Here is a 72,089-nt window from a genome sequence, read left to right as displayed (position 1 = left end):
TTTTTCCCCTCAAAGAATGTTGTCAGTTTTGATGGATAGGTAATTCTTGTTTGTAAACATAGTTACTTTACCTTCTGGAATATCATTTTATAAGCCTTCTGATCTTTAAATATAGAAATATAGAAAGTGCTAAAACCTATGCAATCCTGACTTTGGCTCAAGACTTTTTTACTTGTTTCTTTCTTCCTTTCTGGCTATTGACAGTATTTTCTCCTTGACCTGGAAGTGCTTGAATTTGGTTATAGTATATATAGTATATAGTATAGTATTCCTGGGAGCTGTTATTTGGGGATTTATTGTAAGAGGTGATCTATCAATTTTTTTCAATTTCTATTATAGCCTATTGGTCAAGAATACGAAGGTAGTTTGATAATTTCTTGTTATATGATGTCTAGGCTTTTTTTCCCCAGACCATGACTTTCAGGTAGTCCAAGAATTTTTAGGTTGTCTCTCCTGGATCTATTTTCCAGGTCACTTTTTCAATATTTTGTATTTTCTTCTATTTTTTCATTCTTTTGATTTTGTTTCATTATTGTTTGGTGTTTTATGAGTTCATTAGCTTCTATTTGTGGAATTCTAAATTTTAAAGAATAAATTTTATGCTTCTTTGTGAATTTGGTGAATTCTGTTTCTTAGGAAACTCTTTTCTTTGTTGGATTTTTGTCCATCTCCTTCCATTTGATCTATTCTTCATTTTAAGCTCTCGTTTTCTTTCTTTTGTTATTTTATTTCTTTCCCCTGTTTTTCTTCTGGCTCTCTTATTCAATTTTTGAATTCCTTTTGGAACTGTTCCACAACTGGAAACTAATTCCCCTTTTTTGAAGTTTTAAGCATGTGGTTCCTTTGATTTCACTCTCTCCTCTTGAATCTATGGCTTGGTCTTTGATTCTATAACAATTTTCTTTGATAAGGTGTTTCTTTTGCTGTTTATTTATATTTCCAGGCTTTTTAAAAACTTTTATCTTAAAGCAATGTTATTCTCAGGGTAGAAACTGCTCTCTCTTAAACTTTAGTTTTTTTATGCTCCTACCCTCAGCTCTAGCTCTTGGTTTCTACAAGTTTCAGTTCTTCCAAGGTGGTATGATGGTCTGTGGGCTGAGTGCTCTGGAAGACATCTCAAATTCAATCTCCTCAAGGGATTATTGATGAGTTGCAAGGCTCAGAACACTGTAAGCTTCCTTACTCTGGGGACTGGGGCTTCACCACAGGATAGAACAGACTAATCCCTGGACTTGGTGCATCACTAGAAGTTTGTGCCATGGCTAGGGACATCAAGGATGGGTGTAGGGTACTCTTCTGTTGACTTAGGCAGGGTCCTGGAGCCTCCAAATTGGCTTGTGCCCCATATTCAGAACTTAAAGCAATAGGTGGGGGAATGGGCAGTTTGCATACCTCTGTGGGTGGTTTTACTTCTGGCTTAATTCAATGAAATAGACCTTCTTCACCTACCTTCCATTTTCTGTAGGATGGTTACTTCATTCCATTCCCTTGTAGGTTCTGTGACTAGTATTAGTTTTGAGGTGCTGTTTTAAGATTGGTTTGAGAAGATTCTCAAAGCAGTTCTAACTTTTCATTCTGTTACTCCAACATTTTGGTTCCATCCTCTCACAAAGGAAACATTTCAATGTAACTTTTCTGATTTGAAATGCAGTGTTCTAGTCATGACATATTGCCATTCTAGTTATAAGCTCTTCATATTTTTCTTTTTCTCCTCTTTGCTATTTCACATAATTATTCCATTAGCTCTTTTGGATTAAATTATTATTTTATCAAATCTACTCATCTACCTATGATCTCTATCTCAACTCCAGTCTCTTCTCTCGAACTGCCTCTTTAGACATTTCAAAATGGATATCCTGGACCTATCTTAAAATCAATGTTTTTGATAATAAACTCATTATGTTTCCCTCTAAACTTTCATCCTATATGAATTTCCCTATTCATAGGGAAATGTTGAGAGTACCATCATCTTCTCATTCCTTCAAGCATGCAAACCTAGCTGCCATGCTTGAATGCTCCCTATTTTTACCAGTCCTATTGCCCCGCTCCCATATCCAATCTCTTACCATGGGTTGTCAACTTCATCTTAACATCTCTTAATATGCCATCTTCTCTCTTCTGATACTGTCAAAATTCAGATGTAAGCCTTACTCTTTTCAAGCCTGAACTATTTCAGTAGGCTGATACTGAATCTATCTGCCAAAAGTCTCCCCACCCACTCCAGTCTATCCTCCATTTAGACACCAAAGTGATTTTCCTAAAGTGCATATATGAACACATTGCCCCAATATCCAGTAAATTCTCATTATTCTTTTTCAATTCAAGCATTGTCTCCACATTAGATTGTAAGCTCCAGTAGGGCATAGATTATATTTTGCATTTATTTTTATCTCCAGCATTTAGCATAGTATCTGGCATGGAACAGGTACATAATAAATGTTTATTGACTATTGAGTTTACTATAATATAATAATATAAAAATAAATAATAATAATAAAATAAATATTTTATATTTAATTATAAGTTCTCTGTGTCCTACACAAGGTCATTTTTGTGTGAAAGTTCTATGTAGTCTTGAGAAATATGTAAATACTTTGAATCCTTTTTGAAGATGCTACAAATTTATTGATTCTAATTTCTCCAGAAATTTGCTTAGTTATTTGTTTTCAACTTTTTTTTATGTTTCTGTTAGATTTATCTAGGAATGAGAGATGGACATTGGAAACTTTTGTTGCTGTTGAGTGACTGTCTATGTATTTTTAGAACTCAGTTTATATTTCCTTAATGATTTGGAGAATAAAGTATTTGGAGCATCTAAATTTAATATGAACATTGATTTATCATCTCTAATTCTTTTGGCATGATGTAGTTTCCTAGTTTATTGCTTTTATGCTGTGAATATTTGTCTTTGCTTTATTTGTTAGCATGATTTTAATATTTTTATTCACCTGATTAATGCTAAATTTTGTTTCAATCCCTGCTTTTTATTATGTGCATGTCTATTTGTTAGATGTGTTTCTTGTAAGCAATGTATTCTTGGGTTTTGTTTTCTTATAAAATTTGTCACTCACTTTTTAAATCTTATAATGTTTAATCCATTCATGTATAAAGTTATATAAGGTTTACATTTTTCTTCATTTGACTCTAAAATTTTTTCTGAATTAGATTTTCCCCAATTTAATCTATAAATGCAGCATTTTTGTTTCTTCAATTAATTTTTTAACCCAGTTAAGGATTCATTTCCACAATTTTTTATTCCCTTACTCTCAAGCTTTGACTTGCCTTTGTCACTTTTCCCCCCTAGATTGAGAATTGCTTATCTGAAGTTTTCTGCATTCTATCTTATTTTTTATAGCTATCAAGTTATTTTCTTTGATTTCTTTCAGTTAAGTAGTCAAATTAAATCCTCCTTCATTTCCTTCCTTTCAACTAATTTTTTTTCACTTCCTGTACCTTTTTCTAGTTAGATTTTTCTTTTCTTTTTTTCTCTATTGATTCTCTTCTATTTCTCTCTGTTGTATCCTTTTTTCTTTGATTTGTCACCATATTGTTGTTATTCAATCATGACCCCATGGACCATAGCATGCAAATTTCTTTTATCCTTGACTATCTCTTGAAATCTGCTCAAATTTGTGTCCATTGTTTCCATGACAATATTTATGCATCTTCAATGTTGCCTCCCCCACCTCCTGCTTTTCTTTGCCTTGAATGTTTACCAACAGCAGTGTTTTCCCCAAAGAGTTTTATCTTTTCATTATTTGGCCAAAACGTTTATGCTTCAGCTTCAGTGTTTGACCTTCCATTGAATATGGTTCATCCTCCATAAGTATTATCCTGCCTCAGGAAAAAGGAAGGAAGATCTCTTGGAGTAATGGACAATAAGAAGGGTGAGAAGCCATGGACCCAAGAGAGGAAATTCCATGTTAAATGACAAAGAAAATGGTTACAGGGAGCCTGTAGAGTAGAAATGAGCTGAACACCTGGAAACATAGGGAAATTTCTATCATGGGGCAACATTTCTATTCTTTTTATTTCTTTTACAAATGAATACTTTTATAAATTTAAATTCATTTATTTAGTCAATTTATAACATTATTTCTTGGTTACGAGAATCATACTTTTTTCTTCCCTCCCCTCCACCTACCCTTCCCATAGCTGATGTGCAATTCCACTGGGTATTACATGTATCTTTGATCAAAACCTATTTCCGTGTTTTTGGTGTTTGCATTAGGATGTTCATTTAGAGTCTACATCCCAAACAGTATCTCCTCAATCCATGTATTCATCAGTTGTTTTTCTTCTGTGTTTCTGCTCCCACAGTTTTTCCTCTGAATATGGATAGTGTTCTTTCTCATAGATCCCTCCAAGTTGTTCAGGATCACTACATTGCCACTAATAGTGAAGTCCATTACATTCGATTGAACCACAGTGTATCAGATTCTGTGTACAAAGTTCTCCTGGTTCTGCTTCTTTCACTCTGCATCAGTTCCTGGAGGTCATTCCAATTCACTAGGATTTCCTCCACTTTATTATTCCATTGAGCACAATAGTATTCCATCATGAATACATACCACAATTTGTGCAGCCATTCCTCAATTGAAGGGCATTCCCTCATTTTCCAATTTTTTTTGCCACTACAGAGAGTGCAGCTCCTTATTATCTCTTTGGGGTACAAACTCAGCAGTGCTATGGCTGGATCAAAGGGCAGTCTTTTAGGGCCCTTTGGGCATAATTCCAAATTGCCCTCCATAATCGTTAGATCAATTCACAACTCCACCAGCAATGCATTAATGTCCTGACTTTGCCACATCCCCTCCAGAATTCATTACTTTCCTTTGCTGTCATGTTAGCCAATCTGCTAGGTGTGAGGTGAAACCTCAGAGTTGTTTTGATTTGCATCTCTCTGATTATAAGAGATTTAGAAAACTTTTTCATGTGCTTATTAATAGTTTTGATTTCTTTAACTGAAAATTGCCCATTTATGTCCCTTGCCTATTTATCAATTGGAGAGTGGCTTGATTTTTTGTGCAATTGGTTTAGCTCTTTATAAATCTGAGTAATTAGACCTTTGTCAGAGGTTTTTGTAATGAAGATTGTTTCCCAATTTGTTTCTTTCCTTCTAATTTTGGATGTATTAGTTTTGTTTGTACAAAACCTTTTTAATTTGATGCAATTAAAATTATTAATTTTACATTTTGTGATTTTTTTCTAGCTCTTGCTTGGTTTTAAAGTATTTCCTTTCCCAAAGATCTGACAAGTATACTATTCTGTGTTCACCTAATTTGCTTATAGTTTCCTTCTTTATATTCAAGTCATTCACCCATTCTGAGTTTATCTTGGTGCAGGGTGTGAGATGTTGATCCAAACCTAATCTCTCACATACTGTCTTCCAATTTTCCCAACAGTTTTTTTTTTTATCAAATATTGGATTTTGTTCCTCAAAGCTGGGATCTTTGGCCTTATCAGAGACTGTCTTGCTAAGTTCACTTACTCCAAGTCTATTCCACTGATCCTCCTTTCTGTCTCTTAGCCAGTACCAAATTGTTTTGATGAACATGACTTTATAGTATAGTTTGATATATGGTACTGCAAGGCCTTCTTCCTATACAGTTTTTTTCATGATTTCCCTGGATATCCTTGATCCTTTGTTCTTCCAAATGAACTTTGTCATGGCTTTTTTCTAATTCAGTAAAAAAAGATTTTTGATAGTTCAATGGATATGGCACTAAATTAATTTGGGTAGGATGGTCATTTTTATTATGTTAGCTCATCCTACCCATGAACAGTCAATGTTTTTCCAATTGTTTAGATATAGTTTTAATTATGTGGAGAGTGTTTTGTAGTTGTGTTCATATAGTTCCTGTGTTTGTCTCAGCAAATAGATTCCCAAGTATTTTATATTGTCTAGGGTGATTCTAAATGGAATTTCTCTTTCTAATTCTTTCTGCTGAGATGTGTTGGAGATATATAGAAATGTTGATGACTTATGTGGGTTTATTTTGTATCCTGCAAGTTTGCTAAAGTTGCTGATCATTTCGACTAGCTTTTTGGTTGATTCTCTAGGATTCTTTAAGTAGACTATCATATCATCTGCAAAGAGTGATAGCTTGGTCTCCTCATTACCTATTTTAATTCCCTCAATTTCCTTTTCTTCTCTAATTGCAACAGCTAATGTTTCTAGTAAAGTGTTAAATATTAGAGGTGATAATGGGCATTCTTGTTTCACTCCTGATCTTATTAGGAAGGCTTCTCATTTGTCCCCATTGCAGATGTTTGCTGATGGTTTTAGATATATACTATTTATTATTTTTAGGAAAGGCCCTTCTATTCCTATACTTTTTAGTGTTTTCAATAGGAATGATTGTTGTATTTTGTCAAAGGTTCAGGTTATCTTTTATCTCCTTTGCCCCATCTTTCACCTTCTCTGCTTCATCTTTTATTTTCTTTGCCTCATCTTTCATCTTCTTTACTTCATCTTTTGTCTTGTTTTCCTCATTTTCAAGCTGATTAATTTTGGCTCGCAAGATGCTATTTTCTGGTTCCAGATGACTTATCTTACTTTTTAAATTCTTTCCCCAGTTGTCTTCAGCCTCTTTTAATTGTATTTTGAGTTCTTCCAAATCCCGTATCCAATTTGCTGGAGTTTCTGTGTTTTTGCTTGATGTTCCTTCATTCTTCTCTGTTCTGTTTTCTCTTTGTTCATTGCCTGTATAGAAGCTGTTGATTGTAATTTCTTTTTCTTTTTCTGTTGTTTGCTCATAAATACCGCTTCTTTACTACCTGTAGTTGCCTGCACTTTTGCTCCTCTCATTTTTTTTTTGTGGGTTTGGGCTTTTCTGTCAGCCTTTACCCTTGGAGTTTTGTCAGAAAATCTCTCATTGCAGTCTGTGGGGGAGGGGTATTGGAGCTTGAGCTTCCCTGTGCTCTGGAGGCCTTGATGGGATTAAGTCCAGCTGAGTTGCAGAGCTGGATGTGTGGCCTGAGGCCAAAACCTCGGGGGAGGGCAATATGTAGTGTCTCCATTGCTGCAACTAGGCTGCCAGCTCTGCGCTCTGAGATTATTCTCTAACTGCTTTCCCACCACCTGTTTCACCCTCTGAACCTTGCACAGGTTTGCCTATAAGGTACTCCCTCCAGACCAGTATGCTTTCCCACCCAGAGGTTCCAGCTGCCACTGGAGACTTAGGGCTCTAAGTGTAGGAGAGCTCCTGGAACCTTCCTCCTTCCTTCCCCTTAGAACTGAGTGTTCTTGAATTCTAGCTTTTGGGGGCATACCTTTTAAGTTGAGTCCAGCAGTAGGGTTCCTTGGCTCTGTCTTGTTGTTAGGTTTGATTTTCAGCCCCTAGGAGCATTTAGTTTGCAATTGGTAAGGAAGGGTTTTCAGATGTCTGAACTTTTGGTGCCTCTATGCAGCCATCTTGACTCCACCTCCTAGGAATGAATACTTCTAAAAGTAAAGCACAATGAAAAAAATGAAATAGGATAGAACAAGACCTACCATGCAATAACATGTAAATTCTTTCAAAATGGGAACTCAGAATAGGTGCCCAAGAAAATTTAATTACATCAGGAATATAGGCATTAACTAAGAAAAAAATGAATGCATATGTCATTAGCAATATATTGATGCAAGCATTGGACTATAAGGAAAGCTGACTGGCACATATTCAATGCTTTCAAATTATGGTGCAAGAGAAGGTTTTTGAGAATCCGCTGGACACCAAAGAGATAAAATCAGTCAATACTGCTAGTTGCAAAAGAGTTTTGCTTGATTCATCTTTCCTTTATATTTGAAGGTCTTTATTCTAGTCATCTTCAAAATGTGTTTTTTTTCCAATGTAACTTCTTCATTTAAGTACTATATGTCATAGAGTTTGAAGTATAGTTTTTGCTTTGCTATTCTCAGGAGGTGACATATAGATTTTTTATATTGAAGCTTTATTTTCTATATTCAGGAGTTATGGGTAATTTTCTCTCATTACTTTTTGCATTATGGTATTAGGGGTTTTGACTATTCATTATTGTTGCTTTCTTGTTGAATTCTGGAAGACCTATAATCCTTACTTTGTCTTTCTAGCTTGTGTTTTTGAGATGACTATATTTTCCTTATATTAAGATCATTTTCTCATTTAAAAGTGTTTCATTTTTGCTTCCTTTCTTCCAATTTTTCTTTCATTTCTGAATATTTATATTCCCAATCATTTGTTCTCTCTTGAATTTAAGATTGTATATCCTGACAATTTTTTTTTTTTTTGATGTTCAGGCCATCAGTCCTGCTTTCTTAATTCCGATTTCTTTCTTGAACTGTTTTGGAGCATTCTGATATCATTTCATGATTTTTTTTAATTTCACAGATCTTCTACCATAATAGGTAGTAATTCATTTTACTTTGTCTTGATATGATATTTTTTCGGAGATATTTGAAGGTTTATGGTGTTCTGGAGACTACATTCTTTTCTGTTATTAATATCTTCCCAGAGATTTACCTGCAAATGTCCAGAAATTTTAATTGAATTTTATTCCTCCAGATATCTTTGTTAGTTTCTAACCTTTTCTCCCTTATGTTACCTCATTTGTCACTTTCTGATTCTTTGCCCCTTGATGATGGATGTCAGACAGGTGAACCTCAAAGCTATCTCTTCTTCCTCCCACATTTGGAAAGTTACTTTACACCTCTTTATCCTTTGCCCCAAATTAATTTTGGGTGAGAGGATAAATCTGGTAATAGCTGGATGCTTGTATCCTTTCCCACATGCCTGGTAGAGGACCTTTCCTTCTCCATACCCACATAAGCTTTTATCCTATCCCAGGTCCCTCTTCTCCTTACTTCTCTGAAAACTGTTTTATTTCAATATATGCACTGAAAGTATAGGCAGAGCCTGATTCTTCTTTATAAGTATTTTCTTTCTTTGAACTGGAACAGGATGGAGTAAAGTTGAGATCTGTTGTTTGTTTCTACTGAATGCTGAAATGAGTACAAGTTAATTGGAATGTCTTTTCTGAGGCTTTTGCAGCAGCAAGTGATTTGCTGAGTGGGTCTCAGAACACAAGCACCTGGATTCCAATGTACATCCCTACCAGAGCATGGAGACTGGTGAGGTGGAAGTTTCCTCTAACATTATCATTTTTCAAATAATTTTTAAATGCTTGCATCATCTCTTCTAAGAGTTACGGTAAAATAGTATCTAAACTGTACTTTACTTTGGATCTTAACTTATAGATTTGTTGGTGTTTTCCATTCTTCTGTCTTTGTGTCTTGGATTTTGCTACCACTCTATGTTAGGGTATTTTTTATGACATATGACTTGCATATGTGAATTTTTGGAATACTTGATTGATTATAGGTTATATTGTCTTTGATCTCATTCCACCTTTTTCAGGGTTACATGCTTTGTTTTTCAAGAATTTCAGAAATGACTCAGGCAAGAGATCTACATTTTCAGTGCATCCAAAACACTAGCAGTCTGATCTAGAGTGAAGCCAGATCATTCTCTTGTTTTAAGTTTTATATGTTCCTGCCTCAATGTGGGTCTAAGTGACACAACAGTAGTTTGTCCTTTGATTGGATCTCCAGGGTATGAATGTTATTCATAATTTTCTCCATTACATAATTAGCAGATTCTAAATGCTTATTATAATAGAAATGCAGATATCCTCTTTGTCAGTGTTTTCTATCCTAGTTATTTACCTGAACTTTTCAAACCAGGCTTAGAATTGGATCCCAGATGAAATTCTGATATAAAAGATATACTTTTTTCTTTTCACTTCCAATTATACTTTTATTCCCAGATGAGAGTATAGGACTAGGTCCAGTCCTTTTTTTATGGGAGCTGGTTCAGAAAAGAGCAATAGCACAGCCAACTGTTTTCTCTCACTGTTCCCTGCAGAGTCACATGTCTTCTCTCTGATATCTTATTGCTCTTGTGCACCTCTAAAGTCTCAAGTTCAATACCAAAGACTCTATGTAGTACTTTCCTGACTAAATGTTGTCCCCAATATCTGAAGAGTTTTATATCCCAGCCACCTTTGATGGCATCACCATTTCCTTATCAGGACTCAACCTGATGCTTTTTCTAGTTTGTTGTCATGTGGAAAAGCTGTGCTGTGCTGTTTTACTTCAATATACAATCTTGGACAACTATGAATATCACATATATATTTACATATATTTAATAAAAATGCTATGGAAATCAGGAAAGCTTAGCCTTCACAAACAATAACAACAGCAAAAACTTATCAATCATTCCTCTAACTAAGGTTTGGCTAACATTGATATTAAAAAAAAAAACATGGAAATAAATAATGAATGCAGTCAGAAAATCAGAAAGGTGAGAGATTCCCCTGAGGCTGGGTGGTCAGGAAAAGTTTCATGGAGGAACCAGGACTTGAGCAGGGCCTTGGGAGATGTATAGAATTTAGAGAACAGGAAGACAAGAAAGGAAAGAGTTCCTGTTGAAGGAGTATCTTGAGGAAATGAAAGGACCCTTAAATGATCATGGTTAGGGAGAGGAAACTGAACTGGCTGAAGTAGAAGTGTCATACTGAGAACTAAAGTATAATAGTATTAGTAAAGGACCAAACACAGTTATAAAGTCGCAAGATGCGAGATATGCTTCCTCTATCCCTTTCCTACTCTTTAAATTAAGGCATTCCTTCTTTTTCTTTTTCTTGTTCACCTCACTATGCATCCTAACTTAGCTTCTGGATAGCTCTCAAAAGGTTGTGTTTCTATGGAAACCATATTATGTTTTCTCTAGTTAGACTTTTAATAGAACACAATAGAAATCTTAGCATTTCCTTAATCTATCACCTTAAATACTATCTTTATAAATAGACTTTCTCCTCACACTTCGAACATTGACTTTAATTTATAGAATCACATAATATTCAAGCTAGATGAGACCCTATAGAGCACTTAGTCCCACCCCTTCATGATGCAAATTAAAAATTAAACCCCACTAAGGATCTGAGTGATCTGACTAAGATCATATATGATTGCTAAATATTGGTGATACCTTTATTGAAAGCTGCCTGGATGCTGCCTCTATGTGATATCATGAAATATCAACTATTTAGTATAGAAACAATGAAAGGCATAATTCTTGGTAACCTGTTTTTTTTAAGAGTATAGTTTTAAAACTATGCGTTTAAACTAAAAATGTGATTTGTGGTTAAATGATCCTTGGGAGGTACATTTCTATTTTTATTGATTCAAATGCTAGCTAGATAGCAGTCAATAGAGCTCTGAACATACAGTCAAGAGCTCTGGGCATAGAGTTCAAACACTTCAGACACTTAGTAGCTGTATGACCCTGAAAAAGTTACTTACATGCTGTTTACCTCAGTTTTCTCAATTGTAAAATACGGATAATAATGGCATCTACTTCCTAGGATTGTTGTGAGGATCAAAAAGAGATAATAATTATAAAGCACTTAGCATTGTGTCTGGCACAAATAACATACTCGATAAATGTTAGCTATGATGATAACAATATGAAACATGGTATAGAATACTGTTGGATGATTATTCTATTTCTATTGAGAGGTAGAACTGTGAGCTGTATTCTGTGGGTATTTATTGCTTTCAATATTTAATGGCTTCCTGAAATGCTGTGAAATAGACAAGGACTGCGGCAAACCTCACCGATTTTTTTCTGAGGACTGTTAAGTAAAATATTAAATTTCATAAGATTTGGAAATAAGCTGCGTAGATTTATCTTAGCCTTCCAGCTGAGACCATGCCTTATATGGAGAATTCACTTGAAACAGGTTGTGTTGGCCTCCAAGTCCCATTTGCCAAGTCTAATTCACTTCCTACTAAACAAAATCAGTTTCCCAAATGAAAACAAAATGTTGAATTATAGTATAATATGAATATTTGAGAGCTAAAAATAACTGTTAGAGATGAGACTACATAAGATATAGCTAAAAGATCACTTGATTTAAAATGAGGAAAGTAATGAAATCATTATTATTATTTTTATTATTTATTTTTAGATACAAATTATCTCCCTCTCTTCATCTTTCCCAGGCCCCTTCTACTTCTAGTCTACTCCTTCACCAGTACCAGATTATTTTAATAATTATTGTTTTATAGTATAGTAATATCATATCACTTAAAATGAATTCCTTTGATATTATTGATCTTTTGTTTTTCCAGTTGAATTTATTTTTTGAGATTTATAAAATAATTATTTGATACTTTTATTGGAATAACATTGAATAGGTAAATTAATTTAGATAGTTTCCATTTTTGTTATGTTGATTTGACCTACCTATAAGCAATTATTATTTTTCCATTTTTAGGTATTTCTTTCTTTGTATGAAAAATGCTTTATAATTACATACATATAGTTCTGTGTATTTCTTGTAAAGTAGTCTACAAAGTATTTTATCCTCTGAGGCAGTTATCTTAAGTGGAATTTCTCTCTCTTCCTGCTGGCTTTTGTTGTTACTATATAGAAATGTGGGTGACTCATGTAGCTTAATTTTATAGCACAGGGCAAGCACGTATCTCAATGGAAAAAAAAAAACACTAGGGCTTGAGTCAGAAAGATTACTTTTTGTGAGTTCAAATCTGGCCTCAGAAACTTTCTAGAAGTGACTCTGGGCAAATCCCTTAACCATGTTTCCCTTAGTTTCCTCATCTGTAAAATTAACTGGAGAAAGAAATGGAAAACCAGCACAGCATCTATGCCAAGAAAACTTCAAATGAGGTCTTGAAGAGTCAGACATGACTAAAACAACTGAATGACAAAATGTTATAACCTATAACTGTACTACCTGTAACTGTTACTCATTATTTTGAATAGATTTTTTTGGTTTATTCTCTAGGTTTCTCTAAGAATATTATCATATCATCTGCAAATAGTGATTGTTTTGTTTTCTTGATGCCCATGCTGATTTTTCAATTTTTTCCCTTGTATTATTGCTACATTTGGCATTTCTAGTACAGAACTGAAAAAAAAAAACTGGTGATAATTCATACTCTTGCTTCATGCTAGTTCTTTATTCAAAAGGATTCTAGTTTATCCCTATTATAGATAATACTTGATCTTTGAGTAGCATGTTAGAGTGTTTTTTACATGTAGAAATATATTACAATTTATTTTTGAGTCATGTGTTGGGATCCAACACTAACAGTATCATTACTGAATACAAGGCATAATCAGGCATCTTTATATTACATGTACACACTGAGTTGACTGATCTATCCCACACTTCTCCCTGGATATCTGCTTATTTTCTATAAAGTCAGAAGTAGATAGTCTTATTGCTGGAGATCCAGATGTCCTCAGTGCTAATCGATAATCATAACATGTTAGAGTCTAGTGTTCAGCACCCATCTGCTAAGAGGCTGACAGACATACATCATCCTAGCCTCATTTTTCATCTTTGATAAGTAGAAGCTTTAAAGTTTTCCTTTACATAGAAATGGCAGAGCACTGGCCATGCTGTTTGCTCTCTCTGACACTTCCATCGAGATTGATTTCCTATCTTCACCATTCCCTGGGGAAGCCTTGAGCCTTGTTCTCTTCTCATTAATATTTTGTGGCCTGGGAGGTGACAATATCATACTGAGCAACTGCCACAGGTGATTTCAGGTCAGACTTGGACTTTATCAATGACACTATTTAACTAACTAGGAAATTCTCTGGTTTCTCCTAAGCTGGAGTAGTTGGAGATAAGGGAGATAAGCATGTAAGGCCTGGGTCAGAGGGCTATTTGGAGTAATATAAATCTTTTATGTCCAAGTAGTAAAATTTTATATTTACTTAGTTAAAAAAATTATTTCTTTTAGATGTTGAAAAAGATTGCAATCTGAATTCTCTCCTTTCAAATGTTCCCCAATCATTAGGAAGTTAAGAAATATAATAACAATTATACATGTGAAACCATGCAAACATATTTCCATATTACAATGTTTTTTTGCTCAAATTTTAAAAAGCATGTTAATTTTTTATTTTGTTATTATAATAACTGGAATCAGTAAGTTCATGAACTGCTAAAGGAAAAAGGAAATGAATTTTTACAATTGGAAATTTCCAATGAATAATTAAAGAAAGCATTTATTAATTAATTACTTTCTTAAAAACTCTGGGCAATGTGCAGAAGATATAACTATAAAAGTAGAATGGTCCTTACTCTTAAGGAACTCAAATTCTAAGAGGGAGAAGACATGACATATGAAAAGTTTCTGCTACAAGTCAGACAGAAAAGCAAAAAATTCTGTAGGAGATGGTGGCAGAGCAGATGATAATATCATCATCATAATTAGCAGTAGCATCATAGTCATAATTTATTTGAGATCTTTGTAACTTTAGAAATAGTTTTATTTTATTGTGTCTTTTAAACGTGAATAGTAGAGAGCTCTCTTTAAAATTATTCTTTGTAGCTTTATCATAGCCTGGAGATGTCTGTAGATTCTTACTTTCTATGACAGCAGAATATAGCAGAGAGTAGTTTTTACTGAACAGCAAAGGCATCAAGTAGAAGTTTGGGGATAGACTGCATATCTGTTATCTAACAACCAGATTTTCTAAAGTTCAGAACCTCTCATCTCTAGGTGAATTTCAACACCGTGAACTACTCTCTTTAATCCAAATTCATTTCTCTATCTATAACATTCCTCATATGAATCTTTTTCTTATGACTCATACAATCATCACCCTAACCACCTCTCAGTTATGCTACTAGCCTCCTAATTGTTCTCCCTCTCTCACATATCTCCTTGCTTTAATCTGTCCTTCAAACAGCTGCCAAAGTGATTTTCCTAAAGTATACATCTGATTGCATAACTTCCCTACTTGAAAAGTTTCATTGACTTCCTTTTGCTTCTCAGACAAAATAAAAACTCCTTAATTTGGCATTAAAAGTCCTTCAAAATCTGTTTCTAGCCTACCTTTCTAGGCTTCTTATACACTATCCTCATCTTCTTTCACTCTCTAATTCAGCCATACTGCTTACTTGCTACTCCATATACGCAGCAATATATATTCTGTCTCAGACTTTATACAAGCTTTCCATGGTACCAGGAATTATTTCTCTCATTAGCACTCCTTCTTTTAAAGCTAAATTCATGTGATACCACTTACCTGAGAGGGTATTCTTGAACTTCTCAGCTACTGCTTTCCTTCTTCCCTCATAATTTTATATTTACTTTTTTATGTAATAATATTAACTTTTTGTGAATTAGCCATTTCCTGCAATAGATGGAGGGTTTATTTCATTTTTTAATAGACACAATGTCAACATCAAATAAATCTTTTTTTGATGAATCATGCAACTGATTTTAAACAAGATTATACTCTAAAGACCTTTAAAGTCGGAGAACTTCCGGTTAAGATGGCGGCTTAGAGAAAGCTGAAGTTCAGATCTCCGGAAAACCCTTCCCGACCGATCTCAAACTAGAAGCTCCTAAGGCGCCGAAATTCAAAACGATCAACAGCACAGACCCCGGGAACCCTCCTCCTGGACCTGGACCCGGTTCAAAAGGTACGGCTCCCCTTAAAAGCCAGAACCCGAGATCCCTCGGACCTCAGGGGTAGGAGCGCAGAGTCCAAGGCTCCCGGAAGCGGCAGCCGCGCCGGGCTCAGAGAGCAGGGTCTGAGGAACAACAACCCTCAGGGTCTTCTACCCAAGTCCCAGTCCGGGTGAAAGTTACTGCCTGGGGCCTCCGCTGCAAAGAGCCTGTCGGTCTGGGTGAAAGTTACTGCCTGGGGCCTCCGCTGCAGAGAGCTGGTCAAAACAACAGCAACCCTCAGGGCGGGCAAGACAGCCTCACGGGCTGGATCCTGCTATCCAAGTCTCAGTGAAAGTCTGTGCTCTCGGAGCTTGGGGAAGCGGCAGCCCATCCCCCCGCAGGCCGACGAAACAGCCTCACGGCCAGGGATTCTGAAGGCAACTTCCGGAAATCGAGCCAGGGGGAGTGTGGCCTCGTGGTCCGACCCTTCCATTCCAGTTCCAGTGAGGCATATTCAGTTTAACCCAGGGAACGCTCATAGAACCAACATCTGCCCAGGACTAAAGCCTCTGATCACCAGACAAAGACAAGAAAAGCCAATCCTCCACGTTCAGAGATGACAAACTCCACAGAAGCACAGAAGCCCCAAAATACCAAGAAAAATAAGAAGAAAGGGGCGACTCTGGACACATTCTATGGAGCCAAAATACAAAATACAGAGCAGATAGAAGAAGATATACAAGAAAATTCTCCAAAATCTTCCAAAGGAAATAGAAACTCTCCACAAACCCATGAAGAATTTGAATCAGAAAGGACCAAAAAGATGGAAGCCCTCTGGGAGGAAAAGTGGGAAATGATGCAAAAGAAATTCACGCATCTACAAAACCAGTTTGACCAAACTGTAAAAGAAAACCAGGCTTTAAAGCAAGAACTAATAAAGCAAAGCCAAAACACCAAGAAATTAGAAGAGAACATAAAATATCTCACCGACAAGGTGATAGATCTGGAAAACAGGGGGAGAAGAGAAAATTTAAGAATAATTGGACTCCCAGAAAAGCCAGAAATAAACACCAAACTGGACATGGTGATACAAGATATAATCAAAGAAAATTGCCCAGAGATTCTAGAACAAGGGGGCAATACATCCACTGACAGAGCTCACAGAACACCTTCTACACTAAACCCCCAAAAGACAACTCCCAGGAATGTAATTGCCAAATTCCAAAGCTATCAAACAAAAGAAAAAATCCTACAGGAAGCCAGAAAAAGACAATTTAGATATAAAGGAATGCCAATCAGGGTCACACAAGACCTTGCAAGTTCTACGCTGAATGATTGTAAGGCATGGAACATGATCTTCAGAAAGGCAAGAGAGCTGGGTCTCCAACCAAGAATCAGCTACCCAGCAAAACTGACTATATACTTCCAAGGGAAAGTATGGGCATTCAACAAAATAGAAGACTTCCAACTTTTTGCAAAGAAAAGACCAGAGCTCTGTGGAAAGTTTGATACCGAAAATCAAAGAGCAAGGAATACCTGAAAAGGTAAATATTAAGGAAAGGGGAAAAATGTTATCTTCTTTTACTCAAACTCTCTTCTATAAGGACTACATTTATATCAATCTATGTATACTAATATGTGGGGAAAATGTAATGTATAAATAGGGGGTAAAGAAAGACCAAATAGAATAATGGTTCTCACACAAAGATTCACAGGGGAAGGGGAGGGGAAGAAAACTCCTATAAGAAGGAGAGGAAGAGAGGGGGGGGGTTTACTTAAACCTCAATCTCAGGGAAATCAACTCTGAGAGGGAAAAACATCCAGATCCATTGGGATCTTGAATTCTATCTTACCCAACAAGGGTAAGGAGAAGGGAAAACCAAGGGGGGGAGGGGGAGAGGGAGAACAAAAAGGGAGGGAAAGAGAGGGGGGAGGGGGAGGGAACAAAAAGGGAGGGACTAAAAAGGGAAACATCAAGGGAGGGGACAAGGGGGACTGATTTAAAGTAAATCACTGGACTAAAAGGTAGAGCCGAAGAAGAAAAGGTTAGAATTAGGGAAGGCAATCAAAATGCCAGGGAGTCCACAAATGACAATCATAACTTTGAACGTGAATGGGATGAACTCACCCATAAAACGTAGACGAATAGCTGAATGGATTAGAATCCAAAACCCTACCATATGTTGTCTTCAAGAAACACACATGAGGCGGGTTGACACCCACAAGGTCAGAATTAAAGGATGGAGTAAGACCTTCTGGGCCTCAACTGATAGAAAGAAGGCAGGAGTGGTAATCATGATATCTGATAAAGCCAATGCAAAAATAGACCTGATCAAAAGGGATAGGGAAGGTAATTATATTTTGTTAAAAGGGACTCTAGACAATGAGGAAATATCATTAATCAACATGTATGCACCAAATAATATAGCACCCAAATTTCTAATGGAGAAACTTGGCGAATTGAAGGAAGAAATAGACAATAAAACCATACTAGTGGGAGACTTAAACCAACCATTATCAAATTTAGATAAATCAAATCAAAAAATAAATAAGAAAGAGGTAAAAGAAGTGAATGAAATCTTAGAAAAATTAGAATTAATAGACATATGGAGAAAAATAAATAGGGATAAAAAGGAATACACCTTCTTCTCAGCACCACATGGCACATTCACAAAAATTGACCATACATTAGGTCACAGAAACATAGCACACAAATGCAGAAAAGCAGAAATAATGAATGCAGCCTTCTCAGATCACAAGGCAATAAAAATAATGATTAGTAATGGTACATGGAAAACCAAATCTAAAACCAATTGGAAATTAAACAATATGATACTCCAAAACCGTTTAGCTAAAGAAGAAATCATAGAAACAATTAATAATTTCATCAAGGAAAATGACAATGGCGAAACATCCTTTCAAACCTTTTGGGATGCAGCCAAAGCGGTAATCAGAGGCAAATTCATATCCCTGAAAGCTCATATTAACAAACAAGGGAGAGCAGAGATCAATCAATTGGAAATGCAATTGAAAAAACTCGAAAGCGATCAAATTAAAACCCCCCAGCAGAAAATCAAATTAGAAATCCTAAAAATTAAGGGAGAAATTAATAAAATCGAAAGTGATAGAACTATTGATTTAATAAATAAGACAAGAAGCTGGTACTTTGAAAAAACAAACAAAATAGACAAAGTACTGGTCAATCTAATTAAAAAAAGGAAGGAAGAAAAGCAAATTCACAGCATTAAAGATGAAAAGGGGGACAGCACCTCCAATGAGGAGGAAATTAAGGCAATCATTAGAAATTACTTTGCCCAATTATATGGCAATAAATACACCAATTTAGGAGAAATGGATGAATATATACAAAAATACAAACTGCCTAGACTAACAGAAGAGGAAATAGAATTCTTAAATAATCCCATATCAGAAATTGAAATCCATCAAGCCATCAAAGAACTTCCTAAGAAAAAATCCCCAGGGCCTGATGGATTCACCTGTGAATTCTATCAAACATTCAGAGAACAGTTAACCCCAATACTATACAAACTATTTGACACAATAAGCAAAGAGGGAGTTCTACCAAACTCCTTTTACGACACAAACATGGTACTGATTCCAAAACCAGGCAGGTCAAAAACAGAGAAAGAAAACTATAGACCAATCTCCCTAATGAATATAGATGCAAAAATTTTAAATAGGATACTAGCAAAAAGACTCCAGCAAGTGATCAGAAGGATCATTCACCATGATCAAGTAGGATTCATACCAGGGATGCAGGGCTGGTTCAACATTAGGAAAACCATCCACATAATTGACCACATCAACAAGCAAACTAGCAAGAACCACATGATTATCTCAATAGATGCAGAAAAAGCCTTTGATAAAATACAACACCCATTCCTATTAAAAACACTAGAAAGCATAGGAATAGAAGGGTCATTCCTAAAAATAATAAACAGTATATATCTAAAACCAACAGCTAATATCATCTGCAATGGGGATAAACTAGATGCATTCCCAATAAGATCAGGAGTGAAACAAGGATGCCCATTATCACCTCTACTATTTGACATTGTACTAGAAACACTAGCAGTAGCAATTAGAGAAGATAAAGAAATTGAAGGCATCAGAATAGGCAAGGAGGAGACCAAGTTATCACTCTTTGCGGATGACATGATGGTCTACTTAAAGAATCCTAGAGATTCAACCAAAAAGCTAATTGAAATAATCAACAACTTTAGCAAAGTTGCAGGATACAAAATAAACCCACATAAATCATCAGCTTTTCTATATATCTCCAACACAGCTCAGCAGCAAGAACTAGAAAGAAAAATCCCATTCAAAATCACCTTAGACAAAATAAAATACCTAGGAATCTATCTCCCAAGACAAACACAGGAACTATATGAACACAACTACAAAACACTCGCCACACAACTAAAACTAGACTTGAACAATTGGAAAAACATTAACTGCTCATGGATAGGACGAGCCAATATAATAAAAATGACCATCCTACCCAAACTTATTTATCTATTTAGTGCCATACCCATTGAACTACCAAAATACTTCTTCACTGATTTAGAAAAAACCATAACAAAGTTCATTTGGAAGAACAAAAGATCAAGGATATCCAGGGAAATAATGAAAAAAAACACATATGATGGGGGCCTTGCAGTCCCAGACCTCAAACTATATTACAAAGCAGCAGTCATCAAAACAATTTGGTACTGGCTAAGAAACAGAAAGGAAGATCAGTGGAATAGACTGGGGGAAAACGACCTCAGCAAGACAGTATACGATAAACCCAAAGATCCCAGCTTTTGGGACAAAAATCCACTATTCGATAAAAACTGCTGGGAAAATTGGAAGACAGTGTGGGAGAGACTAGGAATAGATCAACACCTCACACCCTACACCAAGATAAATTCAAAATGGGTGAGTGACTTAAACATAAAGAAGGAAACCATAAGTAAATTGGGTAAACACAGAATAGTATACATGTCAGACCTTTGGGAGGGGAAAGGCTTTAAAACCAAGCAAGATATAGAAAGAATCACAAAATGTAAAATAAATAATTTTGACTAAATCAAACTAAAAAGCTTTTGTACAAACAAAACCAATGTAACTAAAATCAGAAGGGAAACAACAAATTGGGAAAAAATCTTCATAGAAACCTCTGACAAAGGTTTAATTACTCATATTTATAATGAGCTAAATCAATTGTACAAAAAATCAAGCCATTCTCCAATTGATAAATGGGCAAGGGAAATGGATAGGCAGTTCTCAGATAAAGAAATCAAAACTATTAACAAGCACATGAAGAAGTGTTCTACATCTCTTATAATCAGAGAGATGCAAATCAAAACAACTCTGAGGTATCACCTCACACCTAGCAGATTGGCTAACATAACAGCAAAGGAAAGTAATGAATGCTGGAGGGGATGTGGCAAAGTAGGGACATTAATTCATTGCTGGTGGAGTTGTGAACTGATCCAACCATTCTGGAGGGCAATTTGGAACTATGCACAAAGGGCGACAAAAGAATATCTACCCTTTGACCCAGCCATAGCACTGCTGGGTCTGTACCCCAAAGAGATAATGGACACAAAGACTTGTACAAAAATATTCATAGCTGCGCTCTTTGTGGTGGCCCAAAACTGGAAAACGAGGGGATGCCCATCAATTGGGGAATGGCTGAACAAACTGTGGTATATGTTGGTGATGGAATACTATTGTGCTCAAAGGAATAATAAAGTGGAGAAGTTCCATGGAGACTGGAACAACCTCCAGGAAGTGATGCAGAGCGAGAGGAGCAGAACCAGGAGAACATTGTACACAGAGACTGATACACTGTGGTATAATCGAACGTAATGGACTTCTCCATTAGGGGCGGTGTAATGTCCCTGAACAACTTTCAGGGATCCAGGAGAAAAAAAAACACCATTCATAAGCAAAGGATAAACTATGGGAGTGGAAACACCGAGAAAAAGCAACTGCCTGAATACAGAGGTTGAGGGGACATGACAGAGGATAGACTCTAAATGAACACTCTAATGCAAATACTATCAACAAAGCAATGGGTTCAAATCAAGAAAACATCTAATGCCCAGTGGACTTACGCGTCGGCTATGGGGGGTGGGGGGGAGGAAAAGAAAATGACCTATGTCTTTAACGAATAATGCTTGGAAATGATCAAATAAAATATATTTAAAAAAAAAAAAAAGACCTTTAAAGTCAAGGGAATTGTGAATTGTAACAGATAAGGTAGGAAATGTCCATACTGATGAAACTATTTTTATTATTAAAATATTAAGAAGAAATATGAATCTTTAAAAATAAACTATTCAATTTCATCTTCTTCATTTGTGAATATTAATCTAGCTTGATGAGTTATTTTTGGTCCCTTACTGGTATTTACTGTGGTCACTATCCCTCTTTACTATGTGTCATCATCAATTATGAGAAACATGTCATGGATCTTGTTGATGAAAATGCCAACCAAAACAGGATCAGTATACTAGAGTGAGGAAGTCATGGCAAAGTGACTAGGTCATAACTAAAATGTTCCTCTCCCCATATATATTTTCAAATCCAGAATCCAAGGAAACAATCCAAGTAACAAAAACTGACATCAAATTAGCTCTTAAGATCATATAATTAGAGCTAGAATGTATTTGTGTAACATTAAACCCAACCCCTTTATTTTATAGAGAGTTATTGAATTGCCTGGAGTCACAGTTACATGTCAGAATCGTGGTTCAAACTCAAGTCTTCTCCATTCCATTTCCAATTCTTTACTATACTACATTGCAATAAGCACTTCCAATAGTTTCATTTTAGATTTAATCATGGGTGCTGAACTAAGAAGGTGGAATAAAGGCTAGCTGAACTCTTCTGCCAATTCACTCTAAACAACTTTAAAATAAAGTGTTAAATCAAATTTTAGAGAATGAGAGCCAAGAACAGTTCAGAGAGAGAGACATCTTTTTAGTCTAAGATAGCACAGGTGTGAATAAAGGCCCAGAACATGGCAGGAGAACCAATAGCAGACCTTAGAGGTGGTCATAGCAGCAACAATATCATCACCATCAACAGTGACAACAGAGTCTAGAGATGGAGAGGGAATTGAACACCAGGTTAGAAAGAAATGAGGCATTTTATTGTTAAAGACTGGTTTGCATCCCAAGAGATCAGGACCCTCACATTTTCTAGGACCACACACACTTAAAATCACAGAAAGCTTTTGAACAACCCAAAGTAATTCTGAAAATAGCAGTATAAAAAGTCTGAAGCTTAATCCAGAGCCTACCCATCCTTGGGTGACCAGAACCTAAATTTGCTATAAAACTTAAAGTCAAGTAATCAGTTGGAAAAAATAGCAAAAATCAAAAAACAAAACAAAAATGTGAACCATAAGAAGTTACTTTGGTGGCAGGAAAGACCAAGATATTCGAAAAATTCAACAAAATGAAAAATGTTACAAGAAAAGCCTCAAAACAAAAATGCTAATTTGACCCAAGGCCATCAATAATTCCTAGAAGAGTTAAAGGAAGAGGTAAGAGGTGTATAGGAAAAATTGGGGAAAGATGAGAATAATGCAAAAAAATTATGCAAAAAGAATTTACATCTTAGTAAAAGTGGCACAAAGAATACTCAAGAAAACATATTAAAAATAGAATTGACCCAATGAAAAAGAGACATAAAAATGAATTAATGAAAAGAATACTTTAAAAAGAAGAATAAGTCCAGTGGAATAAAGAGGTACCAAAATTCACCGAATAAAAGAACTTCTTATAAAGCAGAATTGGCCAAATGGAAAAAGAGGCACAAAAGCTTACTGAAGAAAATAATTCTGTAAAAAATTGAATTGGACAACTGGAAGCTAATGACTCCATTAGACTTCAAGAAAAAATAACATGAAGTCAAAAGAATGAAAAAAATGAAGACAATGTGAAATATGTAATCAGAAAACCATCTGTCCTGGAAAATTGGGCAAAGAGAGGTACTTTAAGAGTGATCAGATTACCCAAAAGTCTTGATCAATAAAAGGGTCTAGACATCATATTTCAAGATATTATCAAGGAAAAGTACCCATGTATCTTAGATACAAAGATCCCCAAATCAATACTCTCAGGAATATTATAGCTAAATTCTAAGGCACCAATGTCATGAAAAAATATTACAAGAATCTGGAAATAAACAATTCAAATATTGTGGAGCTATATTCATGATCACACAAAATTTAGTAGTTCCATATTATAGGAACAAATGACTTAGAACATGATATTCCAGTGAGAAAAAAAGCTAGAATTACAACCAAAAGTCATTTACACAGAAAAAGCGTGTAATTCAGGGAAAAATTGTATTTAATAAAATGTAGGACATCTAAGCATTCCTATTGAAAATTGAAATAGTGAATATAAAATTCAGCATTCAAAAAGAAGACTCAATAAAAGTATAAAAAGGTAACAATTAATGAGTAAATATGAGGGACTCAATGGGATTATTTATAATTCTTATATTGAAATATGATAAATGGAACTCCTAAGAAGTTTATTATTATTAGAGAGGTTAAAAGGAATCTGACTAGAGAGAGGGAACAAATAGGAGTCAATTATATTGAGACTATCTCCAAAAAAAAAATATATATATATATATATATATATGTATATATATATATATATATAAGTGAAAAGGGAATCTGTGGGGAGAAGGGGGAAAAGAGAAGCAAAATTGGGGAAATTTTCTTACAAAAAGGAGGTACATAAGTAAAAGCTTTTGGGTATGAATACTCATTGAGCTTTACTCTCATAAGATTTGTTTCAAAGAAAGAAGTCTATATGCACCCGCATTTGTGTATAGAAATCTGTCTAACCCAAAAAGGAGATAGTGTTATAAATAAAAGTTGATCTGGAGTCTTATAAGTAGGTTCATAAGCATTTATTAATAAAGAGAGAAAGATTTATAGAGGTAGAGAGAGACATATCTCAGATAATCTTTGGGAAAGATCTAATTCTCCATTTGCTAGCTCAGGTCACTTTCCAGAGATTGCCTGATCATATAAGGAAGCCCAGAGGAAGAAAAACCCAAGAGACCATTCATTGAAAGGTGGAAATAAAAAAAAAAAGACTACTCTCCTTCTAAGGCTTGTTTTTTAAATGAAACATGCTCCTCTCTTTGTGACCCCATTTTGCTGTCTCTGTCATACTGACATTCTGGAAGATGGGGCTGGCTATGCTTGGACACAGCTTCAGGGTGTCAAACACATGATTCTGTGATTCCTGAATCACATCCCTGGAGGTATTTTACTTCACATAGTACCTTCCCTGCCCTCTGATTCCTTGGGAGACCAGTAAATTAATGAAATTGACATGTTGATCTCTCCAGTGAAACAATCCACATAAGGAGTTTTTACCTTTAGGATTTTTTCACTAGGGGTATAATAAAAACATTGAAGATATTATACATTTCATGGTGAGAATTACAACAATTTTGGGAATAAAAGAAAGAGAAGAGAAAGAAAAATGATTGATAGGCATACTGACAAAGAGCCACTTAGGGAGCATTCCCCTTTGACATACATGTTTGCAGTCAGGATAAGTGAAGGGCTCGACCCCACCTCAGTCCAGTTCATTATATCCAAAGGTTCATTCGGAATCTCCTGATGTATGTCTAATTTTGGCAAAGATCCTTACAAAAGATTAGCCAAATCTACTTTCCTGTTCCAGGGTATTGGCAATTATCTTTTCCTAAAATTACTTTAAAGATCTTAGACTTCAGACTTTTAGGGTAATTAAACAATCCCTCCTTCCCTGCTCAGAATGGTATGTACCAGTGATGGTAAACCTTTTAGAGACTGAGTTGCCCAAACTGCAATCTTCATGCTGCTAAAGGGTACCACAGTCAATGAAATAATGTAAAAAATTACAGCAAGTTTGAAAAAAAACTTTATTTCTCAAATATATAGAGAATTTAATGAAATTTACAAATACAAGAGCCCCTAATTTATACTCTAATTTATAAGTGATCAAAAGGTATGAGAAGATAGTTTTCTGAAGAAGAAATCAAAACTATCTTTAGTGATATAAAATGCTCTAAATTGCTGTTGATTAGAGAAAGGCAGATTAGAAGATTAAAAGAACTCTCAGGTACCACTTCACACATCAAAAATAACAAATGCTGGAGAAGAAGAAGGAAAATAGGTACCTTAGTGAACTGTTAGTGAAATAGTACATTGCTCTAATCATTCTGGACAACAATTTGGAAATATGAATGAAAAGGTATAAAGCTGTGTATACCTTTTGATTCATTAATATCACTACTAGGTGTTTACTCCAAAGAGACCAAGGAAAAAGGAAAAGGACCTTTAGGTACAAAAATATTTATAGCAGCTCTTTTTGCGGTTGCAAAGAACTGCTAGTTGAAGGGATGCTCATCAGTTATGGGAAGTCATTGTGCACATTAACAGAAATTCCATAATGATGATCAGCATGATTACTTTGATCAATACAGTGATTCAAGATTACAATATTTATAATTAAAAAGAATTAATGATGCAAAATTTCTAACAACTACCAGAGAAAGAATTGATGAACTCAGAATGGAAATTGAAGGATAATTTCCCCCCCCCACCCCTTTTTTTTTTGCTTTCTTTACTACATGGCTAATGTGGAAATATATTATGCATGATTTCACATGTATAATTGACATATAAACTTGTGTCTACATGGGATCAGAGTATTACACATTTAGAGCAAGAAGAGACTTCAGTATCCTTATAGTTTAACACTCACTTTACAAAAGAAGGAACTGAAACTCTCAAAGGATAACTTGCTCAAGGTCATATAGACAGTAAGACAGGATTTAAACCTGGGTCTTATGACTGTAATTAATAACTTTTCCCACCATCTAAGTTTGGATCTATGGAAAATGGATACTAGAATTATAGTCTTCAGAAGGCCCTGAATCACATTTCTTGGTCATGCATAGAAGATTGGTATGATATATTACCATTGCCATTGACTTTCACAAAGCTAACTCCACTCACTATTCTCTTATGTATCTCTTGGACACTGGAGCTCATTTTCCTCCAAACCAAGTTGGTAAAAAAAGTCAATATACATTTATTAAGAACCAGGCACTGTGGGATAGAAAAAAAAGAGTGAAATTTCTTTTCCCTCAAGGAGCTCATAATCTAATAATGGATATAACATACAAACAACTATATGCAGACAAGATTATATACAGGATAAATTGAAGAAAAGCAGCCAAAGTAAGGTTTTTAAGGCAGATGGGGAAAGGCTTCTTATAGAATGTAAGTTTTCAGTTGGGATTTGAAGAAAGCACAGATTGTAAGAAATGGGGATAGAGGAAGCAAATTCCAGGCATGGAATTCCAATGAAATTGCCTAAGTGGGATATGACATGTCATTTGTGAGGAATAACAAGGGTTCCACTATCAGTGCATTACAGAATGCAGTAAGTTGGGAAGGAACCAAGTTATTAAGGCTTTCATACAACACAAAATGTTTTTTTTAATACTGGAGAAAATATGGAGCTGGTGTTTATAGAATAAGAGAGTGACATGGTTAGGTCTGTGTTTCAGGAAGAGAAATTGAGAGCTGAGTAGATGAGACTAGAATTGGGAGAGATTTGAGGCAGGGAAAACATCTTACAAGTAATATTGTAATAGTACAGGAATGAGATGATAAGGGCCAACACTAAGATGGTGGCAATGTGATGAGAGAGAAGGAAACACATATAAAAGGTGCTAAAAAGGAATAATCAGCAAGATGGCAACTGCTTGGTATGGGAGATCATGAGAGAGTGCCAAGGAAGCTAGTTAGCACAGTAGATAGAGCACTGGATTTGAAATCAGGAATAACTCATCTTCATGAATTCAAGTACAGTCTCAGACACTAAATATGTGATCCTGGGTGAATTGTTTAATCCTCTTTGCCTCAGGTTCCTCATCTATAAAATGAGCTGGAGAAGGAAATGTAAACCATTCCAGTATCTGCCAAGAAAACCCCAAATGAATTCACTAAGAGTCAGTCACAACTAAAAATGCCTGAAGGTGAAGGATGTGCAAAAGAAGATGGCACCTAAGTTGTGAGATTGGGTGACTTGGAGGATATTGGTGGCCTCAAAATAAGAGATTAATTAGGTAAAGGGAAAAGGTTAGAGGGTAAGATAATAACTTTAGTATTGAACATGTTGAGCTTAAAATATCATTGGGATATCCAGTTCTAAGTTCTAATAGGCAGTTCGAGATGTGTCTAGGTAGATGAGAGAGATATGGATACAGAGATCTAGAAATCATCTACAAAGAGATGATAATTGAATCCTTGGAAGTTGAGGAGATCACCAACTAAAATAATACATTTAGAGAAAAGAATAAGAACCTGGATGGAGACTTGGGGGACAGTGATACTTAAATCTTAGAGGAAACTTAAGAGATATTTCCAACCTACTTTGTTCATCTTTAAATGGGGAATTTAAAAATGTATTCCTTTATTTTCTTTTAGGCCAGTTGTCCACAACTATTTAGAAAACACTCCTGATCATGAATAACAGACTTAGACTAAATATGTCTTGGTATTTACTGCACACATTAACAGGAAATTAAAGCACTTTATAATCTGTCATGGCAGATAAAATTGTACATGTGACCAAAGTGAATGCATAAAAGTATGATTTAATAAAAATTATAAAATTGTAATAAAATTAATGAAAGTTGCTACTGATTAAAAAGAAATATTTCTTCTTCCTTATGGCTTTTGGTGCTCTGGCACATGAAGTGTGAAGTCTGCTTCAAGTATCATAAAATTATTTTTATAATGAAGATACCAGATGCATTTCTCAGAAAAAATACTACTTAGGCACACCAATTATCTTTGAAATTAGCTTCAAAAGAAGAATATTTTGTTTCTTAAAGAAAACCTTTGAGAGGCAAAAGTGATTTTTCTGCCACATTTGGGGCTTTTGATACCTTTTTTTTTTTAAAAAAGAGCCACATCCTTAAAAGATGTAGCTTCCTATTTCATTTAAATATCTCCTGGACAGAAATATACTGCATTGTTTATATTCATTTTATAATTTCACTTTTTGGATGAATTAAAATTAAAGACACTCATTTAAAAGACATGTTCTATTATATGTTATAGTGTTAGTTTTTGATGGAGAAAATGTGACTTTTGTAGGAAAATAAGGAAAAATTTCAGGTCAATACAAATATTTATATTGAATATGGGCTCAGTCAATATGATTCCCATTATCTCCATCTGCTTCATTAAATGAATCAGAAGCACTATAGGAAGTTAACTCATGAAGGGATTGGAAAAATAAACCCCTTTTTGGAATTCTACAACGATGGACAGCAGCTGAATGACAGTGGAGGACAGCAAACGATTGTGGGAGAGAACAGTTGGCTGGGGGAGATTCTGGTGAACCTGAGGGCTTCAACTTCAGGAGGGTGAACTGGACAGTTAGAGGCTGAAGGATTCCTCCAAGCCACTAGAAGACCTAGATTTCCTTCCTTTGACTCCAGAAGCTATATTCTCTTAAAGAAAACCCATTCCATTACTTCTTCTACCTGCCATCAAGATCTTTTCCTGAGAAGAAGCTTGGACTCAATCAATACCTTGAGCCCAGCCCTCTTGCTTCTTCCTGGTCTCTCCTATCCTATCCTGAACTGATATAGGATTTAGTGATATGATACATAAACTTAGAGATAAAGAGAGCAGACAGATGGAAAAGGGGCTCCAGCTCCTGCCTCTTGATCTGGCTGTGGAGGAGGGGGGGGGTTAGCTTGATAGGGCAACCTTTTCCCATTTTCCTTCAACACATTTATCCTTTTTCTTTCAAAAATAAATCTTTAGTTAAGTCAGATATGGGTTTTGGTCTGTCTTCATAGCAAAAGGGGTGTTGGGCAATTGAGGGCATGATTCAAGGATGAGTTCTGTCCTATCTGTGGTAAGACTAGACTAGGTCTGTCATAATCTCCACAAAGGAAGGTTAACTACAAACCTTGCTCTGAAACAGCTGAAAGGGGAACAGACATTTTCCCCTTTAGGTTGTGCCTACATTAGTGCTTAAGGAATATATTCTGTTAAAATATCCCTTGCGAAGAGAGATAGAATGTCTGCTTTCTGTCTCTCTAGACGTTGCCTCAAACTCTTGTTTCATTTAACCCTAGGGAGGGAGAGATCTTGCCATCTTCTCTCCACCAAGAGATTACACCTCAACCTCCATATTTTCCCTCAACTGGTTCATTGGTGATTACATCTTTCCAGTGAGACAAACCATCCAACCCTCTCCATTAAAAAAGAAGGAAAGCCTCCTTTTTTATAGTCAGTAGCCTACCATTGCTATAAAGAAGCAAATGTAAAAGTGATTATCCATCATGATTCAGCTACAACTGGAACACTATGTAGATTGTTGTCTTTATGTATTAAGAAAAGAGTTTAAATTCAAATAATTATTCTGTGATTCCATTAGAAAACTATTCAAGTCATTGGACCTACAGAGATGAAATAAATGAAATAGAAACTGCCCTTGAGGAATTTATATTTTAGTGAAGGGTTGTGAAGTATGCATAGAAAAGAAAAAATAAGATGATAAATTGAGAAGGAAGTGAGCACTGACTGAATTTGGCATTTGAGCTAAGCTGTGAAGAAAATTAGGGATTCTTTAAGTCAGAGATGAATACAGAGTGTGTTTCTGAAAGATATGGAAATGCCAATGCTATGATGATGCATTTAATTTAATATCTATTAAAATACAACTACATTCATGAATTCATATATCATCTTTTACTAGCCTTTTTGTATTTGGAAATATTGGTGTTGATGATATATCTTTAATATATAATATTAATATTTAATATATTTAATTCTAGTTCATAATAAAACAAAATCAAAAGAGATCATTTTCATTGCTTGAGAGAGTATAGTTTCAGTTTAATGGGGAGGCAAAAAGTAATATGCATTTAGTAAGCTCCTACTATGCACCAAACACTATGCCAAGTAATTTGCAAACATTTTCTTATTTAATTCTCACTACCTTGGGAGGTAGGTGTTATTATTACCTCCATTTTACAGTTGGAGATATGAAGGCAGAGTTTAATTGATTTACCAGCATCTGTGGCTGGATTTGGTTTTAGTTTTTCCCGACTTCAGGGCTAGCACTCTATTCATTGAGATCATAGGTGCTTCTGGGAGTTTCCTGTAATGATTCAGACTATACGCCATCCATGCCTGCTCATGTGAGGGGCTCTTTGCCTTGTGTTACTTTCTCAGGTCTAGACAACAACAAACAACAACCACAATCAAACCCTGATTTATTGAGTTTGCTGATTTCCAAGGTGTAAATGCTCAGACTGACAATATTTTAAAGGAACTCTTGAATCACTTTTAGCTGGCTCCAGCACATGCCTGCACTTTCTACATAAGGCCTTTTTGGTCCCTTTGCTAACCCCAAATTGTTCATGTAAAATGCCTCCAAAGCTGCTTTGTGTCTCTGTGGTATATGTTGTAAGCTCCTACTATATGCTAGGGACTGTGTTAAGTGATTTTCAAATATTTTCTCATTTAATCCTCACAACAATCTTGATTGGTACACTTGTCAGTGTTCATGGAACATCCCCAATTAGTAAGATCCTTGAAAGGGACAGCTAGGTTGTGTAGTGGAGAAAGCACTAGACCTGGAGTCAGGAAGACTCATCATTCTAAGTTCAAATTTGGCCTCAGACATTTACTACTATGTGATGCTGGGCAAGTCACTTAATGCGGTTTGCCTCAATTTCTCCATCTTTAAATGACATGGAGAAGGGAAAGGAAAACTACTCCAGTATCTCTATCATAAAAACCCTCAATGAAGTCATAAGGAGTTAGACATGACTGAAAAATGACTAAACAAACATTCCTTGAGAGTAGTTTTCTTTACTTGTGTCTTCATAACCACAGTGTATAGTTCAATGCCTGAAATACCCCATAATTCAATTAGCATTTATTAGTGTCTACTATGTGCCAGATACTGGGCTAAGTGCTGGGGATAGAGACAAGAAAGAGACAATTCTTATTTCTTTAAGAGATTACAATCTAATGTTGGAAGAAAACACAGAAAAGGAAGCTGAGAAATGTGTATGGGCAGGGGAACAGGGTGCACCTGGAAGAAGGCATTATCAGGGCATATTATTTTGTGGAGTGGAACTGCTGATGGAAAATAGAGAAAGAAAGCTTTGAGAAGGATTTAGCAGTCTGTCCTTTGGCCCTCCAGTCAGAGGAGATAGGAAAGTGATGTTAAATTGGAAGGTGTGGAGTATCAAAACTTGAATCAATCTGTGTGGTAATGAGGTCATTTTGGGTGTGGGGGATATGGTGTTCCATGGAGTAAAAGCTAAGCAGAGCTAGTAATAGAGATTAGTGGATTAATGGAAAATTCATAAACATTTGTTGATTGGTTCACTTTAGGGTCAAGACTATATATGAATCAAGGAAAGTGAAATCACAGCAGAAGTAACAGACTGAGAAAACACAGATGTATAGACTAGGAATAGCAGTGAAAATGGAGGGCAGAATTAAAAAAAAAAGATGAAGAGGAAAAGATAGGAAAGGAAATTCCATCATAAGTGAGAAATTTGTATTTCAATGGCACAAAATGATAAATTATGGTTTAGTAACCATACTAGTGGGTAGCTGAAGTGGAGTGACATGGTAGGCGATAAGAGTTTGTGTAACAGATGAATTAGAATTCTTGGCTTGGGAGTTCAAGGGAACATTAAACTTTATATTAAAATTTCCAAATACAATGCTTGAGATTGATGTGGAAAGAAATTTTAAGTACTGAGCTAGATGATAAAGTAGGTAGAGTGACCTACATGGAAGACCATGACAAAAATTTGGATCAAGTGATATCTTGGGATGAAATAAATCGCAAAGAAGAAATATTTCTAGGAGTTGGTAGCAAAAGGGATGGTTGGAAAGTGACAGTGTTGAATGAATGAAAGTATGAAAAAATTGCATGTAAGGTATTTGGCATGTCAAAGAGTGTGCTGTTTTGAGAATACAAAAAGAAAGGTGATTCTTATCCTCCTGGAGCTTATAGGAGAAGAGGCACTTACTTAGCTGTGTGGCCCTGAAGAAGTGAATTTGCTTCTCACATTCAGTTTTCTCATCTTAAAATGAAGACAATATTCCAAGGTTTTTGCAAGGAACAGTTCAGATAATGCATGTAAACCATGACTTTATACACCATAAAGTGCTCTGCAAATTTTAGGTCTTATTAGTTAATTTTGTGGATATGGGTACCCTTTGAGGCAATCCCTCTAGTGCCTTTGGTGCCCTAAAGTTCAGCATCTGCGAGAGTTTTGAGTCTCCTATTATGTAAGCTATTTACTTCCCAGGGGATCAAAGGTCTTGGGAGGTGGAGGAAAGAAGAAATCCGTATATAAGGATAAACTAAAATCATTAATCATTAACTACTTTATTGACCAGAGCATTGTGGGTGATATGTTATACAAAATAGCATTGCCTAGTCAAGGAGCTTACAGTCCAATTGGAGAGATGTAATGTACATGCATTTTTATTACCCTTTATTAGAAAAATATAACTATGTAATTTTCCTAGTAGACATATAAATATAGATAATGTTGTTTGGAGCAGGAGTTAAAGCAAATATAAGCATTAGGTCCTAGGAACCAATCACCTACTTAAATACTTCATCTGAATTAATTTCCAGATACTGTCTCACAGTTATGCTGGAAGTGACCTTTTGTTTCTGGTCAGAAGCTTTTCAAGATTATTTCTTCTGCCTTATATTTCTGTCCTTGCTCTTCTCATCAAGACTAAAGCTATGATTTGAAGTCCTTCTTTTCAACCTTAATCTCTCAATTAGCTCTATTTTCCTTCCATTTACTTCTGATCAGATTTTTTATATCTAAAACAAATGTGGGGGTTGCAAAGCTATTTCTACACTCACCCAGTATCTCATTCTATAAATAATAACTGCTTATATCAGTAACACTGTGTTCTTTTGATTTTAACACTTTAAAGATGGTCATCTACTTGTCCTTTCAATTCATCACATTTCCACAGGGCATTAAAGTTTACTTTTTGCTTTCTATTTAAAAACAACCACAGAAGGCAGAAATTCAAGTATTTTATAAATGAAAAAAAAAAAAACCTAATCTTCTGAGAGACTAATTGACTGCCTTGGCCTGGATGCTATTTCCTCAAATTTCATGTCGATTGTTTTATTGATATCTTCATCCTTCTATCATTTTCATTTCCAAGGGCTTCCAAAGTTATATTACCCTGCATTTTTTACATATAAAAAATAGAAACAAACAAAAACCTTCTAAAATGTATTGTTTTTAGAGGAAAATATATTAGAACTGAAAAGTACCTTAAAGATTAGAGAACTCATCCCTTTATGTTAAGAGATGAGAAAACCAAGGCCCAAATTGTTTAAGGGATTTGCCTAGCCTCATATAAGTAGCATAGTTTGAATTAGGATACACTCCCTCTGACTTCAAGTCTGGCAGTCTTTTCATTGTACTACCCTAGCATTACTTTCCCTGTTCCCTCTCTTCTCATCTTCATCCCTAACCCTGAATCATTTTCTTTATTCCTTTCTCATTTGTCCTTTCTACTTCATCTATAACTTTCCCCCCTCTCCTAACCTCTATTCTCATCATTGCTATAATCTTATTTCTTTCCTCTTTCTCCCATGCTTACCTTATTAGTACCTGAAATAATTTTATATTTGAAGTAGGTTGGATGATCCCAAGTTGGGAACATTGGAGATGAGAATTATACTTTGGATAGAAGTTGGCTAAAAGATTTTTTGGGGGCCTTGCCCACTCTAAGATTTTGCAATCATGGATAACTATGCTTTTCCACAGTTACTCTATTGATATAGCTGTCACAGACAGTGGGTGGGTAGACTATAAGTTGACTCAATATGATAATTTATTATCTAAAGAAAGCTAAAATAAAAAATACATACTTACATTTCTATAGAATTTTAAGTTTTATTAAGTGATTTCCTCTGAAAAGCATCATGGTGCCATAATATAGGTACTGTAAAAATTATTATTTTCATTTCATAAATGGAGAAAGTGAGGCTGAGACTGAAATGATTGCTGAAGATCAGAAAGCTAGAAAATGTCAAAACTGGGACCTGAATTCAGGGTCTCTGATTCCAAATTCAAGACTCTTTCCACACCATCATTATTATCTTCATATATATATATAATTAAATCAATTAATTTTTAAAATGTTTTATTGTTTTATTATTTTCTTTTATGTGTGAAAAATTCATTTATTTATTATTATGTATATATGTATACACACATATATATGCTCATATATGATTAATTATTTATTATTATCTTTCCTGTGTGAAAGATCCCCTCTTGACAAACAAAAATCTGGGGGTACAGTAGTTGGTTTTTTTTTAGTATATAGATTGTTTGAGATTTCTGATTATATTCCTAGTGAAGAGTAATACATAGTTTGTATTAACATACCATTTCTTACCATCACTACTTCTCAATTACATTTACTAGAGCATTATCGGACTTCTTTTTCTGGTTTTCTAAATGACCCTCCAAAATACCTAGCTATGTGAGGAAGGCTGACCAGTCACTAATCCTGACTTTTAAGATAATTCCAAGACATAATAAGCCATCCTCTTTTTAAGATGATCCCTGGATATTTATGTGCCTACTGGAAGGCTTTCAAAGGACAGAAGAGGTCCTTAGCTCATATAGTTTAGAGCTATAAGGAATTTTAAAGGTCATCTAGTCCATTCCTATTATATTAGAGAAGAGAAAATTGGGTCTCATAGAGGTGGAATGATTTATCTAAGGTTACCCAGGTGGCCAAACGGGGACTTGAATCCAAGCTTTCTGATTTAAAATCTAATATTCTTTACCTTACTCCATGCTGCCTCTGGACACCAAAGAAAAATCATCTTTGTTTCCTTTAGATAAAATTTCAGTTTTCTTAAGCTTTGTTGCCAAAGCCTTGTTTGAAGGTGTGTTTTCTGATCAATAAAAAGTGTATTAAAAAAATCTACCAAAATATTTAGCTCTTCCCATATTACCTTCCTATCTTTTTCATCCTTTTCAGGGATGAAATGTTGCTTCAAGTCCTCACTGTATAGTTAAAAAAAACAAAAACCAAAAAAACTATGTGGTCTCCATGGAAAGTAGGATGTATAAAATCCTGGCTTAGGTACTTACTAGCTGTTGTAAGTCACATAAACTCTATTTGTCTCAGCTTCCATATCTGGAAAATGGAGAAAACCTACTTCATAGATTTGATGTGGCACTTAAATGTGACAATATATGTAAAGTACATTGTAAATCTTAAAGCATTATACAAGTATTACTCATTATTCATAAAAGTATTTATTATTGGAGATAGAGGATCTTGATTTACATCTTATTCTTACACTGCCATATGACTTTGGGTAAGCCAATTCATCTTTCTGTGTCTGAGCACCAATATTTATAAAATAAGAGGGTTGTTCTACAAATCAGATGAGAAAAGTAGGTCCTACAGATCCCACAGGTGATTCTGGCCTTCAGTTTCTGAATAATTTCCATGTCAGTAACAATTTTTCTCTTTCTGTGGCTTCTTTCTGGCAGGACCTGAAATGAGGAGACTCAGATCTACTTAAGAAAATGTTTCTGATAGTAATAATCCTTTCCTTTTATAGGAGGTAGCCCAACCCCATTAATGTCTCCCAGATAAGATGCTAATTTCCCTTGCCTGGAATCCTAAGAAAAAAACATGTTAGTACTTCCTAGTTGTAAGAGCACTGAAGTTTCCCATCTCTGATTTCATAACTCTGGTTGACCTCTATAGATGGACAGGTTTCAGAAAACTGATCCCCTCTCAGGGTTTGGGCTTTTCAGTAGGAGACCTAGCCTTTCCTGAAATAGGATTTCCTTATTTTTATGTTTCTTTGTGAAAGGTCAAAGGCATATTGAACAGAGAACTGGATTTGGAGTTAGGGAATAGTGATTTCTGCCTTCCTAGCTTTGTGTTAGTCCTCCTCACTTCTTATCTAGTTGGGCCACATTGGAATTTCTTCATTATGCTCTCTATCTAAGGTTTTGGGATAACAGTCAGTCCTTCTGGGTTTTCCCTTTACCTCTCAACTAGTCCTCAGTCACCTTCTTCATATTCTGCCCTCTAATTTAAATATCTTTTATGATTTTGTTCTGGGGCCTCTTCTCTTTTCCATTTATTCAACTTGGTGATCTTATCAGCTCCTATGGATCAAATGACTACCTCTGTGCTGATGATTCTTATATCTCTTTACCTTCCCTCAACCTCTCTGCTGAGCTCTAAGAATCTCATATTCCCAACTACCTTTTACATATCCAAACTGGATACTCAATTGATATCTGTTTTTTTAAATTTTGAAAATAAGTATTTTTTTACTTCTTCTAAAATGTCAGCTTTACATAGTGGAGAGACTTTAATTTTGATTTTTTATAAATTTTTAACAATAAATCAGTGGAATTTATTATGAGATATCTCAGCTCCACTCTCCCTTTTCTGCATCATAAAAGGTATCACCTGAAAAAAATGTGTACATGCATCTTTCGTATTTAAGTTTTCTAGTTTATTCTCTGAAGGTGGACATGTACAAGCTACCCTTCAAAGATTAATTCTATAGCTTTAGAGAATATTTTCTTGGTTCTACTCATTTTCACTCTTCATTACTTCAAATAGATATTTCTAAATTTTCCTAAAATTCACCTCATCATTTATTATAAAGAGTAATATTCCATCACAATCATATACCACAATTTGTCTGGCCATTCCCTGGTTGACAAACATTTCAGTTTCTAGTTCCTTGTCACCACAAAGAAAGCTGCTATAAATATCTTGAAACATACAGGTTCTTTTCCTTTTTTTCCTGATCTCCTTGGGAAATAGATTCAGTAATGGTATTTCTGGGTCTAAGGAGATATATAATTTTAAAAATCTCTGGAATTTTATAATTCCAAATTGCTCTATGTTTGCATCAGTTTATAGTTCTATCAAAAGTGTATTGGTGTCCCCATTTTTACACATCTCCTCCAATATTTTTCATTTTGCCCTTTCATCATTTTAACCAATCTGATAGGTGTGAGATGATATATAAGAACTGTTTTGATTTGCATTTCTCTGATTGGTAGTGACTTACAATATTTCCCTTATACCTAGATATGGCTTTGATTTCTTCATCCAAAATTTTAATTAACATTTTTTCCAGATAATGTAATCATAATTTTTAATAATCATTTTCTGAAATTTGGGATCCTTGTACTGATCCAATAGATATATTAAACAGGATTCATTAATTTTCCCCCAAACACTCCTCACTTTTACCATCTTTATTTTTGTAGCAGGCAACACAATTATCCCAGTCCCTCTGGCCTCTCACCCAAGAATAATCCTCTACTCTTCACTATCCTTCACTGCCCCTGTACCCTTTTCCCAATCAATTGGCAAAGATTATTGGTTTCACTTTTGCAGTGTCTTCTGAATACTCTTCTTTCTAACCTCTGATTCTGCCACCATCCCAATAAAGACCAATACTGTACTATTCCAACATCCCACTCAGGGACTGAGTCTCTTCCTTCTCTAATCCTAGAACAAGTGTTTTAGCAGCAAACCTGTACTGGGAGTGATGTGGAAAGTTCAGAGACAAAATAAAATGTAAAAAGCTTAATCAATAACACCAAAAAGTTTGCAGTATTCTAATGAGACATAAGTATTATTAGTCTCCCAGAAGGTTATGACAGTATTTGTAATTTGTTATTGAATTCTATTTTAACTCTATAAGGAATTAAATTTAAGGGGTTGGACTAAATATATGAGAGTTCTACAATAATACTGTGGTTGCTGATTTTAAAATTAATACAGCCCAAGTCAAAATTACTTTCAGTAGCTTTATTTACAAAAAAGATGGAGAGAGTGAAAGTAGAGAAATGTAAAAATGTAAAAAAAGATAGAGTAAAAAGTCTAGCTTATCACCCTAAATGTTGCTCTGATCCCCTGCTCAAAGTAGGCTGGGCTTTTTAACCCCTCAACCAGAGAAATTGGTGGTGAATTAAGGAAGGGTTCAACCCACCTAGCCTCATCCAAGAAGAGGTGGCCTCTCTAGAACTCATCTCTCCAGAAGTCAGGAAAGGAAGGTCAGCTTTTTCACTCACCAGGCCAAAGACCAAAGGGAGTAGATCCAGGAGTAGTCTTACCAAAAACAGTCCAAGAGTTAGAGACCCAGGTCCAAGTGAAGCCAAGGACTGAAATCCCAAGGAAAAGTCCCAAAGCAGAAGATCCTCCAACCCAAAAATTCAGAATGAAGACCCTCTTACACAGGATGTTCATCATCTTTTATAGTCCTTTTTTAACATCACTTCCTGTCCCTTTCTCCACTTTATGGCAACCAATTGCTGCCTTTAAATTTGCCCTGCCAAGGAGATGGTCAGTTGCCTCTGGAGTTGTCACCCACTTTTAGTAAGTGGCTTACGGACCTCCCCTATTTAGTGTTAAGTAGGGGTGTTTTCAGTTTCTGGTGACTAATTAATTTTGTATTTTTTAAATTTTAATTGTATTTCATCAGTTTAGAACATTATTCTTTAGTTACAAGAATCATATTCTTTCCCTTTCCCATCCACCCACCTTTTCCATAACCGTTGCACAATTCCACTGGGTATTATTGTTTTAAAAAATAAAAGGAAGCAGAAGAGATGTATCCCACAGAGGGAGGTGGCTCTGGGCCCTGAAGTATGGAGAGGGGGAAGGAGAGAGAACCCCCCCTACTCCACAAAGTGGGGTTCAAAGGGAGACAGCAGCTGTAACAGGTTGGCTTATAGAGAGGAGAGGGGATTTGAAGATCTTCCTCGTTCTGCCTTCCCTCCTTAGCTAAAGCTGCTCTCCCCAGCTCTTGTCCCTCTTGTCCCCCCTCCACTACTTGAGACCGAAGGGTCTCTCCTTGATTCCATTCACTCACACTCACCTTAGGGAACAGATAACTTTTAATGTTAACTCAATCAAGTAATACAAAAGAAATAATGGGCAGGGAAGAAATGGGGAAAGAAAAGTGGGAAAAGGGGGTCCCTGTCTCTATCTAAACCCTTTTCCCTCCCTCCTCAAGTTTGGGGGGATCTCAGACCTTGGCAGTCTGCAGCCCCCTGAGAGAAAGTCAGGTTGACTCACCCCTGGGCAACAGGAGCTAATGTAAAGTCTGCTCAGGTTTCTTTTTAGAATGTCCCTTAAATTGGGAAATGTTGGGGGGAAAGATTTCCAGTCACCAGCAGGAATAATGGGTAACCCTCAGGAGAAAGTCTTTATCCACCTTCTCTCCTCAACATCTCCAGATGGAGAGACCTCACTGCTCTCCAGACAGAGTCTTCTCCCCTCAGGAAATTCACTCCTGGAGCCCCTCCCCCATTGAGGAGATCAATTTCATGTACTCTTAAGTCTGGCACTTTTTCTCTAGTGCCAGTCTCTATCACAAATCCTCCATTTCCTGTTGTTCCTGTGGTGCTACCTTGGCCCACGCCAGTTACTTATCTTCTATGTCTAGTCTAATCTATCTATGCTACTTATTGTTCCCATCTAACCCCCCCCTCCCAAAACAATAAATCTTATCCTAATCTGTCTGTTTGCTAATCTAAATTCCTATTTTATGCTAAGACTGAGTTGTGGGAAGAGGGTTAGGATTATGTGCCAACAAAATTTTTACAATATAACAATTTCTTAATACAAAAGTCATCCCTATTGCAATAAAAAATTTAAATCTTAAGTAAAATTGAACTACTCTATGCCTTATATAATGCTAATACTATTGTAACAATCCATAACATTTATAGGTATATATATAAATATATGTATATATATATCAACTTTTATCTGATGAAATCTGATTTATTCTGTCCCTATGTTATCTATTTACAATATTCCCCTTTCCACTCTAAACTACTCTGTCCCTGTCTATTAACGGTTAGTATTTTAACTCTCCTTTCTATCTATATTAGTGGACTAAATCATTATATATATATACACATCTACTATTCTTACATATTTACATCTGTCACATGTCATATAAATATGTATATACATATACATCTTCTGGTACTAGAGATCTATTTATAGATATACAATTCATGGACTGTACTTATTTATGGTACAGCCCCTAATGTCAATGTGAAATTTGTTTGTGTTCTAAATATGTCACGGTGGATGCAAATTTATTACAATGTATATGTGGATGTACTTCCCTATATGTGAAGTTAACATGATCGGCGATTAATCTTATATGACCCATTTTTCCAAAGTTCATTTCCCATAATGTCTTTGATTCAAATTTTTCTCCAGTTGTCTGTGTATCTTCCATCCTTTGGTGATGCTTGAAGTTTGTCACAAGTCCAGGGTGCCTTCTCCTTTACAGGATACACGCTTGCCTGTCGTCTCACCTTGAAAGATGATCTCAGGTATCCGGAACTACAGGATCATGTGTGTGTGTAAGATTAACGTGTGTGTGTGTGTGTGTGTGTGTGTGTGTATGTGTGTATGTAAGAGAGAACATTTTGATGCATGGGAGTGAAACTTTATACAGGATGTATGTGCCATCCTCATGTGTGCAAGTGAGATTTTATTTTTTTATATAATGAATGTAGGTAACTTTCATAATGTGTGATTGTAAGGTGATTATTCTATTCCTATGTGGCTGATTGTAGAGGTTAATGATATTTTAGTCTAGGCTTGAGATTGAAATTTGTATATAGGTTTAATTATTCTAAGGGATTCTAAATCCACTCAAATAAACTCTCAGGTTCCACAAGGAACCGCTTCTCCTGTGTTTCACAGGCTACACTAATCCTCCCTGATCTCACTAAACCAAATTTATACTATCTGTCTCGGGCATTATTCTATTTCAGTTTCATGGAATAACTTTCGTTTGGGCAAGATGCTCCAATAGCATCTTGGATGTTTTTCATCCACATTTACTGGGGTTCATGGACTTGTCTCAGTTTAGTTTTTTTTTTTTTTTCAGCCAGGGATTGTCACTCTGGGCTTAGGGGTTTTTCTGATTTGATTAAAGTTTCTTTGTGCATCATGTATCAGATCTTATGCCTAGTACCAGTTTGGGTTCTTATAAGGTTATCGTGTTGTTTGCTACCCTATAGAACTCAAACCAGTCCTGGTACCAAGTTCTCTATCATATTACTTCCAATTCAGTGTCACTTTCCCCTAAGTTATATTTCTTACAAAATTCTTCAAAACTATCGACTCCTGTGATATACAGAATTTCCTATACTGATAATGAGTTACCTATGTTTTCAATTGTTGAATCAGAGTCAGAATCAGAGAAGCTTGTTTGTTCTGAATTCAGGTGTTCACTATGCTAATTTGTGTCCCATTCATCTAAATCTTTATGAACTTTATCATAAAGCTTAATGTACTCATAAGGTTCCTGTTCTCCATCACTGTTTTATTCAACTATTATTGTACCATTTGGTACTGTATCATCTATCTGGGTCTGAATCTAACTCTTGGTCACTGATTTCTGTACTCTTCAGGTCTTTCATTAGCTTTCGTTCAGTGACCTGTTGTAATTCTGTGTCAGGTTTTGTTAGCCCAGGTTTTGTGTCTTGGTCTATCACAGTATTCCATGTGTCCTTGATCAGAACCTATTTCTATGTTGTTGATGTTTGCACTAGGATGTTCATTTAGAGTCTATATCCCCAATCATATACCCCTCGACCCATGTAATCGAGCAATTGTTTTTCATCTGTGTTTCTATTCCCACAGTTCTTCCTCTGTATGTGGATAGTGTTGTTTCCCATAAATGCCTCAGAGTTGTTCAGGAGCACTGCATCGCCACTAAGGGAGAAGTCCATTATATTCTATTGTACCAGAGTGTATCAGTCACTGTGTATAATGTTCTCCTGGTTCTGCTCCTTCCATTCTGCATTAATTCCTGGAAGTTGTTCCAGTTCAAATGGAATTCCTCCAGTTTATTATTCATTTGAGCACAAAAGTATTCCATTACCAATATATATATATCACAATTTATCCAACCATTCCCCAATTGAAGGGTATTCCCTCATTTTCCAATTCTTTGACACCACAAAGAGCACAGCTATGAATATTCTGGTACATATCTTTTTAATTATTATCTCTTTGGGGTATAAACCCAGCAGCATTATGGCTGGATCAAAGTGCAGACAATCTTTTAGCACCCTTTGGGCACAGTTCCAAATTGCCCTCCAAAATGTTTGGATCAATTCACAACTCCAACAGCAATGCATTAATGCCCCAATTTTGCCACAACTGCTTCAGCTTTCATTACTCTCCATTGCTGTCATGTTAGACAATCTGATAGGTGTGAGGTGATACCTCAGAGTTGTTTTGATTTGCATTTCTTTGATTATAAGAGATTTAGAACACTTTTTCATGTGCTTATTAATAGTTTTGATTTCTTTAACTGAAAATTGCCTTTTTATGTTCCTTTTATAGTAATATAAATACTATAAATTATAGTATAATTTGAGATCTGGTACTGCAAGGCCACCTTTCTTTGTGTTTTTTCATTATTTCCCTTGATATTGTTGATTGTTTTTTCTTCCTAATGAACGTTGTTATGTTTTTTTCTAATTCAGTAAAAATGTTTTTTGATAGTTCAATGGATATGGCACTAAATTAGTAAATAATTTTGGGTAGGATTGTCATTTTTATTATATTAGCTTGTCCTACCCAGGAGCAATTGATGTTTTTCCAGTTCTTAAGATCTTTTTTAAATTTTGTGGACAGCGTTTTGTAGTTGTGTTCAAATAGTTCCTGTGTTTGTCTCGGGAGATAGATTCCTAAGTATTTTATTTTGTCTAAGGTGATTTTGAATTGGATTTCTCTTTCTAGTTCTTGCTGCTGAAATGGGTTGGAAATATATAGAAATGCTGATGACTTATGCGGGTTTATTTTGTATCCTGCAACTTTACTAAAGTTGTTGATTCTTTCTATTAGCTTTTTGGTTGAATCTCTAGGATTCTTTAAGTAGACCATCATATCATCCACAAAGAGAGGTAGCTTAGTCTCCTCATTGCCAATTTTAATGCCTTCAATTTCTTTTTCTTCTCTAATTGCTATTGCTAGTGTTTCTAGTACAATGTTAAATAATAGAAGTAATAATGGGCATCCTTGTTTCACTCCTGATCTTATTGGGAAAGCATCTAATTTATTCCCATTGGAGATGATGTTTACTGATGGTTTTAGATATATACTGTTTATTATTTTTAGGAAAGACCCTTCTATTCCTATACTTTCTAGTGTTTTCAATAGGAATGAGTGTTGTATATTGTCAAAGGCTTTTTATGCATCTATTGAGATAATCATGTGATTTGTGTTGGTTTGCTTGTTGATATGGTCAATTATGTGGATGGTTTTCCTAATATTGAACCATCCTTGCATTCCTTGTATAAATCCCATCTGATCATAGTGAATGACCCTCCTGATCACTTTGGTGGAATCTTTTTGCTAGTATCCTATTTAAGATTTTTGCATCTATGTTCATTAAGGAGATTGGTCTATAGATTTCTTTCTCTGTTTTTGACCTGCCTGGCTTTGTAATCAGTACCATATTTGTGTCATAAAAGGAATTTTGTAGAACTCCTTCGCTTATTATTACAAATAGTTTGTATAGTATTGGGATTAGTTGTTCTTTGAAGGTTTGATAGAATTCACTTGTGAATCCATCAGGTCCTAGGGACTTTTTCATAGGTAGGTCTTTGATGGCTTGTTAAATTTATTTTTCTGATATCCAGTTATTTAAGTTATTTATTTCTTCCTCTGTTAGTCTAGGAAATGTATATTTTTGTAAATATTATCCATATCACCTAGATTGCCATACTCGTTGCCATATAATTGGGCAAAATAGTTTTTAATGATTGCCTTAATTTCCTCTTAATTAAAGGTGAGGTCTCCCTTTACATCTATGATACTGCTAATTTGGTTTCCTTCTTTCCTTTTTTTTAATTAGCTTGAGCAATACTTTATCTATTTTGTTTGTTTTTTCAAAATACCAGCTTCTAGTCTTGTCTATTAATTCAATAGTTCTTTCATTTTTGATTTTATTGATTTCTCCCTTAATTTTTAGGATCTCTAATTTAGTTTTCATCTGGGTTTTTTCAATTTGTTCACTTTCAAGTTTTTTGACATTTCATTCACATCTCTTACCTCTTGCTTATTTATTTTTTATTTGATTTATCTAGATTTCAAAGTGGTAGGTTCAGTTCTCCCACTAGTATGGTTTTACTATTTATTTCCTCCTTCAAGTCCACTATATTCTCCTTTAGTAACATAGATGCTATCCAATTTGGTGCATACATATTTATTACTGATATTTTCTGATTGTTTATACTGCCTTTTATCAGGATGTAGTTGTCTTCCCTATCCCTTTTAATCAGATCTATTTTTACTTTAACTTTGTCAGATATTATGATTGCAACTCCTGCCTACTTTCTATCAGTTGAGGCCCAATAGATTTTGATTTCTAATCCACTCTGATATTTGTTTTTGTTTAATGGGTGAGTTCATCCCATTCAAATTCAAAGTTATGATTGCCACTTGTGTATTCCCCCAGCATTTTGATATCCTCTCCTAGTTCTGTCCTTTCTTATTTTGCTATATCCTTTTAAACCTGTGGTTTACTTTTAATCAGTTTAATCAGTCTCGCTAAACCCCATCCGTAATATGCTTCCCTTTCTTCCCCTTCCCTTTTTGATCCTTTCTTCTTATTTTTTTAGGGTCTGTTAAGTTCCCTCCCCACTCTCTTTCCCTCACTTTCTCTACTCCATCCCTCCTCTCCCCCTTAGTTTTCCCTTCTCACTTTCCTTGTAGGGTAAGATAGAATTCAGTACCCCAATGGATCTAGATGCTCTTCCCTCTCAGAATTGGTTTCACTGAGAGTAAGGTTTAAATATTACCTATTAGCACTCTCTTCCTCTCCTTCTTATAAGAGTATGTTCCCCTCCCCTCCCCATGCATATCTTTGTGTGATAAAGATTTTCCTATTTATTTTATTTATTTGAGTATCTCTTGGTGCCATCTTTGATCCCCCCTCCCTTTTTCTTTTTTTCCATATCATCTAATAGCTCTTAATGATCCAATCTCTTCCTGTGAATGATTCGTCTAATTACTGTAATAATGAATATAATTTTTGAGTTACAAATAACATTTTCCCCATGTATTAATATAAACAATTTTATTTCATTGAAACCCTTAAAGAAGAATGTTTGAATAAAAAACATTTTCCCCTTTCCCCTCTCTTTCTTATTTACCTTTTCATGTTTCTCTTGATTTTTGTATTTGGATATCAAACTTTCCACAGCTCCTTGATGTCTGAATTGACTCTTTTTGGCTTCTTGTAAATTTTTTTTCTTAGTTTGGAAGCCCTTGAATTTGGCAATTACATATCTGGGATTTGTCTTTTGAGTATTTAGTGTAGAGGGTGTTCTTTGAACTCTTTCAAAGTCTATTTTTCTCTCTTATTCAAGAACATCAGGGCTGTTTTCTTGAATAATTTCTTGTAGTATGATGTCAAGATTTCTGTTTATTTCTGGGTTTTCAGTTAGACCAATGATTCTCAAATTGTCTCTTTGTGATCTGTTTTCCTGATCTGTCATCTTGTCAGTGAGATATTATGTTTTCTTCTATTTTGTCAGTCTTTTGACTTTGCTTTATTAATTCTTGCTGTTTTGCAAGATCATTGGTTTCCAAATGCCCAATTCTGATCTTTAAGGTCTAGTTTTCTGCTATAATATTTTTATTTTCTGATTTAATCTTTTTATTTTCCTTTTCTGTTTGGTCTATCCTGCTTTTTCTGGCTTCCACCTGTTTCTCTAATTGGGAGTTCTTGTCCTTTAAACTGTTATTTTCTTTTTGAACTATTTCCCACTTTTCTTGCCAGAAGGCTTCCATCTTTTTGGTAAACTCCAATTTAAATTCTTCAAGAGCTTGTTTCCAATTTCCATTTTTGGGGGGGAAGGTTTTGGTGCATTTATTTGGATTTATTCTTCTGCTATTTCCTCTGTAGTCTGGATTTTCCCTCTGTAAAAAATATCCAGGGTCAATGCCTTCTTCTTGTTTTTCTTGGTGTTGGGAAGTTGTTCCTGGTCACTGTTTGCCAGCACTATGGTTTTTCCTTCCCTTTCTAGTCAGAAATCTGAGTGAGGAGGGCAGGCTGTCTGTGTATGGAGATAAGGAACAAGGATTTTGCCTGAGGTCAACTTTCAAGTCTCTGCAGCTTCTGCTGTTTTCTGCCCTTCATTGTGCTATATCCCCATGAGTGCCCATTGTCTATGCTCTTCAGCTTGCTGGGGTTTCAGGTTTAGCTGCTCTCAGGGTTAGGTCTTTGGTGGTCTCAGCTTCCAAGGACCTAGAGGTGCCCCTCACTCACTTACTGTTTTTAGCTAGAGCTAGCTCTGACTCTGGCTCCATAGGTGGTGTGGGGGAGGGTAGATCAGCTTGCATTTTGGTGGAAGCTTTTTACCCCATTATGGTGTGGAAATGCCCAATCCCTACATACCTTCAATGCTGCACCCTTCTGCAGAGTACTTTTGTTCATATGAATTTGGTTTTTTTGGCTTTTTGAGGTAGTCTATATCAGTAGGTGGTGAGGAGAGGAACTGTCCTTCATCTAGACTGCCACCATGTTTACCCAGAAGTCCTTGTAGATTAATTTAAAAATAGGCAAGGGGAGAGTCAATCCCATCTTCCCAACTCTGTGAGTCTTTCATGTTTAATATTTCTTTCCTGTGTAGAAATAAATTCTCCTTTCAATACCTAATTCATATGTACATTTAATATATATGTATTTACACCTACTTTCGGGAGAAACCTTCAACATGAGCCTATGCCAAGTTCTAAGTAAAATCATCCCTGGGTCATTAGAGTTGCAGTTTAATGAGCCAAAGAGTTTGAGAATAGGGAGACTAGGTGCTCTGTTTCAGACCAGGCTCCCCTTGACTGAACTCAGTTCAAATAATATACTTACCTAAAGAACTGAAAATGCAGTGGTATAATCGAATGTAATGGACTTCTCCATTGGTGGTGGTGTAATGTCCCTGAACAATCTGCAGGGATCTAGGAGAAAAAACACTATGCATAAGCAAAGGATAAACTATGGGAGTGGAAACACCGAGGAAAAGCAACTGCCTGACTACAGCGGTTGAGGTGACATGACAGAGGAGAGACTCTAAACGAAACTCTAATGCAAATATTGACAACATAGAAATTGATTTGAATCAAGAACACATGTGACACCCAGTGGAATCATGCGTCAGCTATGGGGGAAGGGGGGAGGAAAAGAAAATGATCTTTGTCTTTAATGAATAATGCTTGGAAATGATCAAATAAAATATTATTAAAAAAACAAAAAAAAAACAAAAAAAAGAACTGAAAATGCCAACAGTCTTTTAGCTTCTATGGGTACAGAATTGCTCCCTTAATATTATATTGTTAAATATTATTATATACCATCAACTAAAAGAAATGTTTATTAAAATGCATACCTACTTTAGATCTTTGTTCTCATATCACAGAGAGCTATGATTACTTAAATATCCACAACTAAGGATTTTCATACTTGGACATTTCTTTGGTTGTCCCTGAGGCCTGAAATTTTCTCCCTCTTCATCTCTTCTTCCTTGTATTCTGAATTCCTTCAAATTTCAACTAAAATTACATCTTCCACAAGGAACTTTCCCCCAAACACTCTTAATTCTCTTGGTTTCCTTCTCTTAACTACTACTAATTATCCTGTGTGGACATTATTATTTGATTCCTATCTCCCTCCATTAGATTGTGAGTTCCTTAAGGACAAAAACTTTTTTGCCTCTTTTTTTTTGTATTCTTAGCACTTGTTTCTCAAACATCCATATAAGAGCTTAATAAATGCTTTTTGACTGATATACTAGGTAAATTTATTTTTCTTGGAGGGGTTAATAAAGTATAGGGGCAATGGGCATTCATGAAAGACATGGTGTAGCCCAAAGCAGAATTCAACCTAGGCACAGGTGTGTTGAGAGACTGTCATCTTGCCATTTACTGAATCCATGTACATGAAGCATAGTTTCTCTAACCCCCAAATGAAACAATGGGTAGAAGGTTTCTAAAAATGATGATAAAGTGCCAGAAAGTTGAACTCCAGGAAAGGAACATTATGGCAATGAGATTCTGGAAAAGGCAGGTAAGTGAGGGAACAGCACTAAAACTGTGATATGCTAGGCAAATGGGTCAGGCAGCCACCTTAGAAAGGGATCATGTCCCTACTGTCTCTAAATTGGATTCAAAGGCCAGTTGCCCCATACTACTTATGGCTGTGAATACTAAATATAACCTTATATTTGCCCCTCTGGAGGCAAAGTGCCTACTAGCCAGTAATTAGACAAATCGTTGCATATTTGTTGGGGGAGGACAATCTTAGTCCATGTCCATTGAGGCAAGGTCCTATCAGGGAATGAAGCAAGTGAAAACGGAAAAGCCAAAATGGTTGATACTGAGTAATCTACAGACCCCTGGGTCCAAAGGAGCTGAGAATATGAGAAAACTGCTTGCCTGAGCTAGAGATTAAGTCAAAAAGACGGCATTAGAACAGAAACCCAAGAAAGTATCAGGGAAGTGCCCAATTGAATTCTCTACTTGCACTTAGCATAGATATACAACCATGGTTATAGGTTAGGCCCCAAATGCCTCTCTCTGACTTATCTGCCCTGGACAGGTCATAGGCATTTAAATCAAGCTAGTCCCTATCCCTCCTGAGTTCATAATCTAATGAAGGAATTCAGCACTAAGCTTCAAGTAATGAGGGTCATAGCGATTTAATCTACAAATGTGGGTTAAGACTCTAGCCAATACTCAGGTAAGAATTAACCTTCTGAAGGCGCCTAATCTTTTATTCATATTAGCAACTATAAATTCAAACTCTAAAAATATTTTGTACCATTTAACACTAAAAAAAAACCTCTATTTGCATTAGGCTTTAATCATTATAAGGGAAAAAATGTAAATGACTCCAAAGGGTCCAGCTACATAAGTAAACATCAATTTCTTAAGTGAAGTAGATTCCCCCTTGAGAAGATTCTATGACTTTGCAAGTAATATAATGATAATTAATTACCTGCCAGAAATAGATTAATACCACATGCCAAGAATGATAAACCAAAGCATGTAGCAACTCAAAGGGGGATGCTCCAGACTGTAGAGAAAGGGGAAAATGAGCAAACTATTTCTCATAACCTTTTTAACTTAATACTCAAATGGAATTAAAACAAACAAAACTCTATTATAATAAAGGTATTTCTTTCAACAACATTTGTATTAAACTGTATGATGTACACACACACACACATATATATATAGGGGTAGGACTCTATGGGATGTGGTCTGAGCCCAAGAGACGAACCAGTCAGAAGGTGGGAATATAAGATGAACCAATTGTGGGGGTTCTCTTTAACACAAGTACTTACCTTCCCCCTTAAAATCCTCAATATTCCATATCTCTCTGAAGCTGGAAAAGCCCTCACCTGCCTCCTTTCTAGATAGTTATGATAGTACCTAGGTATCCACAAGAGCAACTGCTCAGATCTTCTCTCCCATCTTCAGCATGAATATCTTTTAACCCTTAGTTCACTTCATGGCTGCGACAGGCATCCCTCAAATAGCAAGAGTATAGACACTGTAGGGCAGTTTCCAGAAAGAGTCCTTCTTCACTGTTTATATTTTGGGTTGGAGAGAATTAGTCCCACAGTAGTACATCTATAGAAATACATAAATTTAAAAATACATTTACTCAAGTATACATAAAAAAATGTTATGCTGCAAAGGTTTCACAATAAAAAAAAAAACATGGTGATCCCTGTTGTAATAGTCAGATAGGCTTAATTTTCTTTTTTCTTTTTTAAAAATTTAATTAATTAAGAATATTTTCCATGATTACATGATGCGTATTCTTTCCCTCCTCTACTCCCTCCCCTCTTGCAAAGCCAATGAGCAATTCAGCTGGGTTTTACATGTATCATTGATCAAGGCTTAATTTTCAATGTATATTTTTTTATGAGGTTTGTAATATTTTTGTGGGGATAAGTCATTTAATACTTTTATCAAATTTGTAAAGTCTAGTTACTTTATAAATATAAGGACTGGGCCTATGGTTTTGTTGTTGTATAGAATGTACAGGTGAGGGAACAGTGGTCTGCCACTTAGTTTTAGAGAGTTAACTAGTGGTGTTGAATTCAAACAGAAACTGAGCCCTACAGGCCACATATTGACATAGAAAACCACAAATTAACATTATATGTGCTGTGTCTTATTTTTATTTCATTAAATATTTCCCAATTATATTTTAACTTGGTTCCTTCAGCACTAGGAAGGTTCTCAGTGGGCAGTCTGAATGTTTGAAAGCCTTTGCCCTAGAACATTGAGATGGTAAATGACTTCAGCCACTATATGTTGGAAACAGAACTTGAATTTAGATCTTGGCTTTAAAGTTAATTTTCCATCCAATAATTCTATCTATATTAGTTCTTAGTCAACATAGAGAAGGATGCTCAGAGTGCATCAAGGCATGGTCATCATACATGATGGAGAATCCTTTCTAGCATACAGAATAAGTCATTATACAATCTCAGCTTGGCTATTTCTAATTATTAGGAAATTCTTGCTGATATTGAACTGAAATCTGCCTCTACTTCTTACACATAACAGCCCTTCAATTTTTGGAGACTATTTTTGTCCCTCTATTTTTCTGCCTTTGACTAAATATTCCCTATTTCTTCAAATATTCCTCACATGATATGAATTTTAGCAATGTAATTATTGCTAATACTAAAACTATACTAGTATAACTAATCATGATTAGATATCACTAATGATCATATATCAAATATACCTATAGAAAAATGAACAGTAGTTGCAAGTAGAAAAAAAAGGAAATGCCAAATAAATAGTGTTCTTAGTTGAGCAAAGTTTCATCCTAAAAAATTGTGACCAAATGTTTCATCAGAGTATAATGTCACAAAGTCCAACTTTGGATAAGAAAGTCATCAAGATATTCAAACTGAGAAAACTGATTCTGAAAGAGTATTGTGTTTCCAAGGCTATAACCACAGGTCATTCTTGGTCTTGGGAAGGCCACATCAATTAATAGAATGCTTTATTAATTTTAATCCTTCCCATCATACATGTACTCTATAACCATTTTCTACTGTGTGGCCCAGAATACTCTGAACTGGATCAGAACTGGACTAGACCCTGAGAAATATGGCATTAGGAAGGGAAGTGATGGCTATTCAAAAAATGTCATTCTGTTCCATGTTTGTCTATATAAGTGATGAAAAACGAATTATGAGGTCACTCCATGCCAGTCACCATGGAAACATTTATTATTCTCTGCCACATGTATCTCTTTTCCTTCTCTTCTGATATAAGCATCCTCTTATCTTCCTCTTGAATTATTATGAGCTTATGAGTGACATCTGTTTAGTTAGTCTTGTTTAAATGGAGTCAGAAGATCTGTCTAAATCCTAGTTCTATTTACTGCCTATACCTATGGTTTCAGGAAAGTCGCTTCACCTTTTGGGTGCTCAAATGATTCTCTTTCATGTATTGACCAAAAGAGTGAATTAGTCTTAAAGGCACTCCTGGATAGAGGGATTGCCAATGCCAATTCCATATACGAAATATTGCTCTGTTGGTAGGCAGTAAAGGAAAGAAGAGGTGGGAAAAGAAGGGAAGAAAAAAGAAAGGAGGATAGGGCAGGGGAGAGATGCATCTCTCTAAACTGATATCCAAGACTGGGAAAACACACACTAAATGACTAGCTTTCTTTAAAAGCAAATTTTTAAAGAAATTAATCTTCCTTAGGGTCATTAATAGATAGGTAAAACAATTTGTGACTAGGTACCAGGCATTGAGTTAACTCATACATTTGCCACTTTTTTCAAAACCTCACACCTCTAGAAATTTTGATAATAAGGAAAAATGAAAAAAAGAAATCTGAAGTAGAGGAATTGTCTGTGCTTTAATCATGATCTTTTATTTTTGGACAAATTCTATAGATTATTAAAAAATCATTGAACTGAGAGTTCTGTTCTGACTCTACTGCTAATCCAACAACAAATATTTATTAAGCAACTATAATGTGCTAGTAATTCCACTATGGGATAGAGATATACAAGTACAAAGAAAATGAAACATCTTCTTCTCAAAAAGAATGCATAGGGAGACAAGTATCTATGTATATAGATGTGTATAAACCAAAAGGGCTATGTGTACACATGGATATGTGTGTATAGATAAATATGCACACATATACACCTGTATTATGTATATACACATAACATACATACACATATATATATATAATAAACAAACACAAGTAAATGCAAGTTGTTAAATACATATACGTAGTTTAAGAAGAGAGGGCACTCATAATAAAGCCTGACTTGTTATCTTGTCCCACCTTGACCTCCCCTATTTCTGAGCTTTAGTTTTTTATCTAAAAAAAAGACTGAGTTGGCCTACATTATTAATAAGGACTTCGGTCCTAATATTCAACAATTCTTCATGTATTCTGGGGAGAAGCATCATGTTAGAATGACAGGAGCACTGGGCCTGCCAGAAGTCAGAAGAGATACCACTTTGAATTCCATCTCATAAACTAAATATGTGTTCCTGGACAAATTGCTTAACTTCTCTGGGCCTTTATTTCCTCCTATGTAATATCTTTATAATAAATACAAAAATTGTCCTTAACTAATAGTGTTGATATGAGAAAAGCACTTTGTGAAATAAAAATACTCTAAGAATGGAAATTGTAATTATCAGGTGTGGAAGAGCACACTAGGAAGTCCTTAGAAATGAATTAAGCACCTTCCCCCTTTTATCCCGTCTTCATATATTATATTATACAACATCCCCAAACAGTGTTTCAAAAACCCAACTTCTTTGTGGCACTTTTTAAAGAAGAAATTCATTGCTCCTGCACCACTGGAAAGTTTAATTAAAGTTATTTGCTGCTTTAGAGATGAAACCCTGAGCTTCAGTAGTTCCCTCCAGAGGCTCTGCTTTTTCAGGAGGCTTTATATATTCAAATTGTATTCACTGGAGCAGCACCTGGAGAGGTGAGACTGTTTCAGGAGGATCTCAGGAGACCACTCTCATCTAGTTCCTGTCTCAGGATGGGAGAAGTAATACAGTGGTGTCATCATTAGACATCAAACAAATATATTTGTGCTCCAAACCCTAATAAAAGTCATCAGACAGAAAGAAAATAACCCTTTAAATCAAAAGCAGTTCTGTCTAATGAGACTCCGTATAGTCTTTTGTGCCACTGATAAGGCAAATGGTATTATTAAAGACTGCCATGCTCAAAATGGAAAAACTCATAGGACTAGGAGTTGGAAGGAACCTTAGAAAATGTCATGTAGTCAAAAGCCCTCATGTTACAGATGGGTGAACTGAGATCCTGAGAGGGAAGTAAATGTCACCTAAGTAGTAAAGAGCAGAGATGGTATTACAGCTGTAGTAGGCAGAAAAAAAAGCGCTAACTATCTACCAGGCATTATGCTTAGCTCTGAGGATAAAAATATAAACAAAAAAAGATAGTCCTTGTCCTCAAGGAGCTTATATTCTATAAACACAAAAAAGTGGTCTTGAAAAGCAGAAAAGGAGGAAAGTAGCTTCTGAAGAGGAGAGAGAAAACTAAAAACCCACCAGAATTCCCCTACATTGAAATTAACTATCCCTGCTAAACCCTGAATCTTCTCAGATTCAAAGCTTCCTCCTAGGATTGGGATTGGTCCTTATATAGACCAATCCTTCACCTGAAAGGGGTTGTGTGGCACCTCCCTAGCACAGGATTGGTTCAATTCAAGACCAATCCCATCTCAGGAAGTAGGGTTGTGGTCCCTCCCCCAGCACGGGATTGGTTCATTCAAAACCAATCCCAACCTAGTAAGTAAGGAGACAGGACCCTTGGGGCCTGCTGCGGGATGCACTTTCCCCAGCCACAACACTTTAAAACCCACACTGCTCAGGGGTGAAGTCTGGAGATTCAGAAATATATACAGGAGAGGAAAGAGGAATGACTGGTCTCTCCATCTGGCAGCTAAGGGACCTAGGCTAGCCTGCTTTTGACTTTATTTGAGGGGTTTCCTTTCTTTTAAGCAGATAGCTTTGTGAGTCCCCAAAGTTCTGGAAATCTACTGTTAGCATCATCTACTAGTAAAATACTTCCTCGTTTCACCCCCAGCAGAAAAACAAGAAAGCAACAATAGTTTTTTTTTTTACTGTAATTCCAAGGATTTGTTAATGAAATTAGGATTATAAGAGAATGAAGAGTTTATTCTTCTAAATAGGCAGTCAAGCTTCCCTAGAACTGAATCTGAGCAAATCAGAATGGCTGACTGAAGGCCAAGATTGGTACAAATCCCCAGTTCCTTTGGCCTGAGCCAAGTGTTGATACTGTCAACCCAATAACTTCCCCAGTTTCTGTCCCCACCAACTGGAATTGAACCCAATGAGCGAGACATGAAGAACTAGAAGGAGAGGCACAGGCATTATGTATGTTGTGCTCTTCTCAGCAGAACTGCATGACAGAGGAACTCCTCCCCTAAGAAAGAAGCCCAGCTACAGGTACAAGCTAGCAAGCTTTTTATTGCTCAAAATCACCAAAGCTAAGGGGGAGGGGGGGGGGGGGATAATACTCAGTTCTTGGAGTAGTCTAGGTCAGTAGTTTTATGATAATTGTTGTTTTATCTTGAGAATCCCTGAGGCTATATGTGGCAAAGACCCTAGGGCTACTCCAGATCTAGGTTCAATTGGAACCCTTTGATCAGGGTTTAGTTGGCTACTGCCCTTTCTCTAGCTTTGCTATGGTTGCAAAAATGGAAGCTTGAGCAAATCCAAATGAGTATTATAGTCAGTATTCCTTCATTTTTCACTTCCCTTTGCTGATTGAAGTTGTGTGTTTGTTGATAGATAAATACAGGTAGGTAAAGAATAAAAATGTTTATTAAGGATTTATCATGTGACAAACACATTGATAAATTCTGAGGCTACAAAATAATCCAGTCTGTCAAGTAGTTCACATTCTAATTGAGTAGACAACTTGTGGATAACTAGGTATATATAAGAAAGATATACATATATATGTACATATATATATATATATATATATATATATATATACACATACACACAGTAGATGGAACAGAATCTCAGAAGGGCTACTGATAGGAATAGACAGTAAGAGGGGAACCAAGATGCATCCAGCAGAAGGTTGAATTTGAGCTGAGATTTGAAGGAAATTAGGAGACAGAAATGAGGAAAGAAAAAATTCCAGGCATAGGTTACAGTGGGTGTATTAATCCAGGGAAATAGCAAGTAGATTAGTTTATCTAGAGTAAAAAATGCATAAGAATAAAGTGGAGGAGGGGGCAGCTGGTTAACTTAGTGGATGGGGTACTAAATCCAGAGTCAGAAAGATTTATCTTCATGAATTTAAACCTGACCTCAGATACCTCCTAGTTGTGATCCTGAGTAAGTCACTTAATCCTGTGTTCCTTATTTTCCTAGTCAGTAAAATGAGCTGGAGAAGGAAATGGCAAACCACTCCTTTATCTTCATAAAGAAAACCCCAAATGGGGTCACAAAGAATCAGACATGTGAGATAGATGACAGCAAAAAAAAAAAGTGGAAAAGGTAGGGAAAAAAAGTAAAAATAAAAAAAAAAAGATAGAGAGGTAAGAAGGAGTCATGTTATATTTTTCCTTCACCTCCACCTCATGAAATTCTTCACTTCCTTCAAGATGAATTTCAAAGCCATAGCATTCATAAAATCTTTTCTGATCCTTTGAACTGCACGTGCCCTCCTTCCCTAACTAATTTGTATTTTACTAACTTACTAGTTTTGCATTTATTATATAAAAATTAGTATGGAATAAAGAGTGGAGAATTGTCCGGGAAGACCCTGGTTCAAATGCCACCATAGCTCCATAGGTCAGATCTGGCCACAGAGCTTTGTTTTTATACAGTCCGTGAGCTAAAAATGTTTTTATTTTACACCTTTAAAATTGCATTGGTTTTTAAATATAAATATCCATTCTTATTCCCAAATCAGATTTGGACCATCACAGAAGTTTGCTGAACCCTGCTCTAGGCAGCCCTCTAAGATTCAGAGAAGACACCAACTGGAATTATTGAAAGACAGAATTCACCTGGGAATTTCCTTTGCTATAGAAATAATAAATCTAATTACTGTTCTATCCTATATTTAGTCTGTATATACTTATATAAGCATATGCTTTTTCCATTAATAGAATGTGAACTCCTAAGAACAAGGATTGCTTGATCCTTTGTCTTTGTATCCCCAATGCCTTGCACAATGTTGCTATGTTGTGAGTTCTTAATAGATGTTTGTTGATTGACTCATTACTTGCTGAAGTCAAATATTACTTTATTTTCCCAGAATATGCTTTGATGTCAGTTGATGTGTTTTTCAGAATTTGAAGACAGATTTCCTGAGCCCTGTTATCATGGAATGGTTTCATTCCAGCCTGAACAATTCATTGTCTCTTCTTCCCTGAAGTGATGAGGTGCCTGCAGACTAATCATGTAAATACAAACAACTCTCTCCTCTCATGCCTACTCCAGTACTGCTCTGGGTTGCTAGACTCACCTTGTGAGATGCCCCCTGTCTCAAGAAGGTCAGTTAGAGATGAATAAGGTCCCCTGGCAACAGCTGACTTCTCTTTTATGAACTGCTTGTATCTATCGCCATATGGCAGATTATTTATTTGCTTTTTGCCTGCACTAAAGAATCACTCCAGACATTGAGAGTCAGGAGGAAAAAAAAGCATCAAGGTGTTCAGCATTCATTTTTTGAAAATTGTTCAAGTTCTTTAATATTCAATAAATATTTTTAAATGATCTGTTTTTTTCTATACAAAATTCCCATTTGGTTGTGAATCCTTTTACATACCAGTGTATATTTTCAAAAAGCAGCTTCTTTATTATAGTTGTATTATTTTTAAAACAATAGCAGACATAAATGCTAGCTAAAAATTCCCAAAAGAAATTCTCAGCCGAATTGAAGACATTTTGGAGTGTCTCTGAAGAATGGAATTTTTACTTCCACAAGGATGAGAAGTAGGGCTGTCAAAACTGCAAACAAACCATTACTTTTCTTCCTTACACAATTTCCGACCTTGAACAAGTGTTGATCCTTTCAGAAAATAGATTAGCTGTGGAGTTGAGAGGGCTGTAATGTGTCAGTTCTACCTCGAGAACCACCTGGATTCTTTAGGGAGGAGATAAGGCCATAATTCTCCTCCCTGAGGAAGTCCTAGGAGAAGTGGAAGGTGTCCGGGTACATGGAGAATGGAAAAGTAGAGAACTATAGATGGCACAAATGTTATTTCAGACTGATTCCATCATCCAGTGCCTCTGCCCCTTAGCATTTCCTTTTTTGACCATTTGAATAGACATAAACTGCAGGGAGCCATCAGCCATGCTTTTAATAAAATGGAATAATTAATCAGCAGTTCTTAGAAGATAATTCAACAATCATATCATTGAGGCTGAGGGGTACTAAGAGCATAATTCAAATTTAGACTGGTGGCTTCTAGGGAGTTCCTGAGTTACTGATTTGTGTAATCGAGTCACTGAGGCATACTGGAGCTTGATATACTTGTACTTATCACTTGGGCCTCTGTGATTGATGTGTGTGTTGACTTCATGAGAATAGACTTCTGTGAGTGGGGAAGTTCTGGGCTTGGCCTGTAGCTGCAGTTTTGCTGGGAATTATGTACCTAAGTAGAAGTTAACACATGATAATCTTTTTGGGATTGGGTTTGAGGGTCTGATCTTTAGGTGATGTTTTGGGGAATTAGGGTACAGGTGTTTTGCTCTTGCATTATATCTTTTGAGACTAGGGGGAATAATAATCATGTCAATTCATAGGTAAGGGGCATTGATGAAAGAAGTCATGTAAAGGGAGTTGGGTGGGCAGTCTCATCTCGCCAAGGACCACTCTGTGGTCTCCCCAGCTACCAAGCATGACTGTCAAGGCATCATGGTCTGATGGCTCCCAGCAATAAAATGTGTCTACATAATGTCAACACAAATCATTGAAAAGTCAGTCATTTAATCAGTCTTGGTATGAATTTTATTGTTGAAAAATGAGTAAATAATTATTTTAACTGAATTTATTTGAAGAGCTCTAGGAGCAGAAACTGAAGAACAATTCATAAAATAAGATTGTAAGGAAAAAATACTTTGAAATACTGAAGAATTCTCATCAGTCTAATGATCAACCATGATTCCAGAGGACCTCTGATAAAGCAAGTTACCTCTTCAGAGAAAGGTGATAAACTTAATTTTATAATAAGAAATAATTTCAGACACAGGTAATATGGGGAGATGTTTTGCTTGAATACATATATTTGATACAAGGATTTTCTCTTTTTTAAATTTGGATGTAGATAGAAGGGACTTTTAGGCTAGTAATAGAGTTGTTTAAAAAGAAAGCAGGACCATTGAAGCATTTCTCTCTCTCTCTCCCTCTCTCTCTCTCTCTCTCCCTATCTCTCTCTCTCTCTCTCTCTCTCTCTCTCTCTCTCTCTCTCTCTCTCTCTCTCTCTCTCTCTCTCTCTCTCCCTATCTCTCTCTCTCTCTCTTTCACACACACACACACACACACACACCTATATACATACATACACACAGAGACAGTTATAAGAAGAATAGAAGGAAGATAAGAGGGGAAGAGAAGCAGGATAGCTTTAAAGTTGACTTTATGGGGATAGCTAGGTGGCTCAGTGGATTGAGAGCCAGACCTAGGGACAGTAGGTCTTGGTTCAAATGTGGCCTCAGACACTTCCTAGCTGTGTGGCCCTGGGCAAGTCACTTAATCCTCTTTGTCCAGCCCTTCACATTCTTCTGCCTTGGAACCAGTTACAGAATTGATTCTAATGTTTATTGTACTATATTATATTCATTATAAAAAATAAAAATAGCAGAATTAACAGATTTCCTAATTACTCTTTTCCTACTTTTCCCTTACCCTTTGGCAATGATTGTTTTGGTATTTAGGTTAACATAAAAGATCTAGAAAGTATCATGTTTTGGAAAGACAATTGAACTTAGAGCCAACTCAAGTACTTATTAGCTCTCTATATAAAAGTAATCTTTTTGAGATTTAATTTTCTCATCTGAAAAATGGTGCTAATAGTAGTTGTAGTTTCAGACTTATTTAATATATTGATTAATTCTTCTTATTTTTTATTAATTTTCTTATAAGGATATTATAAGGAAGGAGATAATGAAAAATGAAGGTGGTGATATAAACAAACAACATATATCAATGAAAGAGTATTTTAAAAGTAATGCTTTTGCTACTAAATTCACAAGTTTGTGCAGAGCCATGCATAAGGTACATGTGACCAATATGCATATGTGAAAGGTTAGCTCATGCCTCTCATGCTGCAGGGATCCTGATGCCTTCTTATGACAATACTGTATAAATTTGAGTTGTGGATGTTATTTCACCCAATTTTGAGTTGAAGTTAAGAGAATGCACACATTTCTACAACTTTAATATATATACACACAGAGAGGAAGACTCTTCCTGTCCTCAGATGCCTTGCCTGAACTCATTATTTCCTTTATTAAAGCAAGCATCCCTTTGGTCTCTTCTCACTTCTTATCATCCCTACTTTGCTTGAAAACTCAACTTAAAGTCTCCTGATATAAGATTATGCTGACCTCCACAACTATCTGTCTGTCCATTTGACTATCTGCCATCTATCTATGGAATCTGTCTGTCTGTCCATCCATCCGTCTGTCTGTCTGTCTGTCTGTCTGTCTGTCTGTCCATCCATCCGTCTGTCTGTCTGTATGTCCATCTGTCCATCTGTCTATCTGTCTGTCTATCTATCTATCTATCTATCTATCTATCTATCTATCTATCTATGTCTGCCTGTCTATCAATATCTCTCTATTTAACTATATATCTGTCTATCCGTATTGAGTCCCCTGGTAATATAAGGTTGTTTCTTTGCCTATTTATATCTCCTGCCCCTAACACAGTGCCTGGCATCTAATGGGTGCTTAATTAATACTTGGTAATGGATTGACTATATTTCCTATTCTTCTTTGGTCTGTGGTTTACTCATCAGATCTGAGGGTGCTCTGTAACTATCTGATTTCACTCAGTAGTAAAGTTCCATTCTATAATTTATAACCCTAGAGAGCTGGCAAGGAGTAACTGGAGAAACATTTCTGGGTTGATCATTTTGCTAAGTTGCATTAGATCTTTTTAATATAATGAAACACAGTGATAGCTTCAACACAGGGAATAAAATTCAGTTGCTGACAGGAGCTATGGTGTGTGGTGTGGTGATGCTCCCAATAAATATAGTCTGAATGAATTGTTTTGTCATTTTCTGGTAATGGAATATTGGACCTACAAATTTGGTGGAAGATTTTAATTTCCTGCCCCTACTCATCTGCTATAAAGATGAGGTAGCCAAGTGACAAAGACTGATTAATTCAGAGCATTTTAGCTGAAATTTATCTGCAAAAAGGGTGGCAGCAGAGTTGACTGTTCTGCAGAAGAATAAAATCATCTTTGCTATCTTTACTCTTTAAATGTGTATGCAGACATTTCCAATTATCCCAAAGAAATTCCAAGCCCTGTTAGGACAAAACCTCAGTTTGATTTTCCTTATACTTCTTGGAGTTCTCAGGACAGGGCCTGAAAAAGACCAGGTACTTAATCAATCTTGATTTGAATAAGGAAATGGATTGGTTCTAGAGTTACTTCTCAGCTAAAAAATTTTTTTTTCAAGACTGAGCACTAGCTTATGAGAAGTCATTTTGGAGGCATTTATTTACTGGGAAGTGTTTTGCAGGATCTGGGAAGCCACTTTGCCCATCATTATGCCTGAGTCATGAAACCCTTCACAGCATTCTACCACAAACTCTGATTAACTCATTACCCTAAAAGGTATTTTTAATGGCTCACTATAAATAATAATTTTTCCCTCTTAAATTGAGTTAGAATCTACCCTTTTCATTTTAGAATCAATCAAGCAAACATTTATTAAGTGGTTATTTTATAAGCATTTATTATATACTACGTTGTGCCAGACTGGATTTACACACAAAGGATATAAAGGAAGGTAAAAATCAATTCCTACTGTAAAGAAACTCACCATTTAAAAGGTCAGGAAAGCTTTCTGATAAGCATTTACTTTTGATGGTGACTATGCTAGGTGCTACAGATATATAATGAGGTAATGGATTTTAGGGTAAAGAACTCTTCACATTTGAAATAAAAGAACTATGAGACAACCCACTTATTCTCCTTTATTTATTTGTTTGTTACAAATTCTTATCTTCTATCTTAGTATCAATTCTAAGACTGAAGGACAGTAAGGGTTAAGCATTCAGGGTTAAGTGACTTGCCCAGGATCATGCAGCTAGGAGATATCTGAGGATGGATTAGAACTGATACCCTCTTGACTCCAAGCCTGACACTAACTGTTGTGCTACCTAGCTGCCCCACTTATCCTCCTTTAAGGAAGATTCAGCACCCCGGATTTGAATCTTAGCTAAAATATGTAATACTTTTTCTTTTAATTTTTAATTTATATAAAAACTTTTATTTTCCTATAACATTTATCTATATCTCCCATATAATGTCTTCTCTTAAAAGAACATAAACAAAAAAAGCAGTTCAACAAAAATACTACTAGTATTTATAATTACATTAATACAATATAACAACAAAAGCATTTAATGATTTGCAAAAATGCTTTATATTGTGATGTCATTTCATCCTTAAAACAATCCTGGAAAGTAGGTGTTATTATTATTTTACAGATGAGGAAACTGAGGCAGACAATGGTTAGTGTAAGTGACTTGCTTAGAGTCCCCTATATATCAAGTGTCTGAGTCAGTGCTGGAATTAATGTCTTTTTGACTCCAGGTCCAATGCTTTATCCACTGTATCACCTGGATACCTCGGTTCCATTTCAGAATAGGAAGCAGAGAAGAGCTTCCCAATCATAGCAGGGCTAAGAGATGCCATTATTGATCCTGAGACCAGCAGAGCAACAAGAGTAATAGGGAGCCATGCCAGATAGAGACTTTAGGGACTGTAGAGACTGAATGTCTATCAGACACTACTGCTACATTTGATACCAGTGGGGAGCATGATATCACCAGAAGACATTATCAATCCTATTACAGTGGCAGTTTGATTCCTCTCTCACATTTGTGCCCTTCCACATCAGCATGGGATACACATGCTTCCTGTTTCTCTCTAAAGAACTTCCCTAAATCTATCTATTCTTTCTACTGACAGTGGGGTTGCTAGTGGATGAGGATACCTACCCTAGGCTTATTAGGAAAATGTTATATTTCTACTTTTTCTTGGCATGACACAAGGTAAAATGAAGAGTGCTGCTGTGGAAACAGAAGACCTGGATCCATATTTTATCCCTGACTCTTACTATCTTTCTGACTCTGAGAAAATTAACAAGTTAGATAGCCTCTAAGAGCTTTTTAAAAACATTTTAACATATCTAGAAAATCTGTTTACTCATCGATAAAATAAGGACCAGACCGGATGGCCTTTGTATTCTGTTCTTGTTCAATATCTACAATTGCTTTTTAATATATTTTTCTTTTAATTTTTAATTTATATAAAATGTTTATTTTCCTATAACATTTATCTATGCCTCCCATGTAGTGTCTTCTCTTAAAAGTAAAGTGTAAGGATAATATTAGAAAATAAGTAGTATTTCATTAGTTTAGGGATAAAAAGTAAAATGCTGGCTTGAGAAAGAACTAGAGTTTGAAGCAGAGCTGAGAGAGTATGTTGATTTCAGATGTTGACAGTTATAACTGTTTTGTTTTTCTGTGTCACTTTCTCTCTCTGGCAGTTGACAGAGACACACACTCAGAGACTTTCTCTCAGGGCTGGAGGAGATAACATCTTTGCCTCTCTCTCTCTCTCTCTCTCTCTCTCTCTCTCTCTCTCTCTCTCTCTCTCTCTCTCTCTCTCTCTCTCTCTCTCTCAGAGAGAGATCTAAAGCAGATTAGTGTTTTCCTTTCCCTACTTGGGAGACACTATTGACTATCTATTGCAGTTTTATAGACTGATTTAACTCTGAGAGACCAAAGAAAAACCTGGTCCTTGGTTTGGAATCCAAGTCTGTTAAGGCTCAGAGTCCTAACTTGATTCTTGTTGAGACTAAACCAGCCAACTTTGCTATTTTATAATTTGAAGGCGAAGTTAAGAATTATAAGGATAACAGTAGTAGTTTTTATTTAGATTGTATAATTTTGGGTTAGTCAGGTTAGGGAGTAGTAGTGTAGCCTGTCAAACATAGAAGTGGTTCCTAGAGGAACCAGGGATTTTATTTGGATGGATTTAAAATCCCTTAGAACTAGAAGTCCTTTTTAAATCCTTATATTTTTCAATAAATATTTTATTTTTATAAGAGTTTCTTTAGCATCCCTGTGCTCAGCTCTGAAGGGAAGTTCACATTTAAGATTCACTTCATCACTGAAGATACTTTTGATTAGCTCTATCAAAATTATCTAAATAGTTTTAATTATAAATATTTTATTCTTATAACTCCCCATTTATTTTTACAAAAAAAGTAAGAAACAAGAATAAAAAGCAGTTCAACAAAATTAATTAATGCAGCAACAGAGTTTGGTAGTTTTTGTAATATTCTTATCCCCTGGCTGACTAATAAAGATGAACACATTGGTGGGGGCTTATGAGCTATGTTTTTTTTTTTTATTTTAGTAGATATGGACCAACAGAGTATCTTGAACCTGGGCTAATCTAGTCTACAATCTGGGGGATGGTGCCTCCAGGTATTATGCATAATTGTCAAGAAGGGAGTAAAATAGAAACTTTAATTTTGTAGCAAGAACCATTTTGCTCTTGAATATGGATATAGAAAATCTGGTTAAATACTTTAGCCCTACAAAGCTGGATAATTACCACTTTAGTGAAGCACAATTCTGTCCATTGTGGATGTTCCAACATTTTTATAATATTCAACAGCATTTCCTCATAACAGATGGCTTTTTTCTCTTAACCTATTTTTATGAAGAAATAGGTGTGTGTTTTGAAAATGTGTGTATACATATCCTTTAATGAAAGCCTTACTGCTCAAGTACTTTGTTGCTAATGCATTCTTAAGTGAAGTTTTGCATTCTTAATTTTCCACTCAAGTAATTTAGAAACCATTAGTTAAAAGTGGAAATCTAAGATAAAGTAGAATCCTTGTAGTTCAGATGGTTTCCTCTGAAGATTGCACTTATAATTGTCAGAGAAAGATAAATTCTTAATTGCATTTCATTACATCTGGGTAGCTGATATACATTTGCTTTTCAGATACCTGTCTAGAGATAAACAGGGGAGAATATGAGATTGAATAATACAGTACTATCAAACTAGGATTTCTTTGTGATCCTCAACTGGCCAACTGGCTCAGGCAAGAGATATTTTTTCTTTATTCCCTGAACCTCCCTTTCCTAAGCTGTTAAGTTATTGGTGGTCTTTTTCTGCTATTGTTCCAATCACTCTTTCTTGCAATTGTTTATTTACCAGGACATGGGAAAGATGATTGTTTTGACAGCTAGCTAATCTTGTTACCACCTCCTGAAACTGGAAATCATGGACAATGATAGTGGTAAAATAAAAAACACGTGTCATTCCGTGATTTTCTTCCTGCTCTGTATACCTCTGCCTTGTGAGTCTTTTTAGATCTCATCTCTGAATCTCTTTTTCTTTTGCCTTTGCTCTGCTTTTCCTCTTAGATAATACATCTCCTAGAAGTTGTCTTTGAAGTACAATCAGAGAAAGATTTTAAATGTGGAGAGGTGAATTATATAGATCCTAGGCAAGGAATTATATCTACAAACACAAATATTAAAGGTACTTCTGCTTAGAAGCAAAAATATGCCTGCTTGTTTGTTTGTGTATTTTTACTGTTTTTGACACAGAAAATACAGACTTTTTCATTTGCAGGGCACAGGCTATTTGCTAATGTATGACATTTAACCCAGTATTTAGAATGTCCAAAAGTCTTTTTTTTTATTTAATTTTTAATTTTTATTTGGTCATTTCCAAACATTATTCATTGGAAACAAAGATCATTTTCTTTTCTTCCCTCCCACCCCCCCACCTCTCCCATAGCCCACACGTGATTTCACTGGGTATCACATGTGTTCTTGACTCAAACCTATTTCCATGTTGTTGGTATTTGCATTAGAGTGTTCATTTAGAGTCTCTCCTCAGTCATATCCCCTCCACCCCTGTAGTAAAGCAGTTGCTTTTCATAGGTGTTTTTACTCCCACAGTTTATCTTCTGCTTGTGGATAGTATTTTTTAGATCCCTGCAGATTGTTCTGGGACATTACACCGCCACTAATGGAGAAGTCCATTAAGTTCGATTATACCACAGTGTATTAGTCTCTGGTTTTCCTGGTTCTGCTCCTTTCCCTTTGCATCACTTCCTGGAGGTTGTTCCAGTTTCCATGGAATTCCTCCACTTTATTATTCCTTTTAGCACAATAGTATTCCATCACCAACATATAACACAATTTGTTCAGCCATTCCCTAATTGAAGGGCATCCCCTCATTTTCCAATTTTTGGCCACCACAAAGAGTGCAGCTATGAATATTCTTGTACAAGTCTTTTTTCTTATTATCTCTTTGGGGTACAAGCCCAGCAGTGCTATGGCTGGATCAAAGGGCAGACAATTTTTTTATCGCCCTTTGGGCATAGTTCCAAATTGCCCACCGGAATTTGTTCTCTGCTTGTGGGTAGTGTTTTTTCTTCTAGATCCCTGCAGAATATTCAGGGACATTTTATTGCCACTAATGGAGAAGTCCATCACCTTTGATTGTACCACAATGTATCAGTTTCTGTGCACAATGTTTTCCTGGTTCTGCTCCTTTTGCTCTGTATCACTTCCTGGAGGTTGTTCCAGTCTCCATGAAATTCCTCTACTTTATTATTCCTTTGAGCCCAATAGTATTCCATCACCAACATATACCACAGTTTGTTCCGCCATTCATCAATTGAAGGGCATTCCCTCATTTTCCAATTTTTTTGCCACTACAAAGAGTGCAGCTCCTTATTATCTCTTTGGGGTACAAACTCAGTAGTGCTATGGCTGGATCAAAGGGCAGTCTTTTAGGGCCCTTTGGGCATAATTCCAAATTGCCCTCCATAATGGTTAGATCAATTCACAACTCCACCAGCAATGAATTAGTGTCCCTACTTTGCCACATCCCCTCCAGCATTCATTACTTTCCATAGCTGTTATGTTATGGTATGGATAGTGTTTTTTTCTCCTAGATCCCTGCAGATTGTTCAGGGACATTACACCACTACTAATGGAGAAGTCCATTACGTTCGATTATACCACAGTGTATTAGTCTCTGTGTACAATGTTCTCCTGGTTCTGCTCCTCTCGCTCTGCATCACTTCCTGGAGGTTGTTCCAGTCTCCATGGAACTTCTCCACTTTATTATTCCTTTGAGCACAATAGTATTCCATCACCAACATATACCACAGTTTGTTCAGCCATTCCCCAATTGATGGGCATCCCCTCGTTTTCCAGTTTTGGGCCACCACAAAGAGCGCAGCTATGAATATTTTTGTACAAGTCTTTGTGTCCATTATCTCTTTGGGGTACAAACCCAGCAGTGCTATGGCTGGGTCAAAGGGTAGATATTCTTTTGTCGCCCTTTGGGCATAGTTCCAAATTGCCCTCCAAAATGGTTGGATCAGTTCACAACTCCACCAGCAATGAATTAGTGTCCCTACTTTGCCACATCCCCTCCAGCATTCATTACTTTCCATAGCTGTTATGTTAGCCAATCTGCTAGGTCCAAAAGTCTTTTAAGAATATACAAGACACCAAATATTCTCTCATCTAATTTGGCATGTCTAAGACACTTTCCATTGTGCAACTATAGCTTTAGATGATTGTTAAAAACTGGCCTATCCCTTTAATGAAGATTTTGTGTAATTTTGATATATGAGAGGTGATATGGAGGAATATGAATTGAGCTTGAAGTCAGAAGAGCTCTATTTAAATCTGGGTTTAGCTGTTTCTTAGGTGAGCAAGAAAGGACAAGTGAATTAACTTGATTTCACTTTAAGCAGCATATTTGTCCCTCTACAAAATGAAAACTTATGGTTTTTGCCTCATAGAGATATTACCAGGATCAGTGAAACAAAATATGGAGAACATTTTTAGTCATCTTTGCTGAGGATAGTTATAGAACAGACACAAATATGCCTTTGTGCACATGTATGTGTATTAATCTCATTTGATGAGGAATAAATAAAGTTAGTATTGAGTAGTGGATAAAGAACTGATTTTGGAGTTAAGAAGATCTAAGTTCAAGTCCTGACTTATGGTAACATTACAAATTAATAACAATAACTACCATTTATATAACACATTAAATTTACAAAGTGATTTTTATAGGTTATCTTCTTAGATTCTACCAATAACTTTTGATGTAGGCACTATTGTCATCCTCATTAAACCAAGGAGAAAACTGAGGGTGCGAGGTTAAATGATTTGCCCTGAGACATATAGCTTATTCTTTTGGATAGAATTTGAATTTATATCTTTTTGACTGCATGTCCAACATTGTTTCTGCTGCCCCACTGAGTTAGGTGGTTAAGTCCCATAACCTCTCAGGGCCCCAAATAATTGTCTAAAACTACAAAATACTTTTCTAACAAATAAAATCAGATCTAAACAATTGGAAAAAAACATTTGTTTTTCATGGGCAGGCCCAGTCAATGCAATAAAAATAATTCTAACTAAATTAATTTGCTTAAACAGTGCCAAACCATTCAAACTGCCCAAGTCATTTAATAAAACTTGAAAAAATAATTTAAAAAATAATCTGGAAGAATGAAAGACCTAGAATATCAAAGGAATTAATAAAAAATATGAAAGAAAGTGGCTTAGCAGTACCAGATCTCAACCTCTAATATAAAATGGCAACTATCAAAATGGTCTTGTATGAGCTAAGAAATAGAGTGGTGAACCAATTGACTTAATATGTTATGATAAATGATTATAATAACCTAATGTTTGACAGACCAAAATATCCAAGCTTTTGGAAGAAGAATTCAGTATCTAACAAAAATGCTGGTAAAACTAGAAAATAGTAGGACACAAATTAGGTAGAGACCATGTGAAGATTGGATTTGGCTCTCCCCTGATTGTAACAATGAAGGTATTTAGTTCTTCCTTTATTTTGAAGATTAAATTGTTATCCTCTGTCTTTTTTTAGATTTAAATCCCCCAAAGTGTAAACCCAGTATTTAAAGTAGATCTACCCATTTTAAACACAAAAAGGTATGAACTAAACACAAAAAGGTGTGAACTAACCACAAAAGGTGTGAATACCCATTTCATACATTGAGTGGTAGAGAATGGACATTCCTGGAGAAAAGCATCTGTTGTTATTGGTAGATGTAAAATTCAGGGGAGGTGACACAAGAGAAAAAAATGTCTTTAAATAGTGGAAGCAGAGACACATGAGGATCATTCAGCAGTCACTCAGAGGAGAGTGAAGGTCAGTCACTTGAGGAGAGACTGGATCATTCAGTCACTCAGGCTTGGAGTGAAAAGAGTCACTTGGAGTTGGAGTGAGGAGAGACTGGAAGACAAGACACTCAGTCTTGGAGTGAAGACACTTGGCTGTGGAACTGGACCCCTGGAGGAGCTCATGCAGGAGGCCTCAGACTGTTTTCCTTTTAGACAGTCACTGTGGTGAGTGGAAAGACTGACTTAGTTCCTTGCCTTTTCTGGAGGTGTGAACCTCCATGGTCTTGAGACTCTCTCTCTCTTATTCTCTCTCTCTTATTCTCTCTCTCTTATTCTCTCTCTCTCTCTCTCTCTCTCTCTCTCTCTCTCTCTCTCTCTCTCTCTCTTATTCTCTCTCTCTCTGTCTGTCTCTGTCTCTTTCTCTGTCTCTGTCTCTGTCTCTGTCTCTCTCTCTCTGTCTCTCTCTCTCTCTCTCCCTTTTTCTCTCCCCCTCTCTCTCCTTTTCCCTCTTCCTTAATGTCTTCCCTCTATTGTAAAATAAACTACCATAAATTCAATTTACTTGAGTAATTCATTCTGGGATTTAGAAATTAAATCCCTGGTGACCACCAATTTAATATTCCATACAAACATAAATCTAACAACCAACATCTCACCCCATATACCAAGGTAAATATAAAATGGTTGCACAATTTTTAAATAGTGATAACATGAATAAATGAGGGGAGAACAAAGTAGTTTATCTCAGGCCTGTAGGTAAGGGGAGAATTTGTGTCCAAACAAAAGACAGAGGACATTAAGAGATATAAAATAAAAAAAAAACTCTGGCTGCACTAAATTAGAAAAATTTTGGCACAAACAAAATCAATGTAACCAAGATTAAAAGGCAAATGATAAAATAGGAAAAAGTCTTTATAGCAAGTGTCTCTAACAAAGACTTCATTTGTCAAATACATAGAGAGTTGAATTAAATTAAATTTATAAGAATGCAAAACATTCCCCATTTGAAAAATTTGAAGGATATGATCGGGCAATTCTCAGAGGAAGAAATTAAAACAATATTTAGCTATATGGAAAAATGGAAATCAAAACAACTCTGAAGTACCACTTCACACTCACCAGAGGAGCTAACATGACAAGAAAGGAAAATGATAATTGTTGCAGAGAAAATGGAAAAATCAGGACACTAATATACTGTTGGTGAAGATGTGAACTGATACACCATTCTGCAGAGTAATCTGGAATCATGCTAACCGAGCCATTCAACCGTGATTATGCTTTGACTTCTAGGTCAGTTTTCTACAATGATTAAAGATAGGGGGAAATAAACTACATGAACAAAAATATTTATAGCTTTTTATGGTGGCAAACTATTGGAAACTGAAGTGATATCCATCAATTAGGGAATGACTAAACAAGTTGTGGTATATGATTATAGAGGAATATTTTGTGCCATAAGAAATGACAAACAAGATAATTACAAAAGATCTTAGTAATGTGATTTTTAAATTTCCTCCATTTTGCTTGGTCTAGCACCCAAGAATGTGCACACCCACACAACATGGGCATGTGCTAGCTAATGACAAATCAGAAACAACTGGCTGCCCCCCTGGGCTGTCCTAGGCCAAGTTTGAGCCACCATTGGCACATGTGAGGAGCAGGAAGTGAGGCAGAGAACAGCCTCTGGATTTCGCTCACTTCCTGTGGATAGGGCTAGAGTTGAGTTCGATCTTGGAGCTCGAGCTGGGAGGAGGCCAGCAGGCAGCTTTCCTTCAGATTGGTCATGTGAGTGAAAGGACTGATTCCCTTCCCGGCCTTGGCCCTCCAAGGCCTAAAACTCCCTCTGACTCAGCCAGAAGGTTAAGTTAACTCTTTCCTTCTCTCCCTTTCTTTCTTCCAATCTAATAATTTCTTATTCCCGTTATAATTAAATTACCATAAAACTCCATTCTGACTTAAGTGTTTCATTTAGGATTTTCATAAGTGAAATCCTTGGTGACCAATAATTAATAAAATCAGTTTTTAAAAGTAATTTCTAATATTACAGTTAGGCATATGAATTGATACAAAGTGAAGTGACCAGAACCAAGAGAATATTATTATTCTGTATAATATTCTATGATGATCAGCTGTGATTGAATTAACATTTATCAACAAGAAAAAGTTCTAGTACAACCCCAAAGAACCCATGATGAAAAAAGATATTCGCTGCCATATAAGGAACAGATGGAGTTCATCAAAGCATACTATTCTTCACTTTATTTCCTCTATTAATTTTTGTCTAATATAAATAATAACTTTCTTGTTTTACAACATGACAAGATGGAAATATATATCATAGGATTGTGTACATATGTACAATCTATTTTTATATTACTTGTCTTCTATAGGGGAAGATGGAGGGTTGGGTATGAGGGAGAGAACATAGATTGTGAAATGTCAGAAAACAATTAAAATTATATTGATAGGTAATCTGGAAAAATTAAAAAATATAATCCTATCTAATCTATTTATTCAGTGCCATCCCAATTAAATTATCAAAAATATTTTAACTAGAAAAAATAGCAAAACTAATTTGGAAGAATAACGGTCAAGAATATTAACAGATTTATTTTTTTTAAATGTAAAGGGAGTAGGTCTTGCAATAGCAGATTTTAAACTTCATTATAATGCAGTAATTATCAAAACTCTGATATTGGATAAAAAATAGAAAAGTAGTTCAGTGAAAAAAACAGATATGCAACAAACAATAATAAAAATATAATAGCTTTGTATTTGACAAAAGTAAAGATCCAAGCTTTGGGGATAAGAATTCACTATTTGGCAAAAATTATTGGGAAAACTGGAATGTAAACTAGCTGAAGCTATTTATAGACCTAAATCTTATGCCATTTACCAAGAGAAGATTAAAATGGAAGATTGATCCCCCAGGTCATA

General features: G+C 35.7%; 1 long non-coding RNA gene across 1 annotated transcript; it reads left to right on the top strand.

Moving 5' to 3' along the window:
- The first annotated feature begins 54,252 nt into the window (after window positions 1–54,252).
- On the top strand, window positions 54,253–56,972 carry LOC130453694 (uncharacterized). The gene is made up of 2 exons (XR_008911193.1): window positions 54,253–55,172; window positions 56,659–56,972. It is a non-coding gene; the product is annotated as an uncharacterized LOC130453694 (long non-coding RNA).
- The last annotated feature ends 15,117 nt before the right edge of the window (window positions 56,973–72,089 follow it).

This window comes from Monodelphis domestica, chromosome 1 (genome assembly GCF_027887165.1).
Source record: "Monodelphis domestica isolate mMonDom1 chromosome 1, mMonDom1.pri, whole genome shotgun sequence".
Taxonomy (NCBI): Eukaryota; Metazoa; Chordata; class Mammalia; order Didelphimorphia; family Didelphidae; genus Monodelphis; species Monodelphis domestica.
The sequence above is the reverse complement of the archived record's forward strand: the minus strand, read 5'-3'. Positions and strand labels throughout refer to the sequence as shown.